Genomic DNA, 60948 nt, shown 5'->3' on the forward strand with positions numbered 1-60948 from the left:
CTGTCTAGCATGTGACAAGCAACAGCATATCAAAAAAGAGAGCTCAGCCTGAAAACCAGAGGGTAAACTATTACCAGTTGCCACACAGTTGCTGTTATGAATAAAAGGAACTGCATTCCCTTTAGTTCATGAAAGAATGCTCCTTTTTCAGTATTCTTCAGGGAAAGACAAGCTAGCTTTTCCCTTGCCAAATGCCTGTTTCCATCAGCAGCGTTTCCTGCATGTTGTGGAACCATGTTGCTGTCACATGAAGATGTCATCAGGCATTAAAGCGTAAAAGCAGGCTTGTATCTCTCACAAGCTGCCAATGTATATTTATGGGTGTAATATTTAGGATGATACATAACAAAGGGAACATTCCTGTAATGCTTTTGATTGCTAATGTTTTATTTCTGACTCCTACGTTACTGTGTAACTGGCACAAATGCATCCATCTACCCTCTGACTGCAGCTCTTCACGTAGCATGCGTATTATTCCAGTTGGGAATTTTGCACCTGAGGGGGCTTTCATTTTGGAACAGAATCAGAGGGTTTGGAAATGGAGACCAATCAACACCCAAGGTTTATTTTGTTTATGCACAGGAAAAAGTGGAAATCCCCAGCTGCTGCATGAAGTGGCCAGGGTAAAGATGATTCTTGCATTGAGAATACAGAACCATGTTTGCTCTGAGAGTGAGAAGCTGACATCTACCCACTCCTGTGAATTTTCTCGAAGGATTTTGCCCTGAAAATGAACTAGTTTAACTAATTGGTCACTAGAGATTATGAACATCAGCCTTGCATGAACATTTCAAAAAGACACTATGATTGTCTTTCTGGAGTTCTTTGAATAACTCTAGGAGTAGGCCAATGAATTGGGTGGTTTCAGTAAGAGAGATTGTGTGATAATGCCTGAGTCACATTAATTGGACTGTTGGAGGTTACTGGACCACACCAGCAGGGCATTGATGCTGACTGATACATATCTTGTATTTTAAAATTTTAACAGTATGACTCCACCTAGACCAGGATATTAACTTGTCTGCAGGCTTTATGCTTGGGCTATGTGTCTGGAGAAGAGATTTCACCATTCAGCAGTCCAAAGGAACCCAGCTGAGCTGCATGAAGATTCAGAGTATATTCCTTTGGCTGGGATCCTTAGGAATGAGCCCCTGGTTGTCAATGCCCGTGGTCTGAGCTCAGACCATTGACTGCAATGGTGATTCTCTGCATTGTGTTGATGATGATCGGGTTTTTGCTAAACATTAAAGTTTCCAGCTGTGCAAAGTGTTCATGAAGCACACAACACGTCTGACTGAGTAAAATATGCTTTTAATATAATGTTGCATGAGCATGTGGAAAAAATAATGGAGACTATTCTCCATTCAGAATTCAAGCACAACAAACTGTAAATACACCAATGTTTTAAAAATGTGTTTGCTTTTAAGCATTTCATTTAATATTAAGGAAATATAAGCACGTATGTGAAAAAATTGTGCAAATATCCTATGGGTTGTATGGAAAGAACTGGATTTTCTTTTCCCATTGGCACTGTGTCATAATTCCATGAGGCTGCTGCTAACTGCCATTGAGGAGGATTGGGCCTGTGGTTCCCCCCTGCCATGTGTGCAAGGGCTGCAAAGGGAAGACACGTCTGGAGCACTGCCATGTATTTGGCATTTGCAAATGTATCTTAAGCTGTATGCCTCTTTCTTGCTTAATCTAAAGTGAGCAAAACCAGCTGAGCCCTTTGTTTAAGAATAGAGGCTCCTTGGTCATCAAACATTTCAACTCTTCGTGAAACAGAGAGAGGGTAACATTACTGTTTTAATATTCTCTACTGGACTGTGTCATGAGGCTGCTCTAACAAGGCCATCCATTCACACCGAGCACATTCTTTTAGAAAACTAAAGAAAATTACTTGGTCATTAAAAGCACTACATTACAGTGGAGAACACTTTTTTTGTCAGCATTGGAGAATGGAAATTCTCCAAGGCAAGGGGGTAGTTAGGGGTGCACTGCTTATGGCTTCATCAGGAACACTGCCCAAACTGCACGCGACTGAAGAATATGGGGTGGGTAAGGCTGGGGATTGTCTTCCAAAGCACTGCAGTGGGAATGCCTCTGTAGGTGCATACTGAACCCACTGAGGAGGTTTGGAGGCTGAAGAAGCCAGCATGCAAGCCGAGAGCTGTGCTGATGGTGGGGCAAGGGAAAAGAGCTAATATCAGACCAGGCAACAGTGTGTGCCTGCATGGGGAGAGTGAAAGGAAAGGGTCAGGGCTTCTGGGGAGCCATTAAGTAAGAAGTTATGAGGCCAGACATTGTCTTCAGAGCCACTGTTGCTCTGGACAGGGCCCAGCTGGTAGGGAATAAAGGGCAGAGTGGCAAGAAGAAATGGCATTGTGCCATGGTGGCTGCTCACAAAAGGGGGGCAGTAATGCAAGGCAGTGCCTGGCAGATGTGTAAGGCTGTGGCCTAGTGATGGTGAGCATCCCAGGGAGCTTCATGGTATGTCCTCTGGTTTCAGGGAAGGTAGGGGCTTTCAGAGGTAAGGTAGGGAGTTACTTGGTAAGGTAGGGGCAATTACTTGGTCAAATCAACTCTTGCTGCTGTGGAAAAGCTGCCCTGAACGTGGTGTAGGATGGATGCCATTTTTGTCTTCCTGTAAATGGATTTTCCTGTAAGTACCCAAAATACCAACCCAGCATTCAGGCAGTTCTGTGAAGCTGACTCCCTCTGGGAAACCTGAATGATGAGGTCAGTGTTCTTTTTGCGTCTGCCAGGAGTTAACATAAGAGCAAATAGTACTGAAACAGCTTTTATTTTGAAGTGCTCTTTTTCCAAAACTCACTTAAAATTTTATCCTACAAAAGAGGAATAGAAAGAAGTGGTGCATTGGCTTGCAAAGGTGCCAGCCTCACTAGGCATTGGATGCAGGCTGGAATTCAACTATTTTATTACCCACAGTGTTCACCTCAAAACTTTCTTGGGGTCAAGAACACACTTAGCACCTTTCACAGTTAGGATACCAACCATCATGGGGAATAAAGTGGTATGGGGTTATTGCTTGTAGGATGGATGATGGTGACCTGGTAAGCTGTAAGGCTGGTGAGCCCCTAAGCTGCACTATCAGTAAGTAGAAAAGCAGTGCCCTGGAGTAGTTTTGGGGTGCAGTTAAGGACTGGCAGTGCTTTCCCTGACATATGGTGTAAATCTGAGACTACACTCAGTGGAGGTTACTCAAGATTTCATCGTTCTTCTCCTCTAAGCAAGCCAAATTACTGCTTAGATAATTACACAGTAATTCAGGATCCCTGGATTCCTTTCCTGGATACTCCCCTGCACATTTCTTTTCTCAAAGCGCTGGTGTTGGTGTCCGCTATGACAAATTGTCACGCTGACTCTGGAGCTGATGTGTTTTGAGTGCTGAATGCCATGCCTGGCTGGGAGTCCTTCACCCAGCCTTGGCGCCGTGTATCTGGGCTCTCCTGTTTGACTTGTGATACTTCATCAATCCCCGTGGAGCCCTTCAGAACTCATAGAGAATTGCAACATGTCATCATTAGTACACAAAGAAACATTTTATTCCGTACTATTGCCAATAGCCCATTTTATTTTCCACACCCATTTCGCTTGAGTATCACACAATGGAGCAACTGGAGGGCTCTTCTTCCCCTGGTGAACAGGCAGCCCTTCACAGTGCGTGGCCCTTGCTTTGGACTCACTGTGATTCAGGGTACACGTGGGTCTGTACAGAACCCTGTGCACACGTGTACACCCGCAGAAGCGTGCTCGGGGTGAGTTCCAGGTTAGCCATTAGATTTCCCCTGCTATTACTCTACTGTACGTGTTCCTAGTAGATTAGAGCAGATTTTTTTTTATACGCTCTTCTATAAAAAGTGTGCTGTATTGATTGCAGCAGAGTGAGCTGCTGTGGTTGATATCCGAGCGCTAACCCAGATAGGGATTAGCATTACATCAGACATCAGGCGAGGGAACCTGGATAGCTGCCAGCCTGTAAAAATGGAAGGCATTTGCGTCACTGTTCCCTTGGTAATGCTTCTTGGAGCCATGTCAGCTGTCCCCTGAGGTTGTTTCCTTAATATGTCAACAGACATTCCTGAATCTTTAATGCTGAATAGCTCTTTTTCCTCTTCCAAAAACACTTAGGTGACAGAGTAGCTAGTGTCTCCCGCTGCCTGGTGCTTTAAAAAATTATCTGTCTCTGTAGGCTGGGTTTAATATCTCTTGGGGGAGGGCCACGGAATTTATGGTCGGCTCTGGGGGAAGCAAAAAGCCCATATGCAGCGCGATTGCAGTTTGTGTGCACTGGGAAAGCAGCAGCCCTGCTCGAAACCACTCCTTTTCTGCCTCCAAAGCATCCCACTGGAGCAAATGGGAGCGCCTGTGTTAGATTACTTGTTGGAATTTGCTAACATTTGGGGTAAACCATCTGACCTTGCTTTAGGAATGCAAGTTAAATACAATAACTTCAGGTTAATGCCTGAAAGCTCCAGGACTGTGTGTGCAGTGACCTCTAGCTTCCGGAAGCCATTTGTTAGTGCCAATTGTGAGAAATACTTGGAGGTTTTCTCCAATGACATTTTCACCTTTCTGCTTCTCCGTGCAGCCAGCTGCTATTTCTGCCTGAGGAATCTAGATGCGAGCAACGTACAGTTTACCAAATTTGAGCTTGTGCCCTTTCAGCTAAAAGTAAACATCCCCTATCTCAAAGACCTTTTGTTCTCAGGTGACAATTTCAAGTTTGCCTCGCAGTTGCTGTAGTAATTAATCACAGCAGTGTAATTTAATACTTCTGGAAGAGCAAGAGGAGACGTCATTCTAAGAAATCACTTCGTGAGTAACTCAGTTTTGGTCAAGGAGTGTTACTAAGCACTCCCGAGAATTTATCACTGTCATTTCACCAACTCTGGCCACGATGGTCAGATCAGAGCAAAGCGCTGCCAGTTTAAGTCCCGCTCTGCCAAGGCACTCTGCAAGCACTGCTATTTTGCACTGTTTATCCCGGGCTGAAGGACTTCCAAATTTCTTGCTTGAGGAATTTGATCCCAGTGGTGGAATTTGCCTCCTGCGAGGCACCCCACAGAGAGCTGTTTCCTTGGGCTGCAGGAGGCATCAGCACTCCTGAATCTCCATCAGCAGGGGGGGAAATGGGGTGGGATTGGGTGGGAGGTGCGTGGGGTCCCAGCAGAGCCAGGAGGTCTCTGCCTGCAGCTGAGTCAGAGCTGAGGGGCAGGGGAAGGGTTCCTGAGCAAACCAGTGTAACAACCCAAATTAGCAGTGGATTTGTGAGGGGACCGAGGCTCCTGCCTGAGCTGTGTGCTTGCGTGTGCGTAGGGCTCCACCTGGCAGGACTTCAGCTGGCAGGGCTGGCTTTGCTCTAGATAGACCGGGGAGCAGTGACTCAGTTCTGCCTTATCTGGGGGAGCGTGAGGCCCCCACTGCTGGCCTGAGGAAAGAGGGAGACACCCAGCAGAGCAGCCTTGTCCCCACAGCCCTGGGGTGCTTGCTGGAGAGCCCCTGAGCCTCGCACAGCAGCAGACACAGCTCAGCTGCTTGGTCTAAATGCCAGCTTCCCCGGCCCCTGCTGCTCCTCAGAGCCAGAGCCAGGCATGGCTAGGTACCTTCGCTATGCTTGTCCTTATGCTGCCTCTGCCTGCCGCGGGAGAGGGAGGTGGAAAATATGTAACAGACAAGGGTAATCCAAAACTGGGACAGGGTCATGTGCTGGAGGCAGGTGGAGAATCTTGGCTTCCAGACCCAGGGGCATTTGGCAGTGTGTTACTGGCCTGGAAAGAGAGAGAAGTGAGCCCCAGCTGAGCAGCTGGGCTTGATGTTGTGAACACAGGTGCCAGAGGCAGGGCTATCCTCAGCTGGAGATGCTTTGCCTCTGGGCTGCAGAAGAGGCCAGCGTGGGAGGGAGGTTGCAGGGCTATGGCTGCCTTGGTAAAGAAGAGTGTCTCTGTGCAGGAGGGGGGGCTCTGCGGCCTAGGCCAGTGGCATTTGGGAGGGCAAAGGGAAGTGGGGTGGTGCCTTCTCTAAGGAACATCCTGCTCCTAGGATCATCTCCTTTCCCCAGTTTGTCTGCTTCAGACCCTAGATCTCTCACCCAGAGAGAAAAGCCCCAGATCTTCCCTCGTAGCCTGGGCTCCTCTTTATTGTCAGCTCCATGGCTCCTCTCTGTCTGCTGCCATCATGCACTTCTATATTTAACTCAAGATTTCTGTCTGCTGCAGAGGACATTTTCTGAGCTGAAGTTAAATACATGACAAAACCTTCAGAAACAGAGCCTTGAAAACATAATTGCTCCATCCTGATTGCCTGTGTTATTATTCAGATAGATAGCTGAATGAAGGTCAGCTCTTGAATAGGTTTGAATTTTGATGGTGCTGTGAGTGAACTGTCTCCCATTCCCAGAAAGCTGTGAGATTAGGTCTTTTTTTTTTTACTGCAGAGAGAGGCTTTGAAGAATCTCAGTGATGTCTGAGTCCCTGAAACTTCTGCCACACAAGAGTACAGCTTACAGCCACTGAAGAATACAGCTGTGGAAGGTGGGTGCTGGGTTGGTTGCTCATGAGCTGTGCTCATCCCATCAGCTTCCCCTGCTTCTTCCCTGTTGCTGGGGCAATTGGACACCTGCTGCCTGTACTCTCAGCAGAGGTGGCAGGAACCTCACCTCCAACCTCAGCCAACACGAGAGTGGGCCTCACAGCACGCAGCAATCTACAAAGCCCTGTCCGGGTAAGCTGCATTTTTTATGTCCTCTTTCCATGTGTGGGTCAGAATGACAGAGAAAGGCTTTAGGAGCTATGCTCACCAGGCTTTAAGACTAACTGTTGGAAGTAAGCCTTCCTCAGAAGTTGGCACCGACTTGCCAAATCATGTTTTTCCCCTGATCTAAGCATGCCAGCTCAGCTGGAACAGTTTGAACCAGGGTGGTCTGAAACAGCTCACTGAAACCGGTCGTAGGAGGACAATATTCCTGCCCCTATTTGTACTGCAGCAATATTTCATTAAATTAGCACTGGATGCAGCTCTGGCAAACAAATGTGCATCCATACCAATTTGTGCAACTGTCTGCAGGTTCTCCCCTTGGGACTGCACTGCACGGTGACTCGGTGTTAGTCATTGTTTTCCCATGACTCTGTGCTTTTTGAGCCAAATGCTTGATATTCCAAGCAGGTGTCATACGGTGCAACTTTTTGCTGCTGCAAGCAGAGAAAGTCAGATGCAGCCCACGGAAATACTGGGTTAGGAAGGTGTGGCTTTCTGGTGGTTAGCACAGGTCCTCAGGCTGAAATCTGAAAGACGGAGCTGCCTCAGCTTCACCCATCTCCCTTCACTCGCGGGAAATAAAGTGGCTGCAGAGGGGTAACTTGTTTACCAGAGCCCCAGCACTGGGCATGTTGCCTTTTGTTTTTTAGAGCATAGTTTGAAACAAGTCATCTCCAGGTAAGTCCACTCCTAAGTTCTGCAGGAGTGACAGGTAGTAGTTCAGGAGAGCTATGCCAGGCCTGGGAATAAGGGTATTGTATGTCCTTTTGTGATGCCAGAGTATTTAGGAATTGAGCCTGGTTTTGGGTTGGCTGCTCAGCCAAGCACTCACATTAAAAATGGCTCCTAGGCTACTAGCGTTTGTCCACACAAAGCAAAAATTCAGTGTCCAGCTGTTTCTCCTAACAGAGGAAAGAAGTCTGGTTCCCTTCAGCCAGGCAGCTCGGTTAGGAGTAAAGTGCGGGGGAAATTCCATGAATGTCACGGAACCTGGATTGAAACGTTGTGTACAGAGCCTCGTTTGAGAGTCCAGATGTTCTGAATTACCTTTGTAAAAATAAAATGAACTTTTAATATTTCATCAACATTACAAAAATCCGTTTTGTTTGTTTTTAACTAAGAGTCGTGTTTGTCCTGGATGTTTTATTGGTCTGTGCTAGTAAAGAGCAACTGTGCTATGGTTTCCACTGTCATGCTCAGAAATCCAGCTTGTCCTCCTGTGCCCTGACTTAAGAAATCTCTTGCTGGATACTTGGGCCAGAAGAAGGAGCAAGTGAATGTTCCCTTGCGTAGCTGTGGGTATAGTGGATGCTTGGAAGACCAAAGGGTAGATAGCCATGCCTGATGGAAACACTAGCTATTTCTGTGGAAACACTAGCTATTTCTGGCTAGTACGTGCCTCATGTGAGAAGCGTATGCTGTATTTTTGGACACCTCTGAGGGAAAGTGAGTGCTCTTGCAGGCATGGATGGGAGAGGCAGGGAGATTCCTGAACTTTAAGAACAACTACAGAGGATGTCTATTGAAAATGCCTTGATTGGTCAAGGAAGCAGTGTCAGGGGTGTGTCACAAGTGCTGTTGTGGGTAGGAAGTGTACCACAGGCAAGATAATGAATCTAATTGATTTCACTGAACAACCACAGTATGTGCCAAGTGTCATGTAGCTGTTCATGAAGCGAGCCAATCCTCAATGAATTCTTACAGCCAACCTGCCTGTAATAAATATAAGTAACATGTAGCTATCTGCAAAAGTAGATGAGTATGGATACCATGTGAATCTAAGTCAGGTAGAACTGAGCCAGGGTTGCGCTTCAGGAGAACTCACAGGCTGCTGGCAGCAATGGGTTGACATGGGTGTGTGCTGTAGGAAAAGGGCCATTAATCGTGTCTGTCCTGGTGTAGTGGGGGCAGAGGATGGCTGCAGTGGAGCACTGGGTCAACAGGCAGTGTGCCTCTACTGCTGCCTTGCATTCTGCATTTGGTCCCTGATGTTACAAGTGCTAATAGAAAAGAGGATGGCCTCTCCTGCAAAATTTGTGTTTTCTTTGTCAATAATGGTAACTATTACTTTGCATATTCTTCCAATCTTAACCTTCCTTTCTGGGGTTTCCTTCCGTAGTTGTACATAGCCTAGTCATTCCTGAAGGTTCTTCCGGCAAAGGCTGGTGTTCAGATACATAGGCTGGTTTTTGGTGTGCAGTAGATTCTGGGGTTGTAATGTGAGTGAACGTCTGTCCTTGTGTTAGGCTGTGGGTGGTGACAGGCAGCAAGGCAGCTGCCCCTGTGGAGGATGTTACCTGGGGCTTTTTTACAGAAGGTGCAGAGTAAGAGTCATCTGACCAAACGCAGAAGTCTGTGTCTGAGTATTCATCTTGGTTCCCTTTGTAGTCAACGGATTAAAATAAGCACTTCTGGAGTGTGATTCATCTTAGTCTAAAGGAAATGTATAAAGCAATCGGATGATTCACATCCCAGACATGCCTATTGCTCTTCATTGAATATGAAGGGTGACTGGCTCAGATGCAGATCTCTAAAGCAGGGTGAGACAAATCCCACTCAAGGAATCATGTTTGAAATGTCAGCCCAGGAAAATATGCTGGAATAGTGTCCTTCCAGCTAGGCAGTAAGGAGAGAGTACCTCATACACCTTTCCTGCATCTTTACCTCTGACATTATGAGAAGCATGTGTGTTTGGGAATGCATGCTGCAAGGTGCTTTTTTGGTTTTTGCTTTTTTATCTGCATTTTGCTAACCTCAGGCAGGGAGATGAGATTGCAGCAGGTTTGTAACATGAAGGGGAGAAGAGAAGCTCTGTGGTTCTAACCCACTCAGGAAGTGTGCTGCAGAGGTGAAGTGTGTGAAAAGTGCTGTGTGAAAAGAGTATGTTAATGCCCGGTATTGCCATGTTGCACATCTCCTGCACCTCACAGACCTGGTCAGGAAGTGTTAAACACCAGCCAGGCTTAGACAGCCTCCAAACTTTGTCCAGAATGACAGAGTGGTTTTAACTGGGACAGGGAGTTTAAATTCCCCAGATGCTGGATTTTATTTTGTCAGAGCTTCTTCTGTAGCCACTTTGGGATGAACGATGGCGATGCCATCCTCTGTGCTGATTTCCCTCTGTCCTTTCTCATGGAGCTGTTAAGCCCTGACTGTGCTGAGTCAGGCGGTTCTTGGCTGCCCCAATAAATCCTCCTGTTGACAGTGGTAACCTATTGCAGTAAGCACAACAGGAATAACTAGGCCTGAAGTCAAGTTAGAGCAGGGAACAGGCTTTAGAGACATAAACAGACTTCTCTATTTGTTTTTGCCCAGTAACATCCAAAGGACACGTGCATTTTGGAGAATTTTCTCCAAGTGGGAATTTCCATCTGGCCCCAGCATTTTCAAGAGGGCAATCAAGCCAGGGCCCTGCTGCTACTGGATGGGAAATATGATGGCTCATCAGTTCCTCCTCTTGGACGGGTGCCATTACGGCTGCTCACCAGTTCTGAATGGAGGGTAGCATCCTGCCAAGGTGATCCCTGTGTGGAGAAGGGCATGCAGAAAGGAGGCAGTGTCAACCCAGATGTGCAGTGTGTTGGAAGGGGGACAGCAGTATTGTAACCAGATGAGCCTTGAAGGGAGCATGATCTCTGTGACACAGTTGCTCTTGTTCCAGGGAGGGGCGAGGGGGTGGAATGTTTCCTGCAGTCAAGACATCAAATAGCTGAAAGGAAAAAAAAAAAAAAAAGTGGTGCATGGAAGCAAGACACTCTGAGATGCACTTTTATGAGTCTTTGTAATATTACACTTCCAAGACTGCCAGACATCAGTGGCAGATTCCTCATTTGCTTTCAGATACACTGACTGTCAGAGCTGGATGCCAGGCTCCTTGCTGGCTCAAATAAGAAATGATGATTTTAGAGGTCTTTTACAGTTTAACTCTGTAGTGAATCTGTTTAACTATGCGCAGGCCACTGCTGGTGTATTTTGATTATTATATGGAGCTGGGATGTTGGGATAGGACATTTATAAACAATCCAAAATAGACTGCCTGCATTTCACACTGAGATCTGATGCCTAGCGGCAGAGGACTGTGCTGGAGACTTGCAATGTGAAGGGCTTGAGGGGTTAACAGGACTCTGAGCACAGGGCCAGCAGTGTGGTTACACAAAGGATCAGAGCAGTGGCTCTTGCCTCAGCACCAAGTCCCCAAGAAGCCAAGAGCTGGAATACTGGAAAAACTGGACCACTCCCCTCTCTTTCCCAATCAATCCTCTGTAGCAATCACAGTAAAAGATTGGCATGTGACTCTGAACTTCTGGCCCAAGCTGCTGTGCCTGTGCCCTGCAGAGGGGCTTCAGTGGTGTCGCAAGGTCTGTACCTCTCCCCTGAATAGCCTGCAACTCCGCTGATCCACATTGCTTATGGGGCGTGGAGGTAAGAGCTAAAATTGTGGTGCACATCTTCCATCTTGTGTGTGCCACGAGTGCTACAAGACTTTACTCTTTCTGCCACACTCAGACAATTCTTCAGGAAAGTGGCCCAAGAATGTTTTGGAGTTTAGATGCTCCTGATCTCCACAAAGACCTGCTATCACTTTGCTGAGAGTGTTCACCTTTAGCTCTTCCCCTCTGACTAGGTAGGCCTGATGCAGATGACAACAGTGTCACAGGGACTGGAGTTGTGCAACTAAGAAAGTGCATGTGATTAACATAGTGTGGTATAAGGGAACCCTCAAAGTTTTCCATTAGTCCAGATCAGGGAGTTCCTCCTCACCCCCTCGCTCAGAACAAAGTGAGAAACCAGAAATGGAAAAAACCTCCCATGTGTAAAACCATAGCATAAAAAGCAAATCGGATTTGCAAAGTCCAGTCCTTAATAAATAAAATAAAATAATCAGAAAAGAAAACATGTTTAGAGTGGTAAGCATATATTAATATGGTTGTTTTGATTCTCACAAAAAAGGACAAAGAAAAGAGAAAGAAAGAGAGTACAATTGAGGAAATCTGGGGTGTAGTCTAATGCCAGGGTATTTCAACACTGTAAGCACATGCTTTGTTAACCTTTCCCTTTTTCTCCAGCAATTTCTTGGGACTTTTTCTCATGACAAAACCACGGCATTTCCTGCTGCATTCCCTGTGATAATAGCATATGGATCTGAGAGAAATGAAGGGGAAGTAGAAGAAGTGCAGGTAAATGAAATCACTGCAGAAGCCTTGGGAAAAACACGTCAGGGAGAGAGTATTTCATTACAGAAAATCCATGCTGGGGGAATGTGGCTTTTTTCCCCAGAAATGATTACTTCACGTGATCAAGGCTTGTGCAAATGGGGGCTGACTGAGTATTTACTTAGCTAAACGAACACTGAGATTACATTTTGGAACATCTTGCTATCCCCTTGAGTAATGTGGACTTGTTCACATTCCCTATCCTTTGGCTATTATCTGCTGTTTTGTGTCTCTTGTTTAATCTAACTGGCTAATGGGTTGGCTTTTAGTGTTACCTGGCTCAATAACATAGTTAAAAACCTGCAGAGAATGTCAGCACAAGCAGAACAGGAATGGGTGGCCAGCAGGACTGAACAGGAGGGACTGGTTACAGAGACAGTCAAGTTCATCAGATAGCAAACTGCCCGCTTAGCTTCTAACTCTCCTGTAAGGGGTGTTTTATTTGTTTGTTGGGATTAATTTTTAAGCTGCACCCATAAAATCCCATTGCTTTGGTCAGAAGGCACTTGGTTAAAACTGCTGCTGGACCAGGTGCATGTTATTCATATGACTTTGGGTGCATGACTAAGTATTTTCAGAAGCACTGCCTGATTGGAAGTGCCTCCATTTTTGAACGTTGTACTTGAGCCACTTGGAAAACATTTCAGACAAACTGTTCCCAAAACCGATTTCTGTAGTATTTAGTAAGGTGAGCAAGCACTTAGCACTTTGTGATTGCATTGTAAGCTTGCAAAACTGGGTTTCACTGTGTTCCTTATTTCCTTCAGCTGATGTGTTTGTCCTCTGCTGTTGTAAGTCAAGAAATTTTATTCAGTAATACTTTAAGTACTTGGGAGTACAAACAAAAGAAAGTGAAATGCTGTGTTCAAATACCGCTACTTTTTTTTTTTTTTTTTGCCAGTTAGCAGGTTTAGAAAAGCCCCTGTGATTTTCAGCTAGAAGTAAAGTTCCATATGCATTATATGAAGTGGTTAATTGTGTCGTTCATTTTACAGCCTTTCTCTGAACGCCTTGATTGAAACAAATGGATTTTAATTTAGGGGAGGGGAAAAAAGAAGGAATTAAATGCTTGAAAGTTCGTTCTTTTTCATCACTTGCAGCTTAGAACATCTATCCTGGAGTTAGAACCTGGCCGCTTTTGCAGTTTGGTATTCCCTGCCAGGGTGTGGTAGCTTTCTATGTGACTGATGGATGGTTTGCCATTTCAAAGAAGCACTATAGGAGAAGAAGAAAGCGTGAGGAAAAGAGTTCTCACTCATTTGGATTTGGCCATTGACACGTATTCAGTCATTCATTAAAGCTTATTCATAAAATTCATTATTCATTAAAGAACTTTTGGGGAATGGGAAGAGCCAAACAGCAACAGTCATTATTTACTCCAGCAGTTTCATCACAGAGTTGCATCGTGAGGCCAGATTCTTCTCTGCATTCAGCAGTTCAGTTTCACTGACATGGAATGGATGCCGATTTAGACTGATCCGTGGCTGAGCAGGATCCAGCCCATACTGCTTTTCTGAGAGGGTGCCTTGGGCACTTTCTTTGCTGTTTTACTGCTGGCTAGGTTTCAGAATGCTTTAAAACGGATAAAAAATTAAAGAAGTATGACAAATGGATCTTTTCCCAGCGCGATGTTCAACTGTATCATTCCATTGAGATAGTTAGTAGGAAATGGATGTGAAAAGCATTCACATTAATAATTAGTAGCTCATTTTAAGGGATTTTTTATATATTATTTTTCCTACAATTCTGACAGTTTTTAAACAAACAGTTTAAATGTTCAGTCCTCACATAAAAGGTTCAGGGTGACAGCAGGGGACAGGGAGGGATCACACCGAAGCTCTTACTTTGTTCATGTGATGTACGATGTATAATATCACAGTAGTCAGTAATGGGAAAGAACTAGTAAATCACTGAATTCTTCATGCCTTTGCAAAGAGAACTGTGTTAGGTAACGATCATTCTTCTTTAGAGCAATGCTGAAATTCTTCTTCCAAACGGTGATTTTCAGCTGAATCTCACTGATGGAGCAGCACACATGCAGCTGGATGAGTGACTTAACACCTATTAGATGCTGCATTGAATTGCCTGGGGGCTCTCTGCCTAGGGGGAAGTGGAAAGCTTTGGGGATTTTGGGCAGAATTTCCATAACTCATTTCCAGTGGCATTACTTGCCCTAGAAAAACTACATGTTATTTTATGATTGAGGTTCTCTCTGCAGAGCTTAGAGACAGAATATTCCTTTCCGTATTGATGATCAGGAGTCAGCTTTCAAGGCATTCTTTACCTGTGCCCTGATTCAGTAAGTGTTGCATCAAAGAGAGAGAGAAAAAGAGAGAGTGACCCTGGCTAGAAGCAAAGTCTTGGCACAGCTGCTCTGTGGGTTCTTGACTTTCCCCATTCCTGATGTGAGTTGAAGGAGTTGGCACTAAGATGTGGCACCAACCACAGGGCCTTTGAAAATGTGTGAAGATACTGCTCCAAAAGTCAACTAAACCAGGTGGTATGACAGGGGCATGACCTGAACTTGAGCTTTTGTTGGGTCTCTTCATTTGCTTCCTTAAAAATGCTCCTACGCTGGGACCTTGGGCTCTCCTTGTTGTGTGAGCTGATGATGCAAGTCCCAAGGAAACAGCCGTGTGGAATATCTGCAGCTCACAGTCATGGGACCATGTTGTTCTCTGATGACAGAGTGAGTGGAATTATTCTAGCTGGCAATCTGACCTATTGAATTTCCAGTTCCTTTTGTGGGAATAACTCAGTGCATGATTTGATCTGAATTACTGGGGCAGGGCAAGCCAGTGAGATTTCAGGCTTCTAATTGTCATTAGAATGTCTTTAGAAATTCAGCCTCTGCCATTTTATCTTCTGATCATCTTTCAGGCTGCACAGCTGTCTCTTGCTCTGACTCCTGAGCATAAATCCACAGTCTCGATTGCCACAATCTGACAATCCCTGATTAATTGTTTAGAGCCTGCCCTATCACCCTGGTACACCCCAGAGAAAGGCTGGCAACTTCCTTCTGGGGTGAGCTGTGTGAGCTCCAGAGGGGGAATAAGACTACCACACATTCCCTGAGAACGCAGAGGTACAGAGAAGACATTGCGAGTTCCTATCAGCTTTTTGTCCCAGGCTGCAGAAAATGAAAGAGGAAGTATCAGCAATAGCTCTGTTAGCCATTCTTTAGAGTCATGGGGGAAACCTAGCACACTGCCACGGGCCTGGGTAAACAGGAAGCCCAAATCAGCCCATTTGTGCTGCTAGCTGTACTTGGCACTCACTTCCATCTGGATATATACCAGTGGCAGACTGAAGAACCCCATGCTAAATCCTAGAAGTGTCTCAGAAGCGTTTTCAGTCCTTGGAAAATGACACATACTGAAGGTATCTGCTCCACTGTTGTGTAATCAAGGGAAGCTGGAGAAACAATAGATTGGTATGCTGCCAAGCTGCTCAGAAAATGGCTGACTCATGTCAGTATGAAATCTTAAGACCTGAAGTAATTAGTGGTAGACTTGTGAGTGGGAAAAAAGCTCCAATGAGACTGCTGAAAGAAAAGCTGTCCTCACTGCTTGTAAATTACAGGTGTGTCTAAAGCTGCTGCAAAGGTGCAGCTGAAAACAAAGCAGAAGTGGAGCAGGCATAGTCAGGTAGAACAGAGAAGTATAAAATACCATCAAAAGCAGATGTGTAAATATGAAGCAGAGAACATCAGGGAGGAGTTTGGTGCTATTAGGAAAATGTTCATGGCGTAAGAAAATTTGTGTGGTGATGACATTAATACCATGCAAAAGGGCAAAAATAAAACTCCGAGCTGTGTGCCAAGAGACAGTAGCAGCACGCAGTCAGGAGAATGAATGTTAGGGAGACAGCAGGACATTACTAAGTGTTAGGCTGCAAAGCCTTTCTTAGAACTATGTCAGAGATGGAAAGGAATCATAACCCTGCAAAGCTGAATTAAAGCAATGCGATGTCCCTGTGCCATTAGGCAGAGTAAATTGCAAGTCAGATTGGTGTTGCTGGCAGCACCAACTCCTTTGCTTTAAGCTGCACGCAGCAGATTCCTCATCACACAGGTGCTCTAAGTCTGAAGCAAACAAATCATGCAGTCAGTGTAAGCAGAACAAATTAAAAATAAAAATATGCTGAGCTAGCAATATTCACTAGCATCCCTGTAATGAAACTATTAAGACACATATCAAGAGGTGTTTGAAGGAGAGGATGTCTTCCAGGCACACAGTTGCCTTCATCTGCTTCCATCTTTATAACTTGTGCCTCCAGGAGTAACTACAGCATTAAAGGAAAAAAATAATAATAATTGGAGCAGTAGAGGGGATAGAAAATTAAGGCATCTTTCCTAATGTGAGAGGCTTCCAGCAAGTCACACAGCAGTATGGCTGCTGCTGAGCAGCCAGGAAACCTGCCTCATTTCCAAAGACAGAAGGGACTTCAACAAGCTCTATAAGTGTGCAGCTGAGTGGCTACAAGTGAGAAAGGAGTCGGCTTGACAGGAATTAATATATCTGTGGATATTGACAAGAGTTGTTGGATAAAGAAAGAAGCTACCTCTCCACATCCAAAAAAAGAGCAGGGGCAGATGGCTGAGAGCACCACTGGGATCAGATCTGAGGTGGGAGAGCACCGGCGCTGTCAGCAAGATGTATTAAAAGGACTCTGAGGGATCAGTGTAATGGCTGCTGATGTTCTAGGCATGGAAGTAGAGATTGTGTGGCAGAAGCTGTGATATATCATGATCCCGTCGTGCTCTGTCAGTTAGAAAGAGTCAGGGAATAGATCTAAAGCTGAATAAAGCCATAATGGTGTTGGGATTATTTGCAATACTTTGTATGAGACATCTGGTGATCTCCCCAGTGATGGGACAGACCTCAACAGTCTGGAGCAACATGACCGGTTCCTACTCTCAGATGCACAGAATCCATCCAGAGTGAGTGTTTTGGGATTTGTATCTCATCTGACGACATTTCTTCCACAGCTTTCACATATATCTCCTGAACAAAGATGCAGTACTGACAAGTGGAATTGTCACAGGGTACAGCTATCATCGGTATGAAAGAGCAGTTAAAGAATTATCTCACCTTTAATGAAGAGGCAGATATGTAACTTGTTGCTAATAAGATGTGCTACCCCTTAGAAAAAGGCAAGTTCCCCTTGCTAACTTGTATCTGAGTGTCAGTGACTCCAGGAGAACAGGGAGTGATAGCTGAGCAGAAATGCTAAATCTTTCAATAATATCTACAAGTGGAAAATGTCATCAGTATGACCACAAATGGGGAATCGCTTAAGCGGAGTGTGATTGCAAACTGTTGGTAAACATTTTAGGTTGCTTCTGGCAGCACCATGTCACCTTCAGCACAGCCTCTGGAGCATTCATGCTGTTTTAGGTATCCAAAACCAAGGAAAAGACTAGAACTGGTAAAGCTGCCATTGCACACAGTCTGAAAATACAGCAGCTGAATGTAAGCTGGACTGAAACATTAAAAGGCACAGTAAGGCTCTGTAAAGACAAGTTCACCACTTGAAGGATTTGGAAGAAATCCAGGATTGAATTGTGCGATCACTTCTACTAGAAGGCCAGAAAGCAGAGGAAAATGTACCTATTTGCAAGAGTATTGGATCTATAGTGTCAGTCTGAACGTACAGGAAAATGTAATACCCAGATTATGGGGAATGGTTATTTCTTTGTGAGTGGCCCAGCTCTCCTCTGGAGCTGGTCTGCACGCAGAAAGCCAGTGATACTCTGTCTTGGCAGCATGTGACAGAAGCTATCCAACATCTGATACGTCTCATGATCTGTTGCACGGGACAACTAGCAAAGGGAGCAGTGGAAAGACACTGTTCTCCCCACTGTCCGTAGGGAGAATGGGAATGCTTCTCCTCACTCTGGATCTAGTTGTTATGTGCTGCCACTCAGATTGCTGCTGAGTGCTGTTCAGAGCAATGAGGTACTGTATCAAGCAGAGTATCACATGCCATGGGAATAGAGAGCTGTTTGCTTGCGGTCCATCCTCGGGTTCAATACCACAGCATTGCCACCAAATGGCAAAGCCAAATCAGCACTTAACATTCCTGAAATTTTATTAATGCCATAGAACATGAAGAAAATACATTGCCTATCTGAATGGAGAAATTAATCTCACAGAAAGCCCAGCTCAGTCTGCTTACACTTTCTGACATCTTGAGCACTGGCATCATTAATGCAACTAGCAGTGACGAAAGGAATCACAGGCAAACAGAAGAAGCAAGTGAAAGCCAAAGCTTCCTCTGAGTAATGACATTAAGACCTCCCAGAACCACCCCTAGTTTGTATCAAACTGTTTCCTCAGAACATATCACGCTCTGCAATGCAAACTGTTTACCTGAATAGATAAATTCTTGCTCATGTAATATATTATTTGCAAGCACGTATTTCCATGAAATCTCAAAGATGTTAACCTGCTGTGAACAGAAGACATGAAGACAGCAGCGAATTATGCACTCTGCTGAGTTGATAGACAGGGCAAAAATCAAAGCAGAAGAAAAAGAGCAGTAACTGTGGGAATAGATACAGCACCTGGGAATACACATTGCTGGAAAACTAAAGCAAAGGACAGTTGTCAGTGCTATCAGATGTGAATGACATGCTGGCTCCAGAACCATGCCCCTTTCAGATGTACATGGGACAGCGGATCCTTGGGCATGAAAGGACAGCTCCTCCTTTGTGCTTTTGCTCCCAAAAAAAGTGAAAGAAGAAAAAAGTGGTACTTTACACAATGAGACAGATTGTAAGCATGTATAGTTGTACATAGTAGGTTGGGCATGTCAGCTTTCCTTGCCTGCTGCAAAGGGCAGGATGAGTGGCATACCTGACTGTCATGGGAGACCGTGTAGGTACTCTATGTAAATGTGCATGAATGTGCAGTTTTACATCTCTGAAGACCATGAAGACTGTGTGTGGGTGGCAAGCTTCTTAGGCCTGAGCAGAGTGTGTCCACTGGCTTTGACCACCAGATCTGCAAAAAGTGCTGACTAAAAGAAGCACACTTTGAGTCAGTCAACAAGAGATGCAAGCCTCCACAGCAAAGAGGCAGGAAACCTGCTCAACTGACAGTTGAACTGGGTGACCTTAGTGGTCTTTGCCAACCTTAATGATTCTATGATTCCAATCTGAAAAGAGCCTAAGCTGCCATCAGCTTAATTTTCAGCCTGGTGTAATAAAATAATCTCAGTGGTTTGAAATCTCTTTGGAGAACATGTTGTTATGGGCTTTCTGCTAAGACCGACAAGCACTGGGGTGCTTGTGGGATGACAGACTTACGTGCCAGAAGGGCACGTAGGAAGTAGTGTGACATACCACGCTGTCAGTGTGCCTCCTGTGCCATGCTGTGATTGCAGTTCTGTCCTGACATTTCTGAAGCCCACTCTGATTACTGAAAGTGACACCAAAATTGCAGGCGCGTTCTGCGCTAGCACTGTTTCTGCAATTGTTGATTGTTTACACAGAAAATTCAGGATGCTTCTGACCTGGATCATCTCTCAGGTGTTTAATATCTACCTTGATGTGCCACAAGCAAAACACAGAAGTTAGAGAGACATTTAGAGAATGAACCAGACCAAGCAAGATGTCAAGCCCCCACTTCGCATCTCTTGGGATTACAGCAGACATTCCTGGATCCTTGATGTCACTGAACTCACGGCAGGAAGCTGCTTCCTACAGGAGCTCTGCAGAGGCTTGCACTCAAGGAGGAAATATGGGCTGGAAAGTGCAACGTCTCTTCCCCCAGTACAGCTTTTGATAATACAGGAATGGTCTTCAGCTACCAGTTGCACAGTGAATCAAAATGCTTGCCAAGAAGTAAATAAAGAAATAAAAATAAGACAAAATTCACTCCTTCCTCCACATCTATTAGATGCAGAACAAAAGCAGGCACCCGCCAGCTTGTTAGTTAAGTAATTTTGTACTGACAGTGATGTCAATTGGCTTTCAAGCAAAGCCTGAGCTCCACACTTACAAATCATATCCTATTTCCTAAGTGAAAGTCTTACATGATCTCACCTAAATTTTTAGATACAAAATGTGGAGTCTATGCAGTTCTGGTCCTATTTTTGCGGTGAAGAGCTACAGTGCCTCATGAACAGTGACTAACTTCTGCAAGGGCTCACAGCATCAAAACGTCCAGTGCTGCTTTCACATTGTGGTCTCCTTCCACCACCTGCTGGATTGTCAGCGTTTTTGCAGGCGTTAGCGTTCAGAGAATTTACGAATTTGTATTTTAAGGGCATGATTACTTATATTAATCTTCTCCCTTTCCCTCATCTCCCCCATTTCTCAGGTCTATTTTGCTACTTCTGAGGTTCTGAATGAATGGCAGAGTGAAGAAATATTGCTGAGTCTTAATGAAATGTCATATTTTACCTAAAGCATTGACAGATACAAGGAGGGTTTTTTTTTTTTTTTTTTTCTTCTTTCTTTTTTTTAAGAGAAAGGAAGAGTTTAATCTGCTGTTGAAAAAAATATAAAAAAATTATCTACTGGCATTTTTCTTTCTAAAGCATTTTGCAGACAAAAGTAAGTTGTGTCCTATCTCTAAGTGATATCTGAGTGATAAGTCCTATCTTTCCTATTTCTACTACTCCACAGTGGCATGAACAGGATTTTGTCTTTACATAGAATTATGAGTAGATGGGAAATGATAAGTTCCCCTTCCATACACATCTGCACGTGCACACATCCCAACTCTATTTTTAGATTTATTTTTCAGTTCAGCAGCATATTTTAGCCTGCCTTACAGTCCAGAATATGGAAGTGGTTGGAGCTCATGCTACGCAGCAACACCGGTGGTCAGGACAGCTTTGGTACAGGAGGAGATCTATCAGAAAGGAATGGAAAGAACATAGATTTCAAACTGGTAGTGATGCTGTGTCTAGAGCAGACTCTTACTATTGTAGCTTGCCTGAGGACTTACTTGCAGAGCTAACCAAAAGTCGGGCGTTTTCTCTGTGGCTTTTGTTTTCATCATGTTTTTCCATGGACAAGTCTGCACTGGGATCTGTAAAAAACATTTTTTTAAAGCACAGCTGGTAGAGAACTGTCAGAGATCTCTAGGGTGAGTTTACAAATGTAACTCCAACGTGACTGGGTATTATAAAACTGGTTTCCCACAAAAAAAAAAAAAAAAAAAAAAGAAAAGAAAAAAAAAGAAGATGGTGAGATCTCCAAAGAAACAGCTTTGCTCAGCATTTTTTTATGTAGTAATTTCAATAGAAACCAGAAGGGAACTGGGCTAAGGTTAAACACTTCTAGAAAATGCCATCTCCACTTTCTTCTTCTTTTTTTTTTTTTTTCCTCTTTTATTAAGAAAGCAGAGCTTATTTTTTTGTACAACACAGTGCTACAACTCTACATTGGGAATTTCCAAGACCTATTTGACACTGAGTTAAAAAAAAATTTAAAAAGACAAAAAGAACTGATTAGATATCTTGGCGGGAGGTGTATGAGGAATAAAACATCTGAAGATTAAAATTTCAAATATGGATAGTTATTTTGGATACCTCCATGTTTGGGCAGCTGGTGGAAGATAGTCATACTTTCACAAAATGATTCAGCTTCTGAATGCTGGGTCTCATTACAATGTTTCTACTGTCCACATGCCGACGACTATTTTGGTTTTCAAATTGTGTAACTATTGTGGTACATTTTCTTGAGTGTGAAAAAATGGTAACAAGTGCCTCAGCAGTGCGCTTGGAGACTTCCCGTGTTGCTGTCTATAAAACAATTTGAATGAACTCTAACAGAGGACCTCACAGATGTGTAGAAGGCTGCTAGCACCACTTTTACAAGATTGAGATTTAAGGGGTGAAGCGATACTGTGGCAATATGACAAATGACTCTTTTCTATTATTCCTGTATATAGGGCAGGAAACAGACCAAAATTAGACCTGCAAAGCCAAGTTCAAAACTACAGCAAAACCCCCTGTCTTTATAATGAGATTGTAAAAGAAATGTGTTTCTAAAAATGAGCTCATCTTGGGGTTTGTCCTTTGATCCCACTGTCTTTAAAGTACGTCACAAAAACAGAAGAGACTGTAACCTCTCGGAAAAGCTTTTACAGCATCTAACAAGAGCCCTTCTCTGACTTTGAAGATAGCCTGCAATCAATTAAGAAAGCCCTAAATGATGTCGGAGTGAGTCAGGAATTTTGCAGAATAACTGGCAAGCTTCCACTTAGAGAGAATCACTGGGAATATGAGAAAGCAGGGAGGATTAGCCGCCCCCATTAAAGACAACAGCATTAGGAGCTGTTTTCCAAACACTAGCGCTTCTTGCCTAATGCTTTCAAAGCTGCTTTTCTCAGCTAAATTGATGAGTTGCCTTGTCTTTATTTTTAGTGTAGGAAATTCAGAATAAACTTGGAAGAACTTCTCAGAAGTCAGATGTACAATCCAAAATGGTAAAAGTATATCTTCATACAGCTGACTTTTGCTTTTTCCCTGTGAAGTTGGGTAAGACAGTGTAATCTAAAGTGCTATGGAAGATGAGGAAGAATATTTTAAACCTGTTTTCTCTTGCTTTATAATGATGCAAAAGACAGAGGTGAAAGGCAGCCGTAGTCCGGATCTTTCAAGATCAAACTTCCCACTGAGGAAATAATTTTGCTTTCAACCAGTGCCTGACCAATTTCTCCAACCATCAGAAAATCAGATACCTTTGGTGTACACAGAAAGCTATCTCCGTGCTTCCAGAAGGAATAACAGCTCACCAGTGAAAAGCTGTTCACCTATGCTGCATTTTCTTAAGTTAAGGCACCAAACTGTCCAAGTTTGAAACCTTCATATTTGCAAATAAGAATACCTAAGAGTTGTAATCAAAGTGAAAGCTCCCTCCGTGTGCCTCCATGTACCCTCTGGTAAGGCTGTACTCTCCGTAATGTCACCAAAGCCTCCCAGGGTTGCAGATAGAAGGTATTCATGTAGGAGCCACAAAGTATTTCCCCACTACCGTAGATCCTCTTATCCAGTTCATTATCAGTAGAATCCACTGTACACTAAAATCTAGTACAAAACACTCAGGTGTGTACTCAGAATAATCTAGTGTTTACATGATTTTCTGGATGAAGACCTGTAGGTAAAGACTGTTGCAGAGAAACAACATGATGCCATATAGATATTTCTCAGTTGTCACATTTCTTTCGATCTATAAATGCTTTTCCAGCTGAAGGATGAAAAAGCACGGATTATGCACATTTTAACAGCCCTCTTCCTTCCCTTTTGAGCCAACCATAAAATCTATTTAAGCTTTACCATCTGGCTCTGAGTCCTGACAAAGATAAGAGGTCAAAAATGAATGGTGTAGCTAACTGCTGAATGGAAAGTCCTAAATAAAAAAAAAAGAAAAAGAAAAAGAAAAGAAAGAAAAAGAAAACAAACAGGGCCAACAAATGGGAAAGCAGTCTGTGACTGGGAAGCTTTTTAATTCCAGTCTGTACAGCAAATGATCTTCAGCTACATGAAGCAGATAAAAAATGACTACAGATTTCAGCTGTGCCCTATTGAGCAGGTTAGCAAAATAAGGACAGATGGCAAAGGATTATATCTAACTCTTTCTCCTAATTCATCTTTTCCAGACCATTCCATTACACTCAGTATAAATAGAGATTTACCAGCTTAACTTCCCCTCTGTAGCTCATAGTGACAAAGCACACAGTACAGATTTGTGAAAATCAGAGTTCAAGGTGTCTTGAAAGCAATGGGGAAAGCGTGTTCCAGAATACAGTCTGTGTTATTTCTCTGACTCTCTTAATTTCTTTTACTTCTTCCTCTGCTCTAATACCACTTGAAAACTGCAGATCTGCTCTCTCTGTTAGGTGGCTCTTCTTATTTTCCTCGCATTACAGCCTTCTCTTTAATTTCTACAGATAAAAATACACGAAACGGTAGTTACCTTTGCTCTTATACCTTTCTTTTCCCCTTCCTTTCTTTCCCTCTGCAGTCTCATGCTTTTCACTAGGAAAAAAAAAAAAAAAAAAAGGGGAAGGCACATGTCAGTGACAACAGCACCATCTTCTGTCGGCAGAGATTATGAAGCCTTCGCTCACGCAACCCCGAGTCCTCCAGAGATGGGGCTGGTTGAGACTTCTGGATCTACGGCTGAATCTTGAACTCTTCATGAGCTTGAGTGACTGAACAAGTCTGATTGTATGTGGGGAAGCGTGGGTGTATGAAAGGCTACAAAAGCTCCAGCTCTCATACCACTTATCCCTGGAGTGACCTTTTCATCTGCCTTTTATTATCCTCAAAAAAACTCAGTTGCAAAAGACTACATTATCCTTCCCTATGGCTTGATATATTGCCAGTTTATGGTGATTATTCTGATTTTTTTTTTTTTTTTTTTTTTTTACTTCTTGCAATTTGTTATCCTTCTTCTCTACCCGTATTGCTGCACTAACTGTCCTTAGGGAAGCAGGAGGCAATCTTTGTTGCCTTAGGAAATTTGCAGCCCAAATGGATGAGAGGATAAGCACAGTAAAGGGTCCCTTGACATTATTAGTTCACACAGATAGCTTAGAATTTGTGTCAGTGTTAAAACAAAGCCTTGTTTGTGGAATGAGACAGGAAAACAAGGTGTCGTTTAGCATGAATTAAAAAATGAAGCATGAAGGTACGTGCTTGAAAGTCTGAAAGATTGGTAGCATTGGGTAAGGCAGGGTGAAAGCCAGTGTTTTGGCGTTAGGTAAGAGGATGGGGAAGTATAAAGTAAAAGATCATTTTGGATATTTGTAGAGTTATAAAGCAAGAGAGTACTAGAATAAGGGGATGCTGCAACTGTCTGAACACAGTATGCTAGATTTTCCTTTGCTGGAAACTGTTGTGAGGGAAAATCTTGCTGACTGTAGGAAACTTGGTCAGTGAGGGTCTGAAATTGAACTGGAACAGACAAACTCCATACTCACTGTAAATGGGAAGTAAGTTCAGAATTGAAAGGGAGGAGGGAGAGAAGGAGGTAGCTGAAGAGACAGGCTGAATCTCATTTTGAAGGAGGAAAGATTAAAATATACTTACTCTGCAAACAGAAAGAGCCAGAAAGAAGGTTTAGAAGCAGTGTAGAGGAGGAAATGAGAAGGGATTGAGAGGATCAGGAGATAAAAGCACAGCTACCTCATAGAAACGATCTGACCACCTGTTTGGCTAAACATCATTTATTTTCTCTTCCAGTTGGAACCCTTCTGCCTCTAACCCTCTTAGCCGCCGTTCAAGGAGTAAAGAACAAACTGATCTGTATGAGGTGGCATACTTCTTTGTCTCTTTCATCCCTTGTAGCTCTTTTTTCCTATCCCCTGGCTGAAGTTTATCAGTTACTACTGCTTTCTAGTGCATTTCTAGTGCTTTCACTTCTACCCATCTTGATCATCTAAGCTTAGATGATATGTGCATGGCACCCACTTGTGAGGAGCTCCAGACATGACATCCATCCAGCAGGTGTATTCTGGTGTATTCAGCACTATTTAGAAAGGGAGAATACTTCTTTTCATGACCCCCACTGTTCCTTTCTTTCTCTTAACTCCATATCCACCTTTCTGATTTTTGTTTTGTTTTTGCCCTTTAGATTTCTGCATCACACTTGGATACTCCCTAGTCTAACCTCTTGTGAGCAGAATTCCTCATCCACTTGTCTGATCTGATAATCTGCAGTAATACAGTTCAAGTGTATACACTGTGTTTCAGTCAATAAGATTTTGCACCCATTGTGATAAAGCCAAAGTAGAATTCAGACAGTTATGGAGAGCAACAAAGGACCTGATTTTTTATTGTATTGAGTAGTGCCCATTGTGCAGGCCTTTAAAGCTTAATTTAGCTAGGTCCTGCATGAGGACTTATTCAAGCCTGATAAAAGAAGTGCCAACAATACATCTTGACTGCATGGTTTAGGTAACAAATGGAAGAATTGGTAAAGACATCAGAGCAACTGAGCAAACAAAACATGTTGTAGCACAGAAGTTTTCAGCTGCTAGCATTCTGTTATTTCATACATCCTGTCACTGTACAGCTGTGTGTTCAGTTTTGGGCCCCCCTCACGACAAGATATTGAGACCCTGAGGTGTGTCCAGAGAAGGGAAACCAAGCTGTGAGGGGTCTGGAACAGAAGTCTGAGGGGAAGGGATGGGGTGCTGAGGGAACAGGGATTGTTCAGTCTGGAGGAGTCTCAGAAGAGACTTTATTGCTCTCTATAGCTCCCTGAAAGAAGGTTGTGGTGAGCTGGAGTTGGCCTCTTCTGCCAGGTAACGGCAATAGGACAAGAAGTAATGGGCTCAAGTAGCACTAGAGAAGGTTCGGGCTGGGTAAGTAAGCATTAGGAAGCGTTTCTTCTTAGTGAGGCATTGCCACAGGCTCTGCCCAGGGAGGAGTCATGCATCCCTGGAAGTGTTCACGAAAGGTGGAGATGTGGCGATGAGGGACCTGGTTAGTGGGCGTGGTGGGGACACGTCGATGGTCGCTGGCAAACCCCCCGGGCACAGGCACACGGCGCCTCGCCTATCTCCTCAACGGGGCGCGGCCAGCGGGAGCGGCGCGCGCCGCCCGCTAGGCCCCGCCCGCGCCTGCGCAGAGAGGCGCCCCCGCCCGCGATGGAGGTGGTGCTGGCCGACGCGCTGCTCGCCCGCGGCGGGGACCCCGGCGCTCTGCTGCGGGCCGTGTGCGCGCCGCTCTCCGCCGATCGCGCGGAGGCGCTGCGCCTCCTGCTCCAGCGCCTGGCCGCCGGCGGGCCGCGGGGGGAGGCGGAAGGCGAAGCGCTGCGCCGGGCCGCCTGGGAGGTGGCGCTGGAGCGGTGCCGGCCGCTGCTGCGCCCCGGGGAGGGGGCGGCGGGCGGCGCGGAGCGGCTGCGGCTGGGCCGGGCGGCGCGGGGCGCGCTGCGGCACTGCGTGCAGCTCTGCGGGCCGCCGCTCGCCGCCCGCCTGGCCCGCGACGCGCTGGCCGAGCTGGCGGGCGGCGGGCCGGGCGCGGAGGCGGCGGTGGAGGCGCTGGTGGCGGCGGCGCCGCAGCTGGAGGAACCGGCGCTGGTGGCGCGCTGCGCGGCGGTCGCGCTGGCGCTGGTGCGGGAGGAGGGCGAAGGCGAGGCGGCGGCCGCGCTGGTGGCCGGGCGGCTGCTGCCGGCGCTGGGCGGCAACGGGCTGGCGCTGGGCCGCGTGTGGGACGGGCTGCTGGGCGGCGAGCCGGCGCCGCGGGCCGGGCGGGCGCTGCTGGCGTTGAGCGCGCTGGCCGACGCGCTGCTATCGCGGAGCCCGGGGGCGGACGCGCGGCTGTGCCCCCGCTTCTGGCGGCTGGTACAGGAGGGGCTGACCGAGCGGGACGGGCTGTGCCGGAAGAGGGCCCGCTACCTGCTGAAGCGCGCCATAGACCTCAGCTGCGGCCAGGCCGCCTGCCTGCGCTGTACTCCGGACGGCCGCGACGGTACGGCCCCGTGCCGCGTTCTGCGCATGCGCCGGGGCGCGGTTTGCCGTAGGCTGACAGGAGGGTGGACTCATGGCGTCGTTGAGTTGGAAGGGACATTCTGATGCCTCCCAGTCCTACTGCCCTGCAGCGAGCAGGGACACCTGTAGCAAGGTCAGGGGGCCTGGAGCCCCATCCCGCCTGACCTGGGATGGCTCCAGGGACGGAGCAGCCACCACCTCTGTGGTCAACCTGTCCCAGTGCCGCACCACCCTTACCGGGCGGAACTAACTCTTACTTTAGTATCCAACTCAGATCTCCCCTCTTTTAGTTTCAAAACATTTCCCCTTGTCCTGTCAGAACAGATCCTGCTGTCCCCTTACAGTCCCCTTTAGAAGGACTGCTCTCAGGTCTCCCTGGAGCCTTCTCCAGGCAGGACAGCCCCTGCTCTCTCAGCCTGTCCGTGCAGGGGGAGTGTTCCATCCCTTGGGTTGTTTTTGTAGCCCTCTGATGCTCCTCAGGATGCTGACTTTGCTCTGAGGTGTGCTGCGTCCTGCTGCGTCATCTTGCTCACAGCCTGCAAGGCCACTTGTATGTGTCCTGCCAGTCACATGGGAATTAAAACCCAAGGCTTGCAGGCTTCCATAGTTTGTTGTGGCAGCCTCCCTCATTCAAAACCTAGTTCTGTAAAAAGCTGAGGTGAGGAAATGCTCTTTGTCCATCTTAGGATGTTGCATTTAATCTTGTGTGGAGTGGATGCTGGAGGAGCTGTGCTTCAATGCGTGTTTTTGTTGCTTTTAGAACCAAGTCTGTTTTGGTGGTCTGCTGAGGAGAATGACAAACTCCTGCAGTTCTGGGAAACTTACATTTTGATTATGGAAACTTTGGAAGGAAACCAGGTGAGAGCGCCTCAGAACCTGTGCTTAGTGTAGTTTGTATGTGATGTTAACTTCTGGTACATACAGTATAGTTTTCTTCAGTTTTGGTTTTGATTTTATTTTATTTTTTAAGTAAAATATTTGATTTAAGGTATCTAAACGTTGGTGGGCCTGTTTTTATTTTGAATTTTAGATATCTGAAATGCAGCAAGTGTGATTCATTTGGAATAAATTCAGAATTTTCCTCTATCTGTGAAATTCTGATTAAAGCAGGGGTTGAACTAAAAAAGGGAAACGGACTGTAACTTGTTTCAGGACCGTGGCTAATCTGTTTCATGCTGCAAATCAGACTACTGCACTCAGTAACTTCTTTTCAGTAGAGGGCACTACAGCTCTGCGGTAAAGCACTTTGTGTTGCTCTTGTCTCAGAATGCGTGGTACTGGGTAGAAAGAGGGCTCTTGGGGCCTCTGCAGTTGTGTGAAGTTACAGCATTAGTCAGTTCTGACCACCTCTTTGTTGCTTACTCATTTTAAACTATTTATTATTATCCTGTGCTTTTATTTTTGAAGCCTTCACATTATAATTTGATGAATAGAATAGTTGTTTATTGGGAAGTCATGTTTTAATGACACAGTAGTGTGGTTGTATCAGTTCCACTTAAGTGGCAGACTGTTATTCAGTAGTCCTGGGATAAGTTGCACAGGCATTGTTTGTAGGGACACTTGTTTCGTTAAGGTATTGGTAGTAAATTCCAACCCATGACTAAGTGCTGATTCTTAGGTTTGAGAATTAGACTACTTATGTTGCATCTGATTTACATTTCAGATCCATGTCATAAAGCCAGTATTACCAAAACTAAACAGTTTATATGAGCTTGCTATATCAGGAAAAGAAGGTAAGACATCATTTTCTGAAACATCTCCTAAATGTTAGGCAAATAAGTCTCACTTTTTTTCTTTGACATTGTAATAGCAGCTCTTTACAAAGTTTTCCAGGCAGTGCTGTTTTGCTCTGTGATGCAACAACAAGAAATCCTACCATATGACAAAATTGCATATGAACTCCTCATGAACTCCACTGAACCTAAATAAAAGGTCCTAAGGTCCTTCCCCACTGTATTTTGCTTTACTTGATCTAGTGCGAAAACAAAACAAAGTCAGGGATTCTTAGGGTAAATTTTACAAATTACTTGTACAACTCTGTAAAAAGAGAAATGGAGAAAGAAAACATTAGTGGAAGAGGAAAGGGAAGGAATAAAAGGAGCATTGAGACAGCATGGTGAATGATGCAATAGGATTTGCTACAGGACAAAATGGAGCTAATCTAATTAGTGCGAGGTGCTGGAAGTTAAAAGTTTCCAGATCAGTAAAGTAGAAAAATGGCAAATAAGAAAGTGTTGCAGGCAAGTACAATATTTGGATGAGAAGACTTACAATAAAAAACTTTGTTTTCTAGTCATTTCCATTTGTGACTGCTAAAGCTTGGAGTAAATTTTGGAAATCGTGATAGTATATTTTTTGCATGGGGGATTTAGTAGGGCATTTTTATAAATCTAGTAGCTGTAATAGTCTTTTTGAAATCTGTTGTGTGTTATCTAGAATATCAGTATGTGTTTAATAAATTTCCTTAAAATGTGGAATCTTATAAGAATGCTACTGTGTCACTGTCAATTCTATGTTAATTTAGAAGGATTTGCTATTGTAACAGGTTGTTGGTTGTTTCACCCATCGTGGCTCATGTGCATCTATAAAAGAATGTTTGAGAGTGAGAATAAAACACTGACAAAGGAGGGAGTTCTTCATTTTTTGGAACTTTATGAAGCAAAGCATCTTCCAAATTCGCTTGGTTTTTCAGAGGTAAGAGGCTTGGTATTACTTGCCAGATCAAGGAGATGGCCTAACTTGTAATGTGTTGCAACACCAGTTACCTCAGTAGCATTACAATTAAATATGTTCTGTGTAAATACCCTCTTATGCAGCTGTGTGAATGACAACAATATTTGTAAGTGGTGTCAAATATAGTGCTGCTTGGTAAATGGCTCGGCTGGAGGGGAGTGCATTTTTGTGTAGTCATTCGTTCACATTTTGAACTAATGTTCTCTAATTAGAATTAATAATTCATTGGAACTTTTATCAGAAGTTAAATCAGCAGGAGGAGAAGGATTGATGCTTCAGATTTCCGCAGACCCTGAAACTCTCCAAAATTATTAATCAGTATTAATTGGCTGAACAGAATAAAAAGTGAACTTAGTCAAGTCTGTGCACAGCATCTCCTACTTCAGGATTCTGACTTTCTCTACTTTTAAAATGAAGTGAAGTAATCCTGGTTTATCTGTGTCTATCAGTGCCTTGCAAGTGTGTGTTTAGCCACTGTTGTTCTTTTATCAGTTCGTTATTGGACCATTAATGGATGCCCTGTCAGAAAGTTCCCTTTATAGTAGGTGAGTCACTGCTTATTAAATGTAGTGTTTATTTGAAGTGTATTCTAATAATACTCATTTGAGCTCATTAGCAAAGTCTTGGATAAACATTAATAAATAAATGGTATTTGCTAAACTTATGGGTATAGAATTTCTCAGGAAAGATGGGTGGCTGTAAGATGAAGCAGGTTCAATTTCAGCAAGGAAGGGTTGTCCCAGTTCTCACCTGGAAATCAAGTGAGATGTGATAAATGACAGTAACGGCTATCTTTTGTTTTTCTTGTTGCACCTTCAGAAGGTGTTGCAAATTCATAACTGATAGAATTTTTTTTCAAAGGTGCAGCAAGTTATTTCAGGTCAGGAGATGACAGTGACCTGCTTTGGTGTAAAAAATGTAAAAAAACAGATGAAAGTTGGAGGGGCTCCAAGGTGCTGTCCATTCAGTATACTGATGGCCTTAAATTCTTTGTGTTAGTTGGAAGGAGCACTGAGAGTGGAAAATAACATGCTGAAAGCACATTTTGCCAGATGAAATGACTCAGGTAAAGAGTAGTCAGCTTGCAATCTAAAATGGTGCTAGGTTTATACGTGACAGTCTTCTGTCTTAGTTTCTGTACTTCTGGTGAAACATATGTTGGGATATTTCTGAAAGTAGAGAAGAAGTACATGTTTGATTATGCCAGGAATATACAAAGCTGTTTGGGTTAACGCCAAGCTATATGAGAGAAAACTGTAGAATTTCATGATTGCCTTATGCTAATCCCTGGTAAGGCAGGATTTTGAAGCTTTGTAGATGTCATATATATCTTGTTTCCCCCAGGGAAAGCATCTTGCATCTTTTCTTAAAACCTTTTATACTGGTCAATAGTTTTGTTTATGCTGACTGTTTCATCTGTTCAGGAGGGAAGTCCCTTTTCTCTGGTGTTCTTGTGGAGGTAATTGGTCTTCCTTGTTTTCCAAATCAGACCATTCCCATCCACACTGCAAGTTGTTTGGAGGATTTCCTGATCTTGTTGCATGGGCCTTGGTAACCTGCACACCCAAAGGCCTGTAGCATACCATGTGTGCAGGCACGATGTTGAATCCACAGTGCCATTTCTTAATGTGGGCTTAACACAGGATGACCTTGAGTAACTGGCGGCCGTGCTTGAATGCTTGTGTGTGCTGATATCGTACTATGTGCTTGGAGGTGGCCAGACAGATTGGTATTTTGGTGACCTTCCTCAGTCTGTCTGTATTTGCCAGATACTACTGAAACACTGGGCAAAGTGGAGGGAGGAAGTGATGCATACCATCTCTGTGGCCTATTGTTACAGTCTGTGCAGTGAATTTACCTATGAGCTGCACTTTATTTTTGTTAAGCAGCTACAAGTAGGATTGATCCTAATGTGACAGTTGTGTACTTCCTGTTTAAAACCCAACAGGGCACCAAGCCAGTTAATGGGAGCCTGTCCTCCTTTGGGGACGAGGCTGCAGAAATTTTTGGCTACTTACCTAATGCTTCTTCCAGAAGAAGAAAAAGGTATGTTTCAGTTTCACTTTTTTTTACTTTTTTCCTTTTAAATAAAGAAGTCAAATAAAAACTACAGACCGATTTTCCATATCCCGTGTGTACATTTTCAACAGTTCTGCATTATTTGAGAGGAAAAAAATAGTAGTTCTCATGTAGACAGTGAAGTTTCCAGGAAAGAGCAAATTCTTCAAAGACTTTGAGGGACACTGGTGTAATAAGCTACAAAATTGTTTTAAGGAAGACTGAAGCACACTTACTTTATTTTATTAAAAGAAAAAAAAACCTCTAACCTTAGTTCTGAAGATTAATAGCTTTATTCACATTCTTTTCTTTGACAGTTTAGGTAATGCAATGCTGCTAAAAATGTTTAACTATGACATTCTGTGGTGTGTTTTTTTGTCTTGTTATCTAAGCAAACAATCTGCTTACAGATCTTCTTGGTCACAATCTGTGTACTTAGGTGTTCAAAAGCACCAAAGCGTGAAAGTAGAAGTTGAATAAGGGTTCTTTTATTGTGAAATTAGATGCAGGAAGATTTCTGGGACACTAACGTTCTGCCTCTGATTCATTCACATTCGAGAGCAGGAAATCACACTCGATTTATTCTGTTTACTTTTATTTTAAGGCAGTTTCCTGTTAAAGTTTATTCAGAAGATGATAAATCGGCATTGGTGTGCTGTTCCCATTTTGTTTCTTTCTATGGCTCTGGCATACATCCCTGCATGTAAAGTACTGGGTGCTGATGGACTTCATGCTTTAAGGTAAAAATGTACTATGCTGTATTCTCGCAGACTTCTTGTAAGGATATGTACTCAACATCTAGAGAGGCAGAATTTATTCATATCACAGTGTGACTTAATCAAAACAAAAATAATAAAAAAAAAAATCAGTGTTTTCAGTCAATTGCCATCACTTCTTTTCTGGCATTGTTTTCCCTTAATCTCCTATGCTTCCCACCCAGTTTGTTCTTCTATTTACAGTACATTGAAACCTTGTTTTGTGGTAGGTGAGGCTATGTAAGGGCAGCCCACAAAATTGAAATCTGAAAGACCTGTAAATAGAAGGCTAGCTAAAGTTCTTAGCACACACTTTGCACTTAACTCTACTGATGTTTGGTAAGTGCTTTTGTTCACTTTCAAGACCTGTTAAGAGTCAGTGATTACTCCAGTTCATGTGAACTTAAACTTGAAAAATGAAACTTTATTTGTAGCCTAAGGAATGTTGATTAGAAGTAATATACAGAGAACAAAATAAAGACATCTGCTGATGGGAGCAGTAAGGGTTTCTTTCATCCACAAGTTTCTTCACTGCTAGTTCAAGAATTTGGTGGCATTTCTATTTCCAATAGATAAATAAATGCAAACATTTAATTATCAGTTGGAACTGATGTGATCATAGAAGTTCTTCATTTCAAGTTGCCCAAATCAGACAGGCTACAGTGATTGCATTATATCTAGTAGAATGCGTTTGCTAAATACAATCTAATATACAGAAAATACTAACTAGCAAATATAAGACACACCTGGACTTCCTCAATGTTTTGTTTTACAGTACCTATTTTTCCTCTTTGCAGAGATGTCCTACAGTGTACCATGATCACACATCAGATTTTGTTGCGTGGAGCTGCTCAGTGCTATCTTCTTCAAACAGCCATGCATTTGACAGATGTGGTGAGGTTTTGTTTTTCTTCCTGGTGTAGTGGAAAAACACCAGTGCTTCTGCTGGTTAAACAGAGTATTACATAATTCTTACAACACAGAACAATTGGTTTTACTGGATAAATAGGTGTAGACTGAATACCCCAAAAGAATAGTACCCACACAAAATAACGAAGGTGGGAAGTATATTTTTGTATGGCTTATCCAGACGGTATAAAGACAACCAGTAAATAAGGAAAGGCTCACCTGACACTGACAGTCAAGTCTCACCCAGAACTCCACAGGGGAGGGATTTCCAAGAAGACATCCTTCCCTGGTGGTGGTCAGCCCTTAAATGGGGTCTGGAAGAGGTGGAGTCAGACTCCACTCCTTCTGGTCACACAGGTGAATTCCCTTCACCTGTGCTCCTGTGGCTGACTCGGTGCTCACCTCAGGTGATCAATCAGTGGTTCAGGCCGTGATTCAACAGTTCCCATACAATAGGAATAAAAATATGAAAGAATAAAAATATATATACGATAAAGCTGTAAGTGTTGAACTAGCAAGAACTTTGTTCAGTAGACAGGTTATTCATGTTTTGCTTGTTAATAACATTTGGTTGTTAATAACATGCTTTCTTAGATGAAGAGACTGTAAGCATTACCCTTCAATTATGTGCTTCCACGTTGAGCAGAATAGTTTTTTCAGAACTAGAGAAATAGTGCTTAATGGTGACTGTCATTAATTTAAAAGGTGTTAATAATGTGTAGCACAGTTCTTTTATTCATTCATTAATTTTCAGGTAGATTTCAGAAAGACAAGAGTTGAAACTAGGTAATCTATATGTTCCCTTCCAACTCAAACCATTGTATGATTTGAGGAACTCAGTTATATTCCTTGATAAGGTTGATCCTAAGAGCCAAAAATGAGTGTTCTGTGGAAGGGCCACTTTCTTCTTTAGCAACATTTGTCAGGTGAAAGCAGCTTCCTGAATCCTCAGGTAGATGTTACACAGGGAATAGTTGTCAACATAATATACAATTTTTATTCATTTTTTCAGGAAAAAGTGTCCCTTCCAGAGGTTGCCAGCTTTCTTTTGTCCTTTAGACCAGAGGAGTCCCTAAGGAGAGATACTATGTTATGGATGGAGGTGAGAACCAAAGCTACTCTTATGTTCACCGAACACTTTTTAATACCAATAGAAATGCATGATTAATTACTGCTTATGTAATATTTAACTAGTTAGCAACATTTGCATTAGCATGTTCTGAGAATTCTGGATGTGAAGTCTTAAGGTTTCACTTGAAAGCTATGGTTTTCTTTTAATGCCATAGAGGAGTTAATGTTAACAATTAAAAAAAAAATCAGGAGATTCAAAACGAAAGAATTCCAAGCTGTATCATCACAGCTGTTGAAGATAATGGGAGAAGAGAAGACAATTTCTCTTTTGCAGATTTGAAAACTTCTGCATGAAGAAAAAGTTTTTCCTTGAGTCAGTGGTTTTTAAATTTCTTCAGAGCTTGTATGTACCAATGTTCTTAGAGTGTAGACATACTGAAATGCAAATCAGTCAGTTCTTGCTCAGCCTTTTAGTCCCCAAATACTGGTCCTTTAATTCTTGCGTCATTGCTGCCATCCTCTTCTGCATTGTTTGCCATTATTGTAGTAACTACAATCACTGCTCGTAAGCCTGTACTCTCTCTGTAATCTCTCCCATTCGGGATCCATGCTTTCTCTTCAGAATTGGTATCATGAAGTAGAGTGCAAAGTCTGGCATCCTGTGGAGTCCACAGAGCCATGAGTTAGACTTTTCTCTCTACTTTTATTAAGGATACCACGTGGGTGTAACATCCACAGCTGAAGCTGTTCTTGTCCCTCAGACTCTACAGGCAGTTATTTCTGTACAACATTTGTATACATTTTATCTTCTTTCTGACTACTTTATTTTCCTTATTTCCCCTTCACAGAATCACAGAACTGTAGGGGTTGGAAGGGACTTCTAGAGATCATCGAGTCCAATCCCCTGCCAAAGCAGCTCCCTAGCCCAGGCTGCCCTTACCTTTCTTTTGTAAAATTTCATTTGATGGAACAGATTGAAGAGTGATAGTCTTCTAGTATGGTGCATGTTTACCCTTAGTTCTGTTGGAGATAGTGTACAAGTCCCTGAATGGACCAGTATTTGGGCCAAAAAATGTGTGAGCTACCTCTGGTTTGTGTACTGTATGCAAACACAGCATAGGCAGGAGTAACAGGGATGTCTCAAAGGGAAATATTTGCCTAGCACGTGGAGTGAGATTGTGAATTTTAAATTTCTAGGTGCGTGTCTTATGTCTTAAGATGCAAGTTGCTATGAAAAAATACTCCAAGAAGAAGTTGCTTTCTGTATAAGATATTGGAACCAGCTGAAAAAGTAGCTATAGCTTTGGTTGTTTGCTCAGCAGTAGAAGGTTTTTGCAGCGTGGTTTTGTTTTTGTGTTGTACAATTCATTTTATTCCATTGATTTATTTTTTTTAACACATAAAACAGTACAGTTCTCATTAGATAGTATTTAATGATCAGAAGCCCCTTCTGGGATAAGGGGATTTTTACCAACATTACTTAAATTTCAGAGTTGTTTTTTCTCTTTGTATTGATACCAATAATCTCCTTTTTTTAGCTGCTCTGAATGACTCTATTTCTGTGTGTGGATAGAAGCCTGCTAAGCATCCCCAGAGCTCTGGTATATGCCTCTTATGGTGTGGTTTTGTTGATGTAACAGTTCATATTTCAGTGCTTTAACTGACTGCTGTCATCTTGGTGATGTCAGCACAGAGTTGGCAGATAGTTAAACAGCAACATACTGGTTTTAATTTAGCTTTGCAGTTGGCTGCAAGAGAATGACAGATGCTTTGGAAAGTCTGCAAGCACTGATTCTGAGCATCAGGAGATGTCATCGCTATGTCTGTATGTGCGCAGCCTTGTGGGAGAGTACCTTAAGACACCCGCATCTGAAAGTAAGTTAAATATTGATTAATATCAAATGGTTTTGAAGACAATTTAAAAAATATAAAAACACCCTTTGGTTTTTAGAAGTTATTAACTTGTTTATATTGTACCTATCCAAAGTCTACCAAAGTTGTGGCAGTTATCATCCTAAATGAGAACTTTATTTTTCTAATCTCACTTTTTCGTCACAAAAAATAGTCCTGTAGTTTTAATTGAAAATTAAGCCTTAATACGCAGTTTTATTGCTGTGGTGATGCTAGTCCATTAGATTTCTTTTGTAACTTTTCTGGGGATGCGTAAAAATGCTGGAGTATGGTGGCAGAAGTGAACACAGACAAATCTGCATAGACTCCAGTCTGGTAGTCTTGAAAGAAAATTTGTAGTTTTTGTCAGCAAATCTGTATGAAATAACATGGAGAGAGGATTTGCGTGGTTGTGCAGATCATTACATTCCATCCCGCAGCAGATGAGCTGTGACACATTTTTACCAAGGAAGGTTCTTTGTACTGTATAGATAAAGAAGTAAATTCTGAAGGGACATCTTTCTTCACTACCACAGTTTGATTTATTACAACTTCACTTCAATCTCTGGGGAAGATTTAGATTAGATTTGAGGAAATTTTTTTTCTCTGAAAGGGTGGACAGGCACTGGAATGGCCTGCCTAGGGAGGTGGTTGAGGCACCGTCCCTAGCGCTGTTCAAGAAGCGTTTAGATGAGGTGCTGAGGGATTTGATTTAGCAGTTCAGTGGGTAGGGATGGTGATAGGAGGATGGTTGGACTAGATGCTCTTGTAGGTCCTTTCCAACCTAATATATCTATGAATCTATGAATCACTTTATGGTTCACTTCCATATACATGTGCGTCTGTTTCACTTTTTAGAAGGGATGTTTGTTGTATCTTGACTCGATATGAATTTTAGCTTATAAGCATTTCAATGAAGGGGAGGGCCAGGAAGGGGGAAAGGGTCATATTCAGCTGCTTGAGCTGCACCTCTGAAGTTTGTTTTGCTTTCTGGATTTCCAAAGCCAAAAACCCTGAAGCCATCTTACGTACTATTTAAGGAGTTTTTCATAAGTACAATTAAGTATTTAATAAGGAAAAATAATTTTATTAATTTCCCTTTGATATAATAGTTTTAGTTCTTGTTATAACTTCTAGCTAGTTAAAATAACAGCTGATGTTTCTAAGGAAACATTATGAGATAATGTTCTTGTTTAACTTCATTGAATATGCAGCATTTTCTTAAAAGCAGTAGATAGGTGTGTTGTGAGTCTGCTACTACAACACATTGTCTAAAATTAATTTTGATGTAGAAGCAAATGGGATCAACTTCTGTGGGTTGTAGAGAAAAAAAAACACTTGTACTTGAGTTTTGTATATAGAAAAGAATGCAGAAAATCTTGTTGACAGTAGTTGCTGTTGTTTCAGTAGTTTGTTGAATTACTGTTATGCAGTTTTCTAAATGCTGTGGAACCCTTAAAATATCTTTAATCAGGAGAAAATTGCTTTATGCCTGACTGGTTTGAAGCTAAACTTGTTGCAACAATGATTCTGTTGGCTGCTGATGTGGAACAGATGAGGAATAAATCCAGGTAAGTATGAACTACCTTGTCTTACTTTTCTCTCTTCTTTTTTGTTATCCCCCTACACCCAAAGGGTCTGATAGAAGCTTAATCAAATCAGAAAGTTGTTAATTTTTTCCCTGTGGACTTTGGGTCAGCCTGACAGCTCGTAGACCTTGTCCAACTGCAGCCATATGGGTAACATTTCCTTGGATACTTAAGCGATATGGAAACCTATGGGCTATTTATTTCCGTGACTTCAGCACTTAAGGCAGATACTCTGAAGAAGACTTTCTTTTTAATTTTTGTTTTTGTGTAGTGGAAAAAGCAACATAAAATGGATTGAACTAGAGGCTTTCTTGAACCCTCTTCTGGATGTCTTGATGAAACTTGGCAGTAATGCTTACATACCAACACTGAAAACAGATAAAAGCCTACAGCTTCTCTTGAAGTTATTGCAGACCCGTTCGTTAAAATGTTCCAATACACAAGATGGTTAGTGATATCTTCAGTATACTGTGTCTTATATTAATTGCAGTTTAACTAAAACTAAGATACTTCATGTTTTAGGACTGTTGTCAAATAAATACGAGCCTAGAAGTGATAAATGTGAGAATCTGACATATCCTTTATTAAATGAGGTCCAGTCCTACAGAGGTTCTTCTGAAGGTGCCCCAAGGACTGGAAATCAAGCATGTGGAGCCTTTCTCTAAAAGCACTTGTTATCCATTAAATTAGATTTGCAGTTATCTAAAATGTGGAGAATGTGCCCATGTTGCAAGAGTCTGTGGGCCTGTTCTTTGCCAGTCTGTGGATTTCACCGATCATTCAGACAGCTTAAAAATAAATGTGTATAGAAACCCAGCCTGGCTTGCTTAGTTAACCCGGGTTCAGGTGGAGCCTTCCTTGAGCACATAAAGTGATCCTGGTAGACATACTATTTCCATGGTTGACTGGTAGATACTTTTGCTTCCATTAACACTGTTCAGACTGTGAAAGTTCAGATGTCCCTGATTATTTCACAGTATTAGGTGTGATTTCACTTGGCATGCTCAACTGACTTGATTTAGTTTGGTCTTGGTTAAAAGCAGGAAGATCAAGCAGTGGTCATCTGAGCATCCAAGAGGTTTGACCTGTCCCTCAGGCTGAGCATCTGAGCCTGGTAGCTGTGGAGTCTGGCAACAGCTGTGTAGTCCTTACTGTTCCTTTTGATAAAGCTTTGCTTTGTAACCAGAATAGATCTTCCTGAGAGTAAGTAAAAACATTGCAACATAATTTTCATGGTTAGGATGCTAAACTTAAACAGGATGGATCTTGGTGATCGATTTCTGCCTCTCCAGATTATTTTGGGTTTTCTTCAGTGTGTTATTTATAAAATGAATTACAAGAATATCTTTGGAGCAGTGCCCAAATACCTACTCTCTAATATGGGAAGAAAATGATTTAGGATTCTGCATCCAGGTTTTGTAAGGATGGTTAAATGCAATCCTGAAATAAATATAAAACCTTATTTTAAGAAGTGCTTTATACAGTCACCTCCCCACCCCCCAAATAAATAAATAATAATAATTTTAAAAATTGCAGCAATTTGAAATGCTGAGTGCCAATTTTGTGAACTTTTAAAGTTAATGGTTTTTTATATTTTGTTCTTAAATCATTTCTTTATCTGCCTCCATGCTTGCTAAAGTAGATGTGATCAATTGATTCTGCTTTGGAAGTTTATGTCCAGCTTAGTATTTCATGTTCTGCTGCCAGAGTCCTTAAGCTATTGCAAGGCTGAGCATCATGGTGTTTACATCCTTTTTAATGCTCCCATAGATCAGGGGCCTTTTGAATTAGACTGGTAATGTGTTTTTGTGTTGAGATAAATAAGAACTGTTTTTTTTAACATAATTTCCTACAGTATTTTCATGTTTTTCCATCTTGCACAGGAGAACCAAGTATTAAATCTTGTTTCCTGAGCTGTGAACTGACTGTTGGGGGGGTGGGATAGAATGCTGTAGGATACGGAAGTTTTGCTGCTGTATTGATTAGAAACAAGATGTTGGGAACAAGAGAAAATGGGAGGGAAGAAGAAAGGGATTTTATGAGCTTGTGAAACAAAAATAATAACAATTTAAATGTTATTTTTTTATATTTAGGAATTACCATAATGGAGATCAACATAGCCCTGAAAGCAGCAGCATTTTTCCAGAGGTCTTACTGTCTATGCAGACTTTACTACTTCAAGCATTGTTTGCTATTTATTGTTTTTAATAATGTTAGAGAGCATTAAAGGTCAGCACAGTATTGATTTGGAACTTCTGGAAATGCATCCTGTTATATTTTTGCCTTCTGGAAGATCTGCAAAAATGTTGCTGCATTAAATGTAACTCAAAGTTAGCACAAAAAAAAAAATCAACAGAAGTAACCTCTGGGTATCTCTCCTAAATACAGAAACTAATGACTTTAGAAGAGGATGGTTTTGTGCAGAAGTTTCTAGCTGCATGTGCATATTGATATGTTATTTATTTGGCTTTCAATGGCAGCTAGCCCTCACCCCTGAAGTTCAGATCTAAGTGTATTTGTGGATAAGTGTGTTTTACTGGAGGCACCTACATCCTTTGTGCAATAAACTCGTGTCTTTTTGTTTGTAAAATGCTATAATATGCAGCATATCGTGGTGTCCAGCCTTTCTTAGAGAAAGTGTTGTGTTTTGTGTCATAAGCTTGTGGGATGTTAAGCCAAGGAATAAAAGTCTTTTAGGATTGGTCTCTATGCAAATCTCACAACATCTAAACAATTTAAAAGCTAACAAAACCCACACCATTTTAGCTTCGGTAAGCATTAGAAGGGGTTAGCTGCATTTTTATTACAGTGAATTGCTGGATGTGGAAACTCTCTTTCCTGAGGTTTAAGTTCACAAGTAAAGTGTTTGTGCACAAGAATGGAACTAGAACAACTGTGCATTAAAAACTGGAAAATGGCACTTTGGTCTTTGGGTTCCCTGTGGGTGTTTGCTTTTTGTTTCATTACCTAAATCCTGTTAAATCCGAGGAAAGGAGATCACCTGCCTTGATTCTTGGGGCTCTGTGGTTTGTGCTGCTAAGAATCACAGAGCTGTTAGTGTTCCCAGATATTTGAATACTTTATAACATCAACACTGTATCTTAAATCTAAATGGTGCAATTTAATTAAGAGAGTGTACTACTTTGTGCTAATATGTCTGTTGTGCTTTTCACACAGATGACGTATTGTTTTTTATCTGGAAATCTCTATTGACACCTGTGGAGAGTGTTCTTGAATTTATACTCCGGCGGCTTACTACAAATGAGTTAAGTATGGTAAGTAATGATTTCGAGGCTTCCTTTGGTATGGCTTTGCTTGGTAATTTGATTTACTAATGTCTGAGTTCTTCATATCAAATTTATTAATGCCTAATAAGTTATTTTCCTTAGAAATGCTTTTTGTATTTTATTTTTTCTTAATGGGTACTGTTAAGAAACACAAAAAGTGTCTGTTTCTGCAAAAATGAAGGACAGAAGCCTGGGACTCCTGGCTGCTTTCACTTTATACTTTTCATACCCTTTCTGAGAGAGGGAAATGCAAAGAAAGTGAGTAACATTGATAGGCAGTCTCCAAAATGCGAATGGGACAGAAGAAGGATAAGAAAAGTTGTATTGCATCAAAGCAAGTGGTAGAGTTGCATCGGAAGAATTTTGAAGTCTGAAAGATGATGAAATTGCAAAGGTGCTACTCTGAAAACTAAGGGATATTTTATTTGTCATACAGTTCTTTGAGTCTAAAAGTAACAATAGAGGAAAGATTGTTCAGCTGGAGTGACTGCTGTTGTTTTCCTTCTGCTGTCATTGTAGCCATTAGTTTTATGTTTTCCGTTTGGCTCCTCCTCTTAATGCTTTAGTTTACCTTTGTACCCTCATTCATAGGTTGGCGACCTGGATCGTTGTGATCTATACTTATCTTTAATTCCAGAGATTTTGCATTTGTGCTTGCAACTCAACTCAAAAAAGATACCGACTGTCAAGAATTTCATCTCATCCCTGACTAGTGCCTTTATTCATAATTTCCAGGAGACAAATTCTGCAGAGGTAATTCAGTGTTACTTAGAGCAGTAAAAATTAATAAATTGTAAGTACATGAAATTATATATATAAGGCAATATGTCTGTGTATGCACATAATTCCCAAAATATTTAATTAGTTGGCAGCATAATGTCAATTTGAAATATTTGTAGCTAAGGTTTTTAATAGTTTTGGTTTTTACATTGCTTTTTGAATAAGCTGGTGCATCTAAAGTGAAACTGTAGTCAACTATAATGTGCTGTATGTATTCAAAAGCTTTTTCCTCAGCTATGAACTGGTTTTACCTGGGAAGTTATACCTAGATGAAAATGCCTTTGGCATGTCTTAGCATTAGCTTGAATGTGCAGTGAGATATTCTAGAACTCAGCCTTCCTTTGTTTTTTTATATGTTCTTCCTTGTCCTATAGCTGTATTTAAGTAGGCTAAAATATCTGAAATACATTTTTTAAAAGATAAAGAAACATTATTGTATAAAAGGAGGAGATTATACTGCCCAGCAGGTACTAGTTTTAATCTTTGCAATTTTCTGGGTTTTATTATTCATCATGAATGGTTAATAGCACAGGAAAAAGATTTTAAGGATCGGATTCACTGGGTTTACTTTTTTAAGAAAGAACAGAAATTAACCTTTTTGTGTTTGTGAATTATATACTTACTCCATTTGTTTCAAAGCAGGCATTCTCTAGTTCAGTCAGTGTTCAGTGGGGCCTCTACAAACTTCTTATGTATTCAGTGAGAATTATACTATCATAATGATTTCTCCAGTTGCTCATATAGTACATTCTCAGTTCTGGTTTATTTAGGTTGGGAGAAAAAACAAGAATGTAACCTAGTATAGGGAACCTGCTTTGGCAGGGGGGTTGGACTCGATGATCTCTTGAGATCCCTTCCAACCCCTGTGATTCTATGATTCTATGAATGGTGAGATGTTAGATGGGAGAATCTTTTCCGTGCTCTGAACAGCTGAAAGTATTTTGGAGATATTTAAACAACACTGAGCTTTTAGTAATATTAGGAAACTATATGCTTATTGATTTTTTTTCATAGGACGTTTTGTTTCCTTTTTATATATATTGGTTAGTTATTTTTGTTGTATTAAAGAATAAATGGATGCATGTTTGCTTATGTTTAATTTGGTCTTACTAGGAGCTGAAGCTGAAACAACAAATTAAAAAAGTAACTAGCATAGCCTCACTGGCTGTAGTTTGTGAGACAGTGGATCATAAACCTGAAGCACACCTTGAAGATCTACCTTCTGTGAATGCTCTCAAGAGGTTTATTGCATTTTCCCCATTTTATGAAGTATTAAAGAAGCCATCTTACATTGAAGAAAGAAGTGGGTACGTCTGTGATACGGGCTAAGTAATAGGGCAGAATAAATTTGAGTAGCGAGTGAAGCAGTGATTAAGGTGCTGGATTTTTTTGGTTTTGTTTTTCTTTGGTAACTTTGTAGCAGCATAAAAATGTAGAATTCTGATCACAAATGTTTCCTTCAGTTGCTCTTCTGTCCTTGTTCTGGTTCTAGAGCATTAAAACAGCTGTAGTATTTCACACCAAAAGTTCTCTAACTCAGTTCAGTGCTATGGAAGTACTTAATAGTATTACGTAACCAGAGTTAGCTTTGAATTTGCTGATACTTAGGCCACCTTCCGTATCTGTACGCTGCACAAAACCATAGCATGTACACAAGTCAGTTTAAAAAGAAATGACTTACTGTTGGGAAAGGGAGGGAATTACAAAGTAAGTTGCAGGGACAAAAAGCAAATACTTGAGGGGCATAAAAGTACAGAAAGCATAGGCTGATGTTTCCACTGAGTACTCTTCCAAGAGTTTATAACTAATGAGACTGCCTGAGCTCAGAACTGATATTTCTATGTATAGAAAACTTCATTTTTGGATTTCTCTTCATGATTTTGCCCAGTCTCCCCTTGAATCTATGTAAGTTTGAGTTGTCTTAAGTATAGGAAGTACAGTAAAGCTGTTCGTAGTAGATAGGAATGTGCACTGTGATTAAATACAACATGTTTAAGAAGATTTTTTTTTACAGCTTATGTGAGGAAACATCATCTCAGGGATGGGGAAAAATTGTTGCACGCTATGTACATGACCAGTGGATTTGCCTGCGTTTTGTTGTAAATAGATTTCCTATGTTGGCTAGAGAGTTTGAAGAAGGAACTTTAGAACTGTTATTATCAACTGCTGAAAGGTCAAGAGAAATTCTGGAGTCTGCATTGGAAGCCCTAACTATTCTTCCTTCAGACCAAGTTGTACCTGTGTTTGACTGCATGAAAGTCCTTGTTCCCAAGGTAAAAGATAAAACAACTGTAAGGTACTATTACGTGCATTTGTTTCATCAAATTTAATGCATCTGTCTTCTTTGTTCTCAGCTTCTGAACTCACTGGAGTCTCTCTGCATAGAAGCATTCGATTTGGCTTGGAAAATCATATCCTGTTTGAGCAATACACAGCTAATATTTTGGTCCAATCTGAAAGCTTTTGTTCAGTTCATCTTTGATACTGAGGTTCTAGCTGCTGCTGCAAGTGCGAAGGGCCAAGCATATGCCAAGATAAAAGAGGTCAGTTGAAGAACCCTTTTGTGAGAAATGAACAGAATTTTGTCTGGATCTGAAAATGTATTTTACCTTTTTTTTCCCTTTAGCGACTGTGGTAATTTTTTTCATTTTCAAAAAGAAACTAGTTTGATAAGAAACTGAGATCTGAGAATTAGGTGGAAGGCAAACAAATGGAACTTGAAGCAGAAAACAGTGCTAGCTCTATGCTACAAGAAAGTAAAAATCTGTGAAACCTTTATGTTCAGCCAGCTTTTTCCCTTCTACTATTGAAAGTAATAGCAAACAATTGAAGGGTATCTGTAGTGCAATGCAAACAAAAGATAAAAAAAAAAAAAACCACAAAAAAAAGAACAAAGAAAAGATCTTTTAAAATACTGTTAGCTTCTAATGTGTGCCAGCTTGAGCACTTTCAGAGTAAAGGCTTACAAATGAAAGACTTTACATATCTGTTGTTCTTGTAATACGAACAAAGAAAAAAATGTTTCTCTCAGTTTTAGTCTTCTACATTCAGTAAAATGTAGGGTTTTTTTGCTCTCTGTCATACATATACATTATGCATTTTCTCTGTACACTTTGATTCAAGATTTACTACCTGCACTGACAAAAGCTGTTAATATTCTGGGAAATCTTTCTACGAGTTTTTAAGAAAATATTAATTAACTAAAATGAAACATCACAGCTCTTTAAAACTTAAATAGATGCTAGTAAATAAGGTAGCTTTTAACTATGTAATTGCTTTTTTGAAGTGCTTTTTTTTTTTTGTCCTATGTCTCCAGGTGTAAGAAACAACAAAAAAATTGTCACCTTAGAGTCGAGTTTAATACTGCATGGTAGAGCTGCTTCCATATTTTGGAAGACAAAAAATGTTTTACTATTTTTTGTAAGATACTTATAGTTTTCTGTGCCTTGGAAGTCCTTCCCTTTGTCATGGTGTTTTTTCTTTCATTTTGAATCCCTGTATTCAATAGTGGGATGTTGATTCATCTTGGGAAGGCATAGAATATTTATTTCCTATATAACATTAATGTGGTTTTTCTTTTCTTTTTTTTTTTTGATTGCTTCTCCTCTGGATATGAAGTAAATATTTGTGCAGAGCAGTTCACAGTAACTGTAAAGAGGCTTACCAGAGCTTTAATACTTCATAAATTAGTTACACATATATGTGTATGCTTAGGATTGTTGTCTTTTGCTGCTATTCATTTAGCACAGAAGTTATACTAGATCAGGTTGCAGTTTTGCCTTCAACGATGTCATGATGTCAGACTCATATTTGTAAACAATAAATAATGTATAAGCTTTAGTTTTGGCTCACTTTCTTGGAATGAACATTGCTGTCATCTGTTTTAAGCAGTAAATAATGCTTTGCATTTGTAGTCTTAATGCAAACCTGAGACAAAATAAGATGTGTGTATGAAGATAGGTAAATCTCTTAAGTTCTAGAAATTTGTTAGATTTGTCTTTTAATGAATATTTGGCAATTGTATGTGGCAACTGAGCTGTAGCAAGCTTACTTTTCTTTTTTGTTCTTGTTTTTTCTTTAGTGTTAAGATTTACCATATTAACTTGAGCATTAGTATTTCAGACATTATGATAACCTAAGGTTTGTTTTGCCAATGTTGAGTCTTGAGTCTCTATGACAGCTATCCCATTGTCTGCAGTGGGCCATACCATGGCAACAGGCATCAGGAGGTAATGAAGATCTCCTGTATTCAGCAAAGGGCATCTGGTTGAGCCACCTTCTGCCCCTTCATAGGAAAAATGAAGATAAAGTTCCCAAGCAAGTGTCTCCTTACATATATTCTTATCCCACTCCTCGGCAGCGAACTGTAAATCAATCTGAGACAACTTTAACCTAAGGGAATCTCAGGTGCAGGAAGGGATCACACCTGCAGTAATAGAATGACAGAATGGCTTGGGTTGGAAGGGACCTTAAAGTCCACCCAGTTCCAACTCTGTGCCATTGGCAGGGCTGCCCCCTCACCAGCTCAGGCTGCCAAGGGCCCCATCCAACCTGTCCTTGAGCCCCTCTAGGGATGGGCACCCACAGCTTCTCTGGCAGTGTGTGCCAGGGCCTCATTGCCCTCTGAGTAAAGAATTTTCTTCCTAACATCTAACCTGAATCTCCCCTCTTCTAGTTAAAAATATGTTAGTATTGCAGTTGTTTTTAATAACACTAGTTTTTGTGGAAATGAGACTTTTAATCTTTAATTTCTTCTTTTCAGATAATGCTCAAGCTCATAGATATGTCTACTACAAAAACTGGAGTCTTCAATGTAGTCCTTAGTCATTGTTGTCAATCATGGATACTTCCCACTTTTGATAACAGAGGAGCTATAAGAAGTCCTTTCTTAAATGCTGTGAATTACTGTGAACTTATCACTGAGGGATGTGTCTTTGGAACTGTATTTAGGAGAGATCAAAGGTATACAAAAGCATCAGATCCATGTGCATGATTATTTCTTCTAATTTTGTGGTCTTTGCTTTCTTTTAATTTTTGAGAAATTTATTTTCTGTGCTATTCTGCAAACTTCATTGTTTTGTCTTTTTTTTCTGAGAAGACTTATTCAGGATGTGCATGCCTTCATAGAAAATCTTGGAGAAAAATGTGCAGCAAATGTTGTCACTGAGAGGTATGTATCTACAGTATTTAGTCTGAATTGTCTTAATTACTACTGATGCCAATTACAGCATCAGGAAAGATACAGGTATATCTGTAGCTTTAAATACAAGTAAAAGGTAGTGATGTCACATCACATTCAAAATTCAAATACCAAAGTGGAAAGATAAGTGTTTTCAAGAAAGTATATCTATTAACCTGAAGGGGACTGAAATAACTCATTCCTCATTTTTCACCTCATAAAAGTGGCACATTAGGGTGCAGATACGCTTTTCATAATGTGCTGATATGTAGCTCATTATTGCAGATGTGACAATAAATATAGGCTTTAATTAATGCAGCCACATTTGGAGCTTGACTTTTCAGCATTGGCTGTAGGCACGGAACTTACCAAACCTTTTAATGAGACTGCTGTTTCTGTAGAAAATGGTTTCAAGCACTTGTATCAAAGACCTGCATGTAGAAACAGTGGCATCAGCAGTGATGGACAGACTTTAGGATTCTGATTTGAATTATTTTTATGTTCTATCATCTTACTGTAGACAGCACCACGACCCTAAGACTACACAGTCCTTCACAAGAAATGGGTTCTTTGGCATTCTAGTTCAACTTCCTAGATTTCCCAACCTATTCACAGTGTTTACAGTTTGTTTCAGAATTTGGCAGTTTATTTGGCAGTACAAAATGCATCCAACTTAAAAGATGAGCTTTGATTTCTTGCGTGGCCTGGTCTTTGCCACAATTGAGAGCATCATATGTATGCTCAGGATACTGTTTATACTTTTTAATTTAGAATTTATCTTTGAACAAAACATGTCTTTTAAATTAATATCTTACAGTACAAACAGAGATGATCACTACGTACGGATTTGTGCTATTAAATTTCTGTGCTCCTTGGATGGATCAAATATCTTGCATAAGAGCTTTATGGAAGACATTGTCATCAAACTACTTGAGAAAGTAAGCTTCATTTCTTTTGGTATATAAATGTGATGCTAATGTATTATTAAAATGTGAAGTACTTGCAGCTGAAAGTGCAAATTTACCGTTGTTTGTATAGTCTCTGTGAACATGTCCTGTAAAAACTTTTTTTATGTTACTATAGGACATGAATTAGTTAATTCGGCCAAACATAAATGGTAAAAATAATCTTTCAGGTCTACTTCTGTATTCTTACAGAATGTTCTAGCTTCACTAAGTATTATCCAAATGGTAGGCATTATTCCATGCAGAACTTTCCTTTAGCCTGCATTTCATACAACTGCATTTCATACAGCTGCAAATGACTTCTGAGTAGGAAGATCTACTGTCTCCTTAGAAAGGCCTTTATGAATGATATTAATGGAGAAGTTCAGGGTCTGATTTTCATTCATCATAACTGCATATGTAAAATCATTGGTAACTGACTACGTAACCCATGCATTCTGGTAGTGTTGTATTCTGCTATTATCTGAAGAATGAGAAATGGGTGATCCATTATTCATTCCTTCCTGTCAATTGATTAGTAGAGAAAAATAGATAGTATTTGTATTATAAGATCAAGTGGAAAATGTGACTTGAGCTTTTAGATAGATTTTCTTTATTGAATATGAAGATTGAGCATGTAAATTAAAAAAAAAAAGAATTTAATGTTGATATGAAATTTGTAAAAACAAATTACTTTCTTTTAAAAAAAGTTTAGATAATTTTGAGTATGATGTTTTAAATGAAATTTGTAGGCATACGCAAGTAAGGAATCTAAAGCTGTATGAGAATGTGAATTGCAGGCCTTTTTAGTACTCCATTTATTTGATATATTTTCTTTCATATATACATCTTTTTTATTGCAGAATATCAGTTTCTGTCCCAAAACTAGAGTTGCCATTACAGGCTCATCTCTTACAGGCTATCATGACTGAACCCCTTTTGAAAAGTAGACTGAAGTAGAAATGCTTTAGTTTGTGTACTGATCCCTTTGCTTAGGATGTCTAGTTCTGGTTTCATGTAACTGAATGACAGCTCAGGTCTTCCTTCTCCATATTATCCAGTATTTGTTCAGTTATTCATATACAATAGATGCCACTGCTACTTAAGTTCTTCATCTTTCTGCTCTGTGAAGATTCTCAATACCTAAAGTTTTAATGCCTTAAGTAAAAATACAAAGTGGACTGCCTATTTCCTCAGCTTCTCATGAAGAAGACTCAAAATTTATATATATTATAGAGGTTAACATGTTTGTCCTAATCACGTGTAAAGCTTATACTAGCTGTGCAGTAGATGCTGCTCTTTAAATACACTTGAATATGTTTCCATGTCTTCAATTTTAAGGGAAGGGTATATAATAATACTTCTACTTTCAGGATGAACTGATGTCCAGATCTAGAACACGTTATTATGCAAACTCATTACAGCATAGAATTAAAAACCGTGTGTGGCAGACACTCTTAGTTCTTCTTCCAAAGCTGGAGCAGGTATTCCATTTCACTTTACATTCTTACTGTGCATTTGAGTCTACTTTTTAGAAGCAGAGTGTGTTACACTGGAACAGTATAAAAGACATCTGATCTCTGTGTAATCTCATTCTTTTAGTCTGAAATCATGGATTGATGTATTTATAGAGGTTGCTAAAACCTTTATCTTACATCTGTGAAGACTGATGGCTGGGTTGTTGAGTCTAGCTAGAGCTTTTTTGCTCATCATCTGATTTCAAGCTTTTTATTTAAGAAAATGCTACTACTTTATGAATATCCAGAGAACTCAGAAGTTCTAGTCTCTTGTAATAGTTCCTCATAATAAAATGTTTGAAGAGTAAATTGTCAAAGTTGTGAAAAATTAGAGAGTCCCTGTGGGTGCTAGATACAGCTCTTACTTTTCACTGACAATTTGAGTAGTGTTAGTAGGTGCTGTACTTGGCTTCCTAAGGACATACTGTGGCAGCCTTGTGGTGACCTACATTCCTCCTTAGTGGTGCTGTCATCTTGCTGTATAATTGTATCCACAAGTTTGGTCATTTTAAACTGAAGAATGGAGACTACTAATAAAAAATGTTAAGTATTCTTTGTGACAAGTCTATACTTAAACAAAAAAACAACCAAACATTCTTTTACTCACTTTTTCCATGTGAGGAATAGAGAACGATGTGGCACATATTTCTAATGTGCATACTGTTTAGCTTACATGTGCTAGAGCAGTGCTTCTATAGCAGTTTGCTGTCTGACCCCAGCCATGTTTATAGCCTTTTGCCTGTAAGTATTACCCGCATTAGTTCTATAATAAAGAAATCAGAAGGTCCTAAATTTTTTTAGTTTGATTATTGAAAGTATTTATAATATTGTTATAAAGCATAAAATATTTATTTCTTCGTGGAAATTATAGCAATATGTTAATGATTGTCTGATTTTTGTTTTCTCAGAATTTCTTGTGTGGAATTCTTGACAAAGTCTTTCAGGCTGGATTTGGTAACAATCAGGCATCTGTGAAGTACTTAATAGAATGGATTGTTATCTTGAGTCTACATAAATACCCCCAGTTTCTCAGTAAATTCTGGGACTGCTTTTGCTATGTAAGTAAGAAATTTAAATTACTTCAAGTGAACATCAAACTTTATCCATTTTCTTTCTGTTTTGGGCAGATCTTGCATACAGTACCCAAAAATCAGGAAGGGATTATTTGGAAAATGGTCTCACTAGCACTTCATTTTTGTCTTTGAATACTTCTTTAAGTAATCACCCTTAATATTTGACCTGTGGAAATAGTAAATAGCCTGTACTGATGGTCTGGAATGTATATTAGCATTGTGCATTTGAGCTGAGTAGATAAACGTGAGCTTGCACCAATGCCACTGTGCAGGAAGATGTTGCTTAGGGGGCCCTGCAGTAGCTTGCCACTTGGGACAGTTATTGATATGTGTCTTCTTCCTTATCAAATACAAATAGCCTCTTTGGTACTGTAATTGTTTTTTAAAAGACAAACGATAGGACAGGGTATTTAAAAAAATAATAATTCTAAAAGAAATCGTAAAACTGTATATATATTTTTGCTCAAAGTGGTGCAGCAATTTTACACTACTGTGTGTGACAACTTTGCTCATGAATACTATGTGCTGATTTTTCTCCACATAGGGATCAAATCTCACATTTCAGTGTACGTTTGATACATATGTTTTGATACACTGAAGTTCAAATCCATCTAAACATTCTCTATGGTTTAAATCTAATAACTGTACAGTCTAATACTTAGGAGACATTCCTCACGTTTGTTTTTAGTGAGATTGCTTGTTTCAATTTGGAAGGTTCTTGAAGTTTCTGCACAGTTTGGCATTCCTATGAGGAAATGGTTAAAGAAAATACATTATAAAAATACATCTCTTCAAACTGAGTGGGTGGTTGGTTTTTGTGTCTTCTTGGGTGTTGTTTGTTTTTTAAGGGAAAATACAGTGACTGGATTTAATTATAGTTCATTTGTACTGCTGCATGCTTTCTTCTAATGTGTTTGTGGAAAGAAAATACTGTTAGGAAAAGATGTGATTTTAATATGATGACAGTATTTTAATGAGCTTTGCTGTGGAAACAATCTTTTCAAAAGTGTTGATATAAAACCATAGATACTGCAGCTACAGAACCTGCTGTGAAAGCTTACAGATGCATTTAATATAGGTGTATTTCTTACCTGTTGTTTTTTCCTTCAGGATGAAGAAAAGCTTAAAACAAGCATCTGTACATTTTTATCAGTGTTATCACATTTTGACACCATTCTTCAAAATACCTCGGAGAAGGTAAGATTTATTAAAACTGTGTATTCAGTTGCACTTCTCTCAAATTTGTGATGTAAAATCTTTTTTTTTTTGTTGTTTGTCTTGAAAAACGTTTTAATACCTACTTCCTCATCAGTTGACTTTTGATATGGAAAATAACTTTTCCAGCTATATCTGTAACATACTGTAACCAAATGTTAGGTACGTGGTAGGTGTTCTGTATGTGTAGGGCCTTGATTAGCTGTGAGTTCTTCTTGAACAGTTATCCCTGCTCAATTAAGCATGTGGATGTACATGGGGTTGCTTTTTTTTCTTGTTCTTACTTAATTTGCATGAAATGAGATTCAGATAGCCAAGAAGAAGGTACTCTTTCTACAGCATAACAGCAGGCATTATGGAATTCTTTAGCAATAGCTAATCCACGTTAATTTTAGATTTTATTTTATTTGGAAGCTTTTTTGTTGTTGTTTTCTTGATGGAGCTTTAAAATAGGCTATAAAATACAATTAGATATTACATGGAAATAGGTACTACATATTCGTAGTGATCCAGGCATTTATTTTGCACTGTTTGCATGTGAGGAGTGGCTGAGAGTGCTGGGTCTGTTCACTCTGGAGGAGGCTCAGGGGAGACCGTGTTGCTCTCCACAACTCCCCGAAAAAAGGTTGTGGCATGGTGGAAGTTGGCCTCTTCCCCTGTGTAGCTAGTGATAGGATGAGAGGGAATGGCCTCAAATTGTGCTGGGAGAGGTCCTGGGTTAGGTATTAAGAAACATTTATTCTTCAAAGAGTCATCAGGGAGGTGGTGGAGTCACTGACCCTGGAGGTGTTCAATAAATGTTTAGATGTTGCACTGAGTGATGGTTTAGTGGGGAATACTGGTGGTAGGTGGATGGTTGGATTTTTTTTCCAATCTTGATTCTATACGTCTGCAAAATGAGCTTCCTAAGCACTAAAAGATCAGTGGTTTAAGTGAAAGTTTCCTTATACTCAGGATGATCATCTTTAAAGCAACCCAGTGCATTTTCAAAACACAAGTGGGCTTGTAGGTTTGTATCCCTGTGAACAGAAGGAAGGAAATTATGTATCTGCATATAGTGATGCTATTACAACTTTTGGAGTGAAAGTCTGTTTTCAGAGAGAAGAGCCCCATTACTTGGGTCGCTTACTGTTGCTCTTCTAAATGATACATTAAAACTTAACAGGAATGGAAACCTTTTGTTTTGTAGAAGCCAGTTCTGAAGAAAGCCCTCCTGGTAGTTCTGCAGTGGTGTTTCAATCATAATTTCAGTGTCCGACTTTATGCGCTCGTTGCACTTAAAAAAATCTGGGGTATGTGCAGAATGTTGTATGTGGAAGAATTTGAAGCCCTGACACCAGTTATTGAATCAAGTCTTCAACAAGTGGAAAACATGCATGGCACAGGGTTAGTAACAGCTTTATGACCTAGAGCTTTATTTATTTATTTGTATTGGTTTCTGATAATCAAGGGTCACTGAGCTATAGGCTGTGGGCTAGCATTCACTTTCCTTTTGAGACATAGATGAGATACCTTTTTATTGCCAGACTGACTTCTGTTAGAATTTGGAGACATGTTAAAGACCTTTCTTGAAATGTAAGCCAATTTCCTGAATGCTGTAATATCTAAATTGGCCCCTAGCAGTTAAAGCATTTATCTTCTATACAATGTATAGTAATTGCAATCAGTTTGCCCTATTCTAATTTGACTACTAAAAAAAATCCACTATGTTGCATGGGTTGTTTTTTTTTTGTGCATCACACGTTTCTTTCTGCAGGAATGCTAGAAGAAACTGGCAGCGAATCCAAGATCATTTCTTCTTTGCAGCATTTCATCCACTTGAGGACTATAATCTAGAGGTAAGTCTAAAAAAGCACTGTTGTTTGTCATCATATTTGCATAGTTCTATAAGTATCTTTTTAACTTCTTTTTATGTTATGATGTAAGGGAAACAATGATCAACCATTACACATTTAAAACTCTGAAAAAATAACTTCACCTAAATCGTTATGGATTTTACATTAAGAATACGGCTTACTTCTCTAGTTCTGTGCTGAAAACCTATGTCAGTTAAGAAGAGGTGAGCATGATGAGTGTATGCCCATCTATGTGGGAGTTAGTCAGATTTTCTATTTGTGTCTGGAAAAGTTACTGCTGTGAACTTAAGACCTGAATCACATAGGGGTTGTTATTCACTGTAAATTGATGTTCTGTTAAGTATTGTGAAAATTAACTGTGACTTAGCAAAATTAGACAGCAAAAATCTTGAAGAACAGTAAAAAAAAATCCAGGTTGATATAAGTACTGAAATTATAAACAGGTAAAGATGTGCAGTATAAGACTGCCCTGAGGTTAATGATCTGTGTTGCTTTCTTGGAGTGATGCCATGCTAATAACGCTGCGTTACATTGTAGACCATATTTTATACTCTTCCTCGCCTTTCCGAAGTTGCTGAGGATGAATGGATCTCACTCTGTAAATTTGAGAGATTCACCGACGTTCCTTTGCCATCAGCATTTCAGTGCTACCGTTCTCGAGCTGAACTTCATGATCTAAAACCTACTGACTGGTCTCAGCAAGACACAGGTAGAATGTAGCTAATGTATATTAAATGTAGTATTAGTTTGTCGATTTCTGTACTAACTCTGAACTTAACATGCACACGATCCTTATGTTTTCCCACCTTAGTAGTCTTGAATCTGTATGGGCAGAGGATATACCATAAAATAGTAATAGATTGCTTTAATGTCCTCTACAGTGTTACCATTATATAATCTTTATGGAAGCAGTAGCTTCACAGCCACCTGTATATCCCTATGACTGACATTTGTTTCATAAGTTCATAAGTTCATAAGGTTGGAAAGGACCTATAAGATCATCTAGTCCAACCATAGATGATGTTTTTGTAGGTTCAGTTGATGCAGATGGCCAAACAGAGTGGACCGATGTGCAGAAGAAGATCATACCCTGGAAAAACAGTACTCCTGGTTTAGACCTGGAAGTGGTGTTGCAGGACCGTGCTGCCAAGCTTGGTAAATCAAACAGCAGGCTGATTGTGGTGGCTTCACTTATTGATAAGCCTACCAATTTAGGAGGTAAGGTTGAATAGACTTCTTTAAACTTCTAGGTTAGACCTCAGGGCACAGCTGGCTATGGAGAATGAATTTGGAAAAAATAATGTTCAGTATGTTGGTACTAGAAAGTTATTTTAGTACTACCCAGAGAAAGGGATGATTGTCTGCAAAAGCATTGATAACAAGAGATGTTTCCTATTTCAGGAGTATTCTGTAGTTTACATTAGGAAATACGATCATACTGACACACAGTGTGCATTAATTGAATAGAACTTCATAAATCACGTGATTTGCAACAATTTATTACGTTGTGCTTGCTGTTGTCAGAAAAATAGGCCCATGAGCTGGTGCTGCCTGTGCTGCAGTGCAGTGGTGTGTCATTCTCCCAAGTCTTGTTTAACTGGCACTGGATGTAGAGCTTTATTGTGCCATGTCTGTGTGTCCCCACAGAGGCTGTTAGTGACCCACTCCTCTTTGTGATGAGCACTGTACAAGCACACTGCCAGGCATAGAGCTCTTACAACTTTCATTTTTCTGCTTAGTTACTAAATATTTTCTTTCTGATAAGATAGATGGAGCAAGAGGTACATCCTTTTGGAGCAGACCTAAAAAGTACCTGAAACTAGTTAAAAAAAGAGAGCTAAAATAATTTATTTATTAAAAAAAATCTAGAAGATTTTTGTCCCTTTTTACTTGTTAAGATATCCTGGCTCGTTTATGTTGTTTTCTATATAACAATCGCTTTAATTCTTCTGTCGTAGGGTTATGCCGTACAAGTGAAATATTTGGAGCGTCTGCACTCGTTGTTGGCAGCCTTCATTACACACAGGACAAGCAGTTCCAGCACCTGAGTGTTTCTGCAGAGCAGTGGCTCCCCCTTGTGGAGGTGAATGCAAACTGTTTAACAGCCCAGAAGCGTGCAGGAGCCTTCTCTGTACCAAAGGCATAGTTCAGTATTGTGCCGTTTCCTCCTGCAAGAATGAGCTTTTTTTTCATTTAACCAGCTCCTGCTGCCATTTCTGATGCTTTAAAAATAGAGTTATAGGCTCACTCCTATAAAAAAGAATTTTATATCATCATGATTAAGTGGAGCACTGGAATATGTTTATTTATAAAAACAATTTACCTTAGTCCATTACTTAGCCATTGAATTTGCCTGATGCTAAGTTGTGCTAAGCTTGTAGATCCTATTATCTAGCTTCTGAAAATGATAAATTTGACCCGTTATCTCTAATATTTGGGTGATTAAGGTAGTGATACTTTATTAATTTGTTTTTCTGTATCAGCTATGGTTAAATCATGTAAAAAAATGAGTTCCAATGTTTCATTTTTTCATGGTGTTTATTTTCAGCGTGTTTTTTTTCCGGAGCAGTATAGCTGTAGTGTGTCCCCATCAGCATTCTGTTTTAGACAACACATTTTTATTCCCAGTCTCTGTACAGAAGCACAGTGGTAAACCTTTTGTTGCATGAAGAAATTGGAATCTAAAACAGATAAACACTGAAAGAAGTCAGAAATTCTTTACTTGAAGCTATCACAAGTCATAATACAGGCATGTAGGACAGCTAAGTGAGCTGCAGCACTGGCTGTTAGATTGTTTGGGGATGAGATTTCCATGGTGAAACAAGGAACAGACAACCTACCCCATGCAGAAGTGATTCTTCTACATTCAGATCAACTCAATCAAGGCTTTTAACTGTTAGAAGCATAGAAATTGCAGTGTATCATCTTTTATGCTACTGCTGAAGAACTTTGGAGATATAACAACTTATTCATGTATAAAAACTGTCCAAGTAAATTGCTTTTCTGTTTTTCTTCACAGTAATTCAGCTTACAAGTGGCATTATTTCAATATTTTTGTATTTGTCTACTTTTGATGGACAGGTGAAACCCTCTCAGCTTGTTGATTACTTACAGCAGAAGAAAACAGAAGGCTACACGACTATTGGTGTGGAGCAGACAGCCAAAAGCTTTGATCTTACAGACTATTCCTTTCCAGAGAAGTCACTGTTGCTGCTGGGGTAAGAACACGTGCTTTTTGTAAGGCAACCTCACTAGCCAGCTAAATGCCCTTCTATTACTCACAGTTTGGTCACTTGAAAATCAAGTGTTACTGGTAATGGTGGAATTGTATCTAGGAGCAATTGGGGCAACAGTAGAGTTTGGCTTTGTTTGCTAAGGAATTGGAAGTGTGGATATCTATTCCTGAAGAATGATCCTTTCCCTTAGACTCAGTGACCATTTCATACATTGCAATTCTTTTTTTTTTTTTTTTTTTTTTGAGGGATGGATGTAGCAAACACCATGGATTAGTTTTCCAGCTTTAGTACAGGCATGATGTTTCCTTTAGTACTATGCATAAGCTGCAGGTAAGCTCAGCAAGGAGGACGACCTGTTTTTCCTGCTCACTGGGTAAGGAGATGGAAGAGGAGTGGGAGCATGCACTGTGAGATGCTTTAAAAATCCAGGAGGCAGGCATGATGGGTTGAAGTATCAGGAACAGAGGCTGGAAGGACTTGAAAGGAAAGCCATAACCAGGCAAGCCTCAAATGTGACAAAATGGAGGCTAAAGCCATCTAGAAAAGCCTGTGAGTGAGAAAGATCCTACAGCTTTGAGCCAATGAGCGAGATCAGGAGGAAGGGCCTCCTGCCTCCTTTTAAGGATGAAGTAGACAGAAATACCTCTGGTTTTTACACTTTTATATGTAGTTTGTCTTCAGAATGTAGTTCTCATAATCACTTTGTCCTCTTCTAATTAAAAGCATAGTTTTAATTACTGAAAACCTTTGGTATTTTCCAATGTGCTTCTTCTGAAGAGGTGAAGCATGGCAGGACACTGGTAAGCCCGACATTCCATCACACCAAGACTCCCTTTACAAATAAATAATAGCTTGTGCTCATATTTATGACCTGACAATTTTCCAAATGGTATTTCATTGCTGTTGTGACTCTCACATCTGCTTTTTGGAACATCTGTCTTCTCCCAGACATAATCACTGTTTCTTCTTCACTAGAAACGAACACGAAGGAATCCCAGCCAACCTGATTCACCACCTGGACGTCTGTGTGGAAATTCCTCAGCAGGGTATTATTCGGTCTCTCAATGTCCATGTAAGTGGAGCTCTGCTGATCTGGGAATACACAAGGCAACAAGTGATCAAGCACAAACAACAAAAATAACTGCCATGAGTTTCGTGCCTTATAGTACATCTAGGAGGCTTCCTATGGTGCTACGACATGGGGTTCTGAAGAGGAAGGATACAACTCAGGGCAAATGAGGGTTCTTAAATTTTTGCATGTTTTGTTTTCTGCAGTTCAGAGTGGTTTTCAGATGCCTTAATACTTCCGTGAATAAAACTACTGCATTGTAATAAATAGTGTTTATGTTGTCTGTGGTGTGTGACGGTCCTACTCTGCAAACAGGAACATTTTTACTGGATTTCTACTGCAGTTAGAGTGTGACAGCTGTGCTTGAAACTCAAGTTTTGCTTTTTGATAACCAGAATCAAAACTTCCTGTATGTAGAATGAAGTGTTGAGTGTTTCCAGCACTCAGGAGATAGATAAACATTTTGCAATAGAAGGGGGAGTACAAGTAATTTTTCAGTGTCAATAAATTTAAGTGACTTTTGTGATCAAACTTACTGTTCAATGGAGTTGCTTCTGTAAGGTAAAGACTGAATTACACAGAATGTGATGTGGGATAAGTAACTGTCCTACTTAGAAATGGACTGAAAGCTGCCGCATATGGCTAACAAAAATTCCAACTTACAAGCAAGAAGCATAGTCAGAATATGTATCTTAAGCATTATACGAATGGGATGCATGAGGTCTTCTAGATGGCTACTACTTGGAAACTGACATCTGCCTTAAGTTATATTTTAAAGTACTTTGAGGTAGCACACTTGTGACAAAAAATTTACATATACCATCACCACTCTCTTTGAGCAAGGAAGCAAAGTTGGAAAAGCTTTATTTTTTTTTTCCCCCACAAAAAAGTATTTATACATGTTCTAAGAAGAGCAAAGAATCGACACTATTCCATAATCATTTAGTCCTGCAGAACAGTGACTGGAGTTACAAATACTAAGCTTTGGGTTTGCGAACAGCCCCGCACCATATTTCTTTGTGTCATGGTCATGAAAAAGCTGCCCATGACTACCAGCCTTTTTTCAGGAGCCCTGGGAGGCCTTGCAGCAGGAGCAGCAGCCTGCCTTTTAGGATGGGTTACCAGTTCCTGAGCTGCAGCAGGTCCTGTTGCTTTCCCCTGCTTCTTCCTGCCCCATATCTGTGCTAGGTAGCTCTACTTCAAAAATAAGAGTACCTAAGACTTTCCAGCAGTTTCTGGAGGATGAAACCCTTCTGTTTCCAGCTTTTCTTTGTATTTTAAAAAATCTCTTCTCTTATCGAAGTGTTTAACCTGTAGAAAAAGGAAAAAAACGTCCACCTTAAGAAATCATAGCACCAAGTCAATGATTGCTAAGGGGAGGTAGGACTGGTGAAAGCATGCCCCTGCCTTGCAACTTCCACAGCTGAGAGCTGAAGCTGCTGCTAACAGCTCAGTCGAGCAGCTTTTCCTGGTCTCACCACCCCAGTGACCCTGCAAAGCACCGCACGTGGCACAGGCTGCGGCCTGGAGCACCACTGCAGCAGGGGAGGGCACGGCGTCGTTCAGAGGGCCGGAGCACCTCTGCTTAAGGGCCGAGGAAGATGGGCTTGTCCGGCCTGGAGAGCAGGCGGCTCTGGGCAATCCTCAGCGCGGCCTTCCGCTCCTCGAGCGGAAGGGGACCGAGCTCTAACCCAGCGGGGAGCAGCCCGCGACCCGCGCTCACTGCCCGCTCACCCACTGCTGCGGACACAGGGACTCGAAGGAACGCCTCAGCTTCTCGCAGCGCGGCGCGTCCTCCGTGTGCCTGTCCAGGCACCGCCAGAACTCGTCGCGCGCCGCCCAGCACGCCTTCCTCTCCTCCATGGTGGGGGCCGACATGATCCCGGCCCCGATACAGCGTCCCGCCGCGGCCCGGCCCGGCGCCGAAGGTCAGCAGCGCGGAAGAGGCGTAGTGCGCATGCGCGGGGCCAGACCCCGGGGGGGAAGGGGCGGGGCCGGCTGCAACGCGCGCCAAAGCGCTCCTTCAGCTACCAGGAGCGGCTGTGTGCTGCTCTGTGCTCGTACCAAGAGTGCAATTAGTTTGCTTCCCTTGCATGGAAAGGCTCAGATGCAGCCTCCCTTCGATTGTGTTCTTCAGCCATCATAAACTCTCAGTGGATTCCATTTGAAATAGTGCTCTTAATGCAATATGTCCCCTCTCCTCTGTGGCCTTCCAGTACATAACAGGAGCTCATTAACAGAAGGGACCAGGAGAAGGTTCCCCTGCAAGCACATCAGTCCTATTTCATGGAAGGCAAATCTTTTTGGTCCCATCTTCATGCAAGCATCTCAATCATGAT

The 60948-nt window shown here is 41.2% G+C and overlaps 2 protein-coding genes across 2 annotated transcripts; one reads left to right on the forward strand and one right to left on the reverse strand.

The window, feature by feature from the left end:
* Positions 1–26605: 26605 nt before the first annotated feature.
* Positions 26606–59090, forward strand: TARBP1 (TAR (HIV-1) RNA binding protein 1). Its single transcript, XM_065730376.1, has 30 exons — positions 26606–27428; positions 28209–28306; positions 29112–29181; positions 29994–30142; positions 30674–30726; positions 32130–32227; positions 32844–32979; positions 33792–33888; positions 34916–35005; positions 36711–36849; positions 38339–38435; positions 38725–38900; positions 41631–41728; positions 42332–42493; positions 43634–43827; positions 44535–44793; positions 44875–45063; positions 47283–47482; positions 47619–47690; positions 48517–48637; positions 50017–50127; positions 51069–51218; positions 52344–52430; positions 53638–53834; positions 54205–54286; positions 54842–55013; positions 55337–55522; positions 56263–56387; positions 57386–57522; positions 58516–59090. The coding sequence occupies exons 1-30, from the start codon at positions 26606–26608 to the stop codon at positions 58679–58681; spliced, it is 4734 nt and encodes a 1577-aa protein (XP_065586448.1). The 3' UTR covers positions 58682–59090.
* LOC136044949 (cytochrome c oxidase assembly factor 6 homolog) lies at positions 58547–60539 on the reverse strand. The gene is made up of 3 exons (XM_065730514.1): positions 60344–60539; positions 59825–59920; positions 58547–58632 (listed from the first exon to the last, which is right to left on the reverse strand). The coding sequence occupies exons 1-2, from the start codon at positions 60485–60487 to the stop codon at positions 59825–59827; spliced, it is 240 nt and encodes a 79-aa protein (XP_065586586.1). The 5' UTR covers positions 60488–60539; the 3' UTR covers positions 58547–58632.
* Positions 60540–60948: the final 409 nt, after the last annotated feature.

Source organism: Cyrtonyx montezumae, unplaced genomic scaffold (genome assembly GCF_038088225.1).
Source record: "Cyrtonyx montezumae isolate F1298 unplaced genomic scaffold, pur_monq_1.0 scaffold_0, whole genome shotgun sequence".
Classification (NCBI taxonomy): domain Eukaryota; kingdom Metazoa; phylum Chordata; class Aves; order Galliformes; family Odontophoridae; genus Cyrtonyx; species Cyrtonyx montezumae.

Bases quoted from the DNA above. Each gene is read 5' to 3' on its own strand.
- TARBP1 (XM_065730376.1), top strand. From the start codon at position 26,606: ATGGAGGTGGTGCTGGCCGACGCGCTGCTCGCCCGCGGCGGGGACCCC. The intron at 54,287-54,841 runs GTAAGTCTAAAA...GTTACATTGTAG, and splicing joins TTGAGGACTATAATCTAGAG to ACCATATTTTATACTCTTCC. The intron at 57,523-58,515 runs GTAAGAACACGT...CTTCTTCACTAG, and splicing joins AAGTCACTGTTGCTGCTGGG to AAACGAACACGAAGGAATCC.
- LOC136044949 (XM_065730514.1), bottom strand. From the start codon at position 60,487: ATGTCGGCCCCCACCATGGAGGAGAGGAAGGCGTGCTGGGCGGCGCGC. The intron at 59,921-60,343 runs GTGAGCGGGCAG...CTTTTTCTACAG, and splicing joins CCCTGTGTCCGCAGCAGTGG to GTTAAACACTTCGATAAGAG.